The sequence below is a fragment of the Panulirus ornatus genome, chromosome 30 (genome assembly GCF_036320965.1).
Source record: "Panulirus ornatus isolate Po-2019 chromosome 30, ASM3632096v1, whole genome shotgun sequence".
Lineage (NCBI taxonomy): Eukaryota > Metazoa > Arthropoda > Malacostraca > Decapoda > Palinuridae > Panulirus > Panulirus ornatus.
This window is the reverse complement of record NC_092253.1, coordinates 21,166,831-21,227,778: the sequence shown is the minus strand read 5'-3', so window position 1 is coordinate 21,227,778 and position 60,948 is coordinate 21,166,831. Positions and strand designations below refer to the sequence as shown.

Below are 60,948 nucleotides of genomic sequence, written 5' to 3'. Positions count from 1 at the left end.
ACACACACACACCACATTTAACAGTTTTACCAACGTCATTTCTACGACATTACGTGAAAGACTAGATCTCTGCTTCATGTGTGGATTTCCCAAAGGTATTTGATGCTATTCATATTGAAATATTGAACCCATCATGCACAACGGTACGACGAAGTTATAACCCAAGGATCATGCAGTTATGCCAGAGGGTTTAACTAGGATGCCCCTGGGGAACCCCTGGTAATAGTGAAGTAGTCTGAATGCTTGTATCAAACCCAAGATGCTACTGAGACGGTTCGAATGCTCGTTTCGAATCCAAGATGCTACTGACATAGTTCGAATGCTCATTTCGAACCTAAGATGTTAATGAGACGATTCGAACACTCGATTCAAACCCAACCTGCTGCCTTCGAAATCAGAACCAATAAACGTTTCACTACTGATCCTTCAACTGTAAATAAGACTATTTCATAACATAACCTTAGGATCTCCTGACAGCTGCCTTCCTCTTCCTTATACATGTGGATGACATCGTCAACTCATGTCAAATGATTCAATCCAGTTCATTCGTTGGTCTCACGAGAGTTCGGAAGACCTCGCTTCTCTCGTCAAGTCATGATTGGGGGAAACTTCAGTGATGATGGTTCGTCACAGTGTACGGGGTTCCTGAACTTCATGAAGGTTATCTTTCATGATATTAGAACATTAGTTCAGTTACTTTACAATGTTGTATCAAAGGATACGTCTGACGTTCCTTGATATCCTATATTCTGCTTGTGATGCCCAAACACATCCTACGCTATCTGGCAACGCAACCTTCTTACTTCACTGAGTAAGTGGGTCACCTTTTCATGTTACTGGCGAGTGTCGTCAAATGATATACTGTCTCACTATCTCAGGTAGCGGTGGCCTTGCCAGGTAGACCTTGTACTCACTCACATTCCTCATGACACGGAGGTCGCCCTTGCACGTGAAGTCACTCACACTCAAGTTACATCTGGATGAGAGAACATTTCTCATCGACCAAATTGAACGTCAAGATATTTTCTCTATTTAGACAATCAGGACCCCACTAGGACCAGCCAGACGGAAGTCCAGAGACTGTAGTAGACCCCAAGTACTCGACTCAGGGTTTGAAGCCCGTGTGTTCTATACAAGAGGCCCAACCTTCCACTTACACTGTAATCTCCAACTCGTTCATGGCTTAGATTCTGGATGGAGTGTTCTGAGGGAAGCTGTGAGGTCTTTTGCATTGTCCCGCTAGGCAAAGTAAGAGGACACGGAAGGTGTGTACCTGTACGTACATATTTGTATACTGTTTTGATCACCAATCTAATGGCTGTATCAACAATGATACTAACAACAGTAGTAGTATTAGCAGCAATAGCAGTAGTAGCAACAGCAGTAGCAGTAGCAGCAGCAGCAGCAGCAGCAGCAGCAGCAGCAGTAGTAGTAGCAGTAGTAGTAGTAGTAGTAGTAGTAGTAGTAGTAGTAGTAGTAGCAGTCGTAGTAGTAGCAGCAGCAGCAGCAGTAGTAGTAGTAGTAGTAGTAGTAGTAGTAGTAGTAGTAGTAGTAGTAGTAGTAGTAGTAGTAGTAGTAGTGGTAGTAGTAGTAGTACTACTAGTAGTAGTCGTGGTAGTAGCAGTAGTATTAGCAGCAGTTGTAGTTCCACCGTTCTCATCCTCCAGTTTGAGCGCAACATCAACCTTTACCCTAAAGCTTGGAAAATTGTAGACATATTTTTCCCCCTGAAGACTTCCATTACCCAGTATTTCTTACAGACGTGTTGTTTCCGTGAGAGATAGCTTTATTTTCTGTTGTGTATAAACGACGGATTGTTCCCTCTCTTGCCAGTGTTGAGGTCATTCGTAAAAGACGTGTCATTATACATTCTTCTTGAAAGAATGTATTCTGTTGTTTCCCGCATCGAAAACAAACTGGGAGGAAACGGAACGAATCAGGAAACGTCATTTAGCATTTTGAGGACACGTCTTCCTCCCTGTGCATAGAGAGTGGGCGTCCTGGATGAAGAATACGTCCCCCCAGTTTCTGGCTACAGTGGCTCCGGCCGCTGCTCCTCCTTGACTCTCGGCCACAGGAAGCTCCTAGCTTCCTCCGGCCCACCGCGGACGGAAGTGGCCAACGAATCGAGAACGAAAACGCGGCGCATTTGTGAGTAATTACTGTGGCTTGTGGGAAGTGTGGTGATCGCTCATGACCCATGCAATGCTCGAACTGCGTGTGACTTTAACCTGTGTACGACCTGTATCTGTCTACGACCCTCACCTGTTTACGACTCTTAACTATGTACGGCCCTTGCCCGTGGACGACCCTTACCCGTGTACGACCTTTAACTTGTGTATACTCGTCATACTTGTATCCAATCATCACTTGTGTACGACCCCACTCGTCCTCACGATCCATAACGACCCCCTCAAGCTCCAGCCTACCGTACTTAACGGATTACTAGCCAATTTATTTTCGTCTATATTTCGTTCTCCTCACCTAGAGCACAAGAGCTCCTCCCCATCAAGTCATGTGTCTCCCCAGAGCACAAGAGCCCCTCCCCATCAAGTGTCCCCCCAGAGCACAAGAGCTCCTCCCCATCAAGTGTCTCCCCAGAGCACAAGAGCTCCTCCCCATCAAGTGTCTCCCCAGAGCACAAGAGCTCCTCCCATCAAGTCAAGTGTCTCCCCAGAGCACAAGAGCTCCTCCCCATCAAGTGTCTCCCCAGAGCACAAGAGCTCCTCCCATCAAGTCAAGTGTCTCCCCAGAGCACAAGAGCCCCTCCCCATCAAGTGTCTCCCCAGAGCACAAGAGCTCCTCCCATCAAGTCAAGTGTCTCCCTAGAGCACAAGAGCTCCTCCCCATCAAGGTAACTATCACCACAGTACGCATCAAGTCCGACGATTTCGTATGTAGTCGTGGTCATGACCTCCCCTAGATTGCGACGGTGACCTTGGTACATGACATGACGTGACCCTAAGCAGGGGATGGACTATATAAGTCCCTGGGCGGCTGCTGAGTGCATCAGTTGTCTTCACACTTCACCACCACCACCACCAATATGGCAGCTAAGGTGACCCTCACACACTCTTCATGTTCTTTACTGTAAGGATAATGTTGATATAGGAATATCTGCAGCAGTGATCGCCTCGTACCTGACCAGTGTTGTGTCCTCCTCCTACAGGTCCTGCTACTGGCCGCCCTTGTGGCCGCCGCCCTCGCCCGCCCCGACTCTACCCCAGCATACGGCGCCCCCGCCCACCCAACACCTTCCTATGGCGCCCCCGCCCACCAAACACCCACCTACAGCGCCCCCGCCCACCCAACACCTTCCTACGGCGCCCCCGCTCACTCTTCACCATCCTACAGCGCCCCCGCCCACCCAACACCCTCATACAGCGCCCCGGCCCATCCTACACCCTCCTACAACGCCCCCGCCCACCCAACACCCTCCTACAGCGCCCCAGCCGACCCTACACCCTCCTACAGCGCCCCCGGCCGCCCCAAACCGTCTTACAACGCCCCCGCCCCCGGCTACTCTGCTCCTACCTACCCTGACGTAAGTTAATCTTGCTAGGAACCTTAAGTTAGTTCGTGACATCCAGACTGTTTGGCTGGAGTGAAAGTGTATCATGTTCGCTTAGGATGGACTGTCGAACCCAGATGGAAATATTCAACAACAATGTGTTACTTGCCTCTGTGCTGGCCGAACTTAATGTGTTACTTGCCTCTATGCTGAACTTAATGTGTTACTTGCCTCTGTGCTGAACTTAATGTGTTACTTACTTCTGTGCTGAACTTATTGTGTTACTTACCTCAGTGCTGAACTTATTGTGTTACCTCTGTGCTGAACGCGAGTTTGTATTTCACGTTTACTGGTCGTGTCATCCATCATTACGGGTCCTGGTTGTGTCATCCGCCATTGTGGCCCCTGGTCGTGTCATCCGTCATTGTGGCCCCTGCTTGTGTCATCCATCATTGTGGCCCCTGGTCGTGTCATCCGTCATTGTGGCCCCTGGTTGTGTCATCCATCATTGTGGCCCCTGGCTGTGTCATCCGTCATTGTGGCCCCTGGTCGTGTCATCCGTCATTGTGGCCCCTGGTTGTGTCATCCGTCATTGTGGCCCCTGGTTGTGTCATCCATCATTGTGGCCCCTGGTTGTGTCATCCATCATTGTGGCTCCTGGTCGTGTCATCCATCATTGTGGCTCCTGGTCGTGTCATCCATCATTGTGGCTCCTGATCGTGTCATCCATCATTGTGGCTCCTGGTCGTGTCATCCATCATTGTGGCCCCTGGTCGTGTCATCCGTCATTGTGGCCCCTGGTCGTGTCATCCGTCATTGTGGCCCCTGGTCGTGCCATCCATCATTGTGGCTCCTGGTCGTGTCATCCATCGTAACTCCTCGTCTACTAACTGGACTGAAAATGAAGGAAACACTTAGGTGAAGGTGGAGGGACAAGGACAGTGATGGAGAGAGTGATGGAGAACGTGGTGGAGAGGTTGATGGAGAAGGTGATGGAGAGGGTGATGGAGAAGGTAATGCATCTGTAATGTGAACGAATTAACCTTCAGCACACAGGCTTATAGTGAATTCGTCCCACATTTTTCTCCCCTGCAGACGCCTCCCCAGTACAACTCCCAGTACGTCGTCAAGGACTACAGCGGCAACGACTTCGGCCACGACGAAACCCGGGACGGCTACGACACCCAGGGCTCCTACTACGTCCAGCTCCCCGACGGTCGTCTGCAGCGGGTGACTTACTACGTGAACGGCGACTCCGGCTACGTAGCGGAGGTCAGCTACGAGGGCGAGGCTCAATACCCCGCCTACCAGCCCGCCCCAGCACCCTCCTACGGCCACGCCCCAGGACCCTCCTACAAGCCTGCCCCAGCACCCTCCTACAAGCCAGTACCGGCACCCTCCTACAAGACCACTCCAACACCCTCCTACAAGCCTGCCCCGGCACCCTCCTACAAGCCAGCCCCGGCACCCTCCTACAAGCCAGCCCCAACACCCTCCTACAAGCCTGCCCCAGCACCCTCCTACAAGCCTGCCCCAGCACCCTCCTACAAGCCAGCCCCGACACCCTCCTACAAGCCAGCCCCGGCACCCTCCTACAAGCCAGCCCCAGCATCCTCTTACAAGCCAGCCCCGGCACCCTCCTACAAGCCAGCCCCAGCACCCTCCTACAAGCCAGCCCCGGCACCCTCCTACAAGCCAGCCCCGGCACCCTCCTACCAGCCAGCCCCAGCACCTTCCTACAAGCCAGCCCCGGCACCTACCTACAAGCCAGCCCCAACACCCTCCTACAAGCCAGCCCCAGCACCCACCTACAAGCCAGCCCCAGCACCCTCCTACGGGTCTTCCAGCCTCTCCTACCATGACGATCCTACACCAATCTACCGACCTGCTCAGCCCTCCTATGCTTAAGCCAATTCCAGACTCTGGAACTTGTCATGTGTGAGGTAACTTCTGAATCTAACTTCTATGTAAATATCAACTAGATAGCTAATATAGATTTGAGTTAATGAAGTATTCTTTTTTCATCGTCTTCCTTCATGAATGACGGGCCTCACACCTTGAAGCTTACCCCACTAGCGTAGCCTCAGCCAAAAGAGTCAAGTTTACGAAGGAAAGAAATCACATGATGTCATATGATGATAACACGACATATCTTCAAGACTCACATGAGTATCTTTATCTATCATCTATATCTATCTTTCCACTATCTTGGTTATCTGAACCTAGTTCTTGAGTCCGTCATCAACACCAACACAGTTCCTGTACGCCAGTGAGCAGCCCGGCTCATCACACACAATTCACCCACTTTGAGTCAGGATCAGAAGTATGTTGGTCAACACACTCAACCCGTCCAACACACACACACACACACACCCTTTATAAGAATAAACTCACAGTGTCCAACACACTCTACCTCCTAACAATCTAAGGTAAAAAAAAACCCAACTGGTGTTGGGTAACTCAACACACTCTAAGCTTCTCACCTACAATCCTCAATTGAATCAGAGGCGTCAGTTGTGCAACACTTTCCCTACATCCTGGGAACTTTCAAAGGCCAGCTCTCCACCCACGCTGTGAGTACACAGTCCGAAATAACATGTGAGACGTGATATGAAATGTCATTTGTAACGACAATTACGTTCAGCTGGAAGGCGATTCAGTGTGAGGCCTGTCCTCCGTGTGTGTGTGTGTGTGTGTGTGTGTGTGTGTGTGTGTGTGTGTGTGTGGGCCCCTCCTCCGTGTGTGTGATGGGGGGGTGGGTACTTCCCTCGTATGTGTGTGTATGTGTATGGGCCTCCTCTCTGTGTGTGTGAGGGAGGGAGCCCATCCTCCGCCTGTGTGTGTGGGGGGATGACTCTCTCATGCGGTGGAGTGAGAGGTAAGGAAGCATACGTGCTTCTGGTTGGCTTGCATGGGTCTGTAGAAGGATCTCCAGCTGGGAAACTAGAATAGGATGAAGGATGTTGAGGATAGAGAACACATAACCATCTCTAGGATGTTGAGGAAACTATGATAGATCAATTGAGTGAAAGGGTATGACTGGGAGGGGCTGTCTTGTTAAGATGCCACGTGGGTTTCACGGTACAAGGGTTCGACACAGGGCTGCAGGCAGTAAACCATATAAGTGACCAGACTGTAAACTGTCATATGCGTTCACTTACAAAAGTATAAGTGAGGGAGACAATCTGGGGGATAATACGACACCCACTGCGAATGAAGAACACGAACATGATTGTCGCAGAGAACACGAGAAAGACCCGAATAGTATAAATGATATATATATATATATATATATATATATATATATATATATATATATATATATATATATATATATATATATATATATATATATATATATGTATATATATATATATACATATATATATATATATATATATATATATATATATATATATATATATATATATATATATATATATATATATATATATATATATATATATATATATTATATATATATATATATATATATATATATATATATATATATATATATATATATATATATATATATATATATATATATATATATATATATATATAATCCCTGGGGATAGGGGAGAAAGAATACTTCCCACGTAATAGCTGTCCCTAAGTGGCACATATTAGTAATAAAGGGTATTGATTAAGACTTCCCTGACCGGTACAAATTATCATTACTTATATAAGTGTAAGTGTGAGGATTGGTGGTGAGATAAGTGGAATTATCATCACTGAGAGCAGATGTGCTGGTCAGTGTCATGAGAAATATCTCACACTAATCTCTCCTCGTCTGTATCGAATGGAGACTTAACGAAGAGAAGTAAACACGGGAAGAAATTTCATCATATGTTAGCAGTCCTGACGAAGTGTTAATGAAATCCTAACACTGCAGCAAGGTTAACGAGACACTTGCACTACAGTGCTGTTGACGAGGTCCTCACGCTGCAGGGAAGTTAACGAAGCGCTTAAACTGCAGTAAGATTAACGAAGTCCTCACATTACAACAAGGTTGACGTAGAAAGAATAGAGACAACTTTTGTAGAAAATATGAGGCGGCAGGTGAGGGCTGGGTGGTGTGTGCGACGTGAACATCTCAGGGTCTGACCATTTACAACACTACACATAGGTATGATAATAGCCAGTAAACTCTCGTAAGATCATTCGCTGGGACTAACACCTAAATTTACTGCGCAGTTGACGGTCATGTTCCCATATCTTATTCCTCGCGTCATCAAAACATCAAAACCCTTCCACGTATCAGTAAACATCAGCACCACAAGACTCCCTAAGACTCGTCAGTTTGGATCATAACAGATATAACAAGGGACTGTAAGTTCGCCCATCATGTCATGTCTTCTTGTTATCAGTTGGCCTCTTCGTCTCACACAGGAACCTGACTTCGGGTGACACGTCCTTCTTGTGGGGACTACATGGGGGGACTCCACCCAACATAGGATTTAGGACACAAGAGAAAACTGTTATGGGAAAAGCTGGGTGACTTAAGGTTTTCATGGGGGTTCATGTTCACCGATGTTCACATATAAAGAAAACGTAGGTTAAGGAGTGGGTTACATGTGAACTATGGAGGTTTAATGGGGTCTGTGATCTTGTCTGAAATGGGGTATGAAAATGGTTCTATCGTGGATCTTATACAGGATTTGTGATGGGGTCATCCTACGGGTCGTATACCTATTTACTCAGATGTCCTATAATAGGGTTATCCCCCGTGTCGTACTCCAAATTACTCAGATACTCATATAAATCCATAAGGAAATCATGTAGGTTTCTAAACGATTGTGATTCTGTCTGGCGTTTCGTAAATCTACCAGAGAATCAACATATCAGCAGACCAGGGCGTCCATCCACACACCAGTCAGGTAAGGCATAAGACCATCCAACCACGAGCCTCTTGCCTAGTGACCCCCCAAAGAGCGAACTGGCCCGGCGGTCAAGCTGCCTCCATGGAGAGAGAGAGAGAGAGAGAGAGAGAGAGAGAGAGAGAGAGAGAGAGAGAGAGAGAGAGAGAGAGAGAGAGAGAGAGAGAGAGAGAGAGAGAGAGAGAGAGAGAGAGAGAGAGAGAGAGAGAGAGAGAATTTTTTTCATATCTTGTCACAGGCGAAGTTCGCACGTCCCTCACCAGGAGCGGCAGCAGTGCAGATCTTCACTGCTGATCCTGGCAGGAGCACCAGCAGGAGTACCAGGTCTTCACTGCTGACCCTCGAGGCGACAGTGACCAGCACGAGGACGCCTCGGGCTGAGAGCTGGAAGCAGTGTATTACCTCGCGGTTTCCAGAAGGTGGTCTCGAAGACTGAGGTCATTTTTCATGGATTGATTCCTTCCAACTACAAACTTCCGCTCCACATGACAGTCTCGCTAATCACACGTAAACGTATCTCTATCGTTTGAAAATCTAAAATCTATCCAATAAACTGCTAAAAAAAAACCCTTAAAGAAGAGCGTGAAAGAACTAAAGATAACTAAACTAGAAATAGCTTCCAGACTCGGACTTTGATGAGACGACGTAATACTCCAAGTGGACACAAGTGTCTCCGATTTCACTTTCGTTGCCCCAGCAAGGCCGAGGGGCCCCAAAGGATGAGACATTATCCACGGTAATGACTGAACGGTGGCTATGTAGTGTTTACTGAATATACCGTGGTAGGAGAAGGCCGAGGGGAGACCCATCACGCGCCACTGTGGTCTGCCAAGAGCTCCTCTGGAACGACAAGAAGTGGCTTGATTCCTGTGACATCGCGTGTCTTCCTCTGGAAGCTGTGGCGATGCATGTCATCCAAGACTTTCAAGAACTATTTCCCACATACGCTGGCGCGCTGAGGGTAAATCCAACAACGGAATCATTGATACAAATAATTCTTCCACTGCAAAACAGTTTCCGCAGGATGATAAAACACATCCTCATTGCACTGCAATTTAAGACGATGTTCAAAGCAAATGATAAGTGCAAAGATTGCCATGTTAAAACCCCCTTGTCTTCGACCTCGAGAGTCAGTTTATTCAAGATGTAATGATTCTCATTTTGAGTTCATGTTAATCTTCCAAAGTTAACCTGTCAGTTAACAGCAAATCTGGGGCGAAAGAGAAGGCTGTTTGGTCACTTGCAACGGAGGATCGGGTCAGCAAAAGTCCGATTGATCAAGGGTGAAGGTAGGGAGATGCCTGACGAATCTTGCTGCGAGACAGACAGGCAGCAACAACGCGACGGAAATGCGTCAGTAACGCGAGGATCTGCTTCTCCGACGCCTGGTCGAGACGCGCCAGAGAAACATGTGGGACAGAGTCACAGCTCCTGGGTGAAGTTCATCCTCGTGTGGACGAAACACTCACACTCTTGCTCTGTGGTCCCCCAGGTGGTACGCCCTGATCTGGGGGGCCACAGTTCTCTCTCACACACACACACACACACACACACACACACACACACACACACACGCACACACACACACACACACACACACACATCACTGGCCAATTTCTCTGTACTCTCAGCTGGAGACATGAAATGGGTGCCAACCGTTGGTGATTACGGTCATGGCAGTGTCTTAATGTCTCATTCCAGCTGAGGTAAGTCATGTCTGAAGTGGGTCATGTCTGAGGCTAGTCTCTCCTGAAATAAGTCATGTCTGAGGTGGGTCATGTCTGAGGCTTGTCTCTCCTGAAATAAGTCATGTCTGAAGTGGGTCACGCTGAGGCTAGTCTCTCCTGAAATAAGTCATGTCTGAGGTGGGTCATGTCTGAGGTTAGTCTCTCCTGAAAAAAGTCATGTCTGAGGTGGGTCACGTCTTAGGATAATCTTTTTTAAGACAGGTCATGTCTGAGGTGAGTCGCATCTTAGGGTAGTCTTTTCCAAGATAAGTCATGTCTGAAGTGGGTCGTGTTGAAGGTGAGTCGGGCCTGAAGCATCATGTTTGAGGCGAATCTTTTCTGAAGTGAATCTGAGGTGACTCTCATATCTGAGTCTCAATTTTGAGAGGAGATTCTCATATCTAAGATTTATCTCATATCTGAGGTGAGCCTCATGTCTGAAAGGTGAGTGTGGGTGTGTCCGTGGATGAGTGTAAGGTCTTGGGGGTGGAAGTGTAGGTGAGGGGTGTGGCTGTGGGTATGATTTCAGGTGTAGTCTAAATTACAGGCTTAAGGTCTGGGTGTACTTGTGTGTAGCTTAGTAAGTACTATGAGGGTATGGGTGTGTGAGTCTGTGTATAGTGGGGTGTAAATGTGGCTGTGACTGCGTCACTGTCGTATCTGTCACTGCGTCAGTGTCATATCAGTCATTGCGTCAGTGTCGTATCTGTCACTGCGTCACTGTCGTATCTGTCACTGCGTCACTGTCGCACCTGTCACTGCGTCACTGTCATATCAGTCACTGCGTTAGTGTCGCATCTGTCACTGCGTCAGTGTCGTATCTGTCGCTGCGTCAGTGTCGTATCTGTCACTGCGTCATTGTCGCACCTGACACTGCGTCAGGGTCGTATCTGTCACTGCGTCGGTGTCGTATCTGTCACTGCGTCACTGTCGTACCTGTCACTGCGTCAGTGTCGTATCTGTATTGATTCAAAATGTTTATTGATTTTGATTTATTCTCAAATTTGATGTCTTCCGTGACTTACTACTCACAGATCAAGGGCACATATGCAATTAAATTATTTCATTTATCATTGCATAGGTGAATAAATATGAAAAAACCGTTGAATTAATTGGATGGTAACTTGACAAATAAAGAGTTTACTTTCATGTTAATAGTTTTCCTGAAAGTTTCAGAACGAAAACTCCTACTTTACCCTTAATGTCAAATGTGAAACTATTAATATCTTCAACAATGATTTGATGATGTGAACATAATTCTCGTGTACCACCCTCTTCCCTCTCTGTACTATACGTCTCTCGGCTCAGATGTTCCCTCTGTCTCTTCCCTTCTGCCTCTCAATTCGTCAACTAACCTCTTGCAAAACTTTCTTTTTCTTGCGTCATTTCTGAGAGACAAAAGTGTTAGTAATTACTTCAGCGCGCTAAAGTAACCGGCATGACGGTATGTGCCTTCAAGGATGCGTTAGTAAGTATAAGTGTTCTGACCTTTACTAAACGTAGAGCCAGTGTCCACTGTGGTAATGATGATGATGGCACGTTACTATGGGCGGGGTTGGGCTATATATAAGTCCCTGGACGGCTGCTGAGTGCATCAGTTGTCTTCACACTTCACCACCACCACCACCAATATGGCAGCTAAGGTGACCCTCACACACTCTTCATGTTCTTTACTGTAAGGATAATGTTGATATAGGAATATCTGCAGCAGTGATCGCCTCGTACCTGACCAGTGTTGTGTCCTCCTCCTACAGGTCCTGCTACTGGCCGCCCTTGTGGCCGCCGCCCTCGCCCGCCCCGACTCTACCCCAGCATACGGCGCCCCCGCCCACCCAACACCCTCCTACAGCGCCCCCGCCCACCCAACACCCTCCTACAGCGCCCCCGCCCACCCAACACCCTCCTACAGCGCCCCCGCCCGCCCCAGACCGTCCTACAACGCCCCCGCCCCCGGCTACTCTGCTCCTACTTACGCTGAACAGGTGAGTCTACTGAATTGGTGTTCTTGCTGGGATAGAGCAAGTCCCATTTGGGATAGAACAAATACCATGTGGGAGGGAGTAGGGTGCGTCAGAGTCACACTGAAGAAGGAGGATGAACACCTGGACAAGACAGTGACTGTGGTCGACAGGCCAGGCTGACAGGGTCCCTTGCTCACACACCCTCAACCGAACTCTCATTTACTTTCACTGAGTGAGGAAACTGCGCCACACAGGTATTTTCAAGGGACACTATGGGAATGTTAGGCAAGCACACTCCTGTAATTCCTCTGAAATTGCTGAAGGATGTAGTGGATCAGTAATGTCAGGTTCAGTAAATGATGCAAGATGACACAACAAGGACTTGAGCACAAGGCTGACTTAAGACGTGTCGTAATTCTTATGTTACTGAAAATGAGGAGTGGAATCTTATGAGAATAATGTTGACTTTCCACGTCACAGTCTCTGGTAAATCTATAATGGAGGTATTTGGTTAACTCCGGGACTGATGTGGGTTTTTCTGATTTTGATGAATTTAACGTATGAAATGTATTAGAGTTGATATTAAATACCAATTTGGAACATCAAAGAAGTTCACCATCTTAACTCTGAACTTCTTGTCTCTGCACCACAGGGTCCTGCCCAGTACGACTTCAACTACGCCGTCAAGGACGACTACTCCGGTAACGACTTCGGTCACCAGGAGACCCGTGATGGCTACGACACCAAAGGCACCTACTACGTCCGGCTCCCCGACGGTCGTCTGCAGAAGGTGGACTACTACGTGAACGGCGACTCCGGCTACGTAGCTGAGGTCACCTACGAGGGCGAGGCTCAGTACCCCTCCTACCAGCCCTCCCCAGCACCCTCCTACGGCCACGCCCCAGCACCCTCCTACGGGCCTGCCCCAGCACCCTCCTACGGGCCTGCCCCAGCAACCTCCTACAGGCCCCTCCATGCACCCTCCTACCAGCCTACCCCATCCTACCAACCAACCCCTGCTCCCTCCTACGCCTAAAATGATTTGTCAGAGCTAATAGGATGTGTAAATATTATATTCATCATATAATTTCCATCGTTCAATAAATGTGAAATAGCTGCCATGTTTCTCTGAACAAGTAGGATCAACGTGTTCATGATAACCTGATTATGAACACTCGAAGGATATCTGAGTCAAGTGATGGACAGACTGCACAGTTTAGTGCTTATATCATGTGACGTGACCGACATTAGTCGTGTTCCATTTAATGATGTATATCGTTCTTTTCCTCACAAATCTTTGTGGATGAATTAGGTGTAAACATCCCAAACGCACGCTTACATGTGTCTTAAACTTATGTCTTCATGTAGGTTTTGTTCGTAATCCATTAACTGGAACGATGCGGTATACGGGGGGCGACAAGCCGTCGACAGACTGAACCAAGGCAGATAAAACAGCTGAACGGAAACCTTGGGAAGGTTTGTGGTGCCTGATTGTGTTATGATAAAAGCTGTGGTTTCTGTGAAACCTGTGCTTTCAGTCAACATGTCCACCGCCTTACACAACACGCCTGCCAACCATTCCACAAAGAGTGTAAATATATGATTTGATATCTTTGATGTTTCGTATACAGTGTAGGTATTTCATCTATATCATCCTCAATACTTGACCAGCCTGTAACTAGAAAATTTAAGGATTCACATCCCACATAGAAGGGTGGACGTGTATTCCATAAGGCAGGCTTCTTGCATACTCTCCTCTTAACCTATTGCAACTCACAAGAAGTCTTATAGAACCTCCAGCTCCTCTCTCTGCTTCTGCTGTCCCCTCACCACCCTCACTGGGTCTCACCTCCCAACCACCCAGCTTCTTGTAACCTCTTAGTTCTACCCCATATCGAGGTACCTGGCCATCCCACTCTCATCACACGTATTGCCTCATTTGCAGCAAACACAGTGATACTCCTCCATCACACACGCACTCCAACACTTACTCCAAGTAGCCATTGTGACATTACTCTTGCCTCTCACACTCCCACACTTGCTGCCCGCCTCGCACTCACGATACTGTTTACTTTCACACACGCCCACACCGCCTCCTCTTTGCCTACCGTTGTGAGGCCAGCGCTGCAGGAGTTCATTCATAATACTTTTATCATAAATCTTTCCTTTCAGAGTTTCCCTTCCTCTTGGGGCTGCCCAAGAAGAACATTCCCGGTCGACGTCGTAAACAACTCAACTTCGTCAGTCTACGCACACCGAAGTGGGCAATATTTCTTAAGGCAGTCAGCCACAGCCCTTCAGTTTACCAGGTCAACTTTTAGAAAGGCTGGGCCTCTGGGACAGACTGTACGTTCAGCAGACATTGACGATCCACCCGGGTCTGTCTCCGTCATTCCCTTAATTTAGAGCCGATTGACCTGAAACTTGGCAGGCATCTGTCTTAGTTTAAGAATGTCCAGATGATCCTCATTTTGTGTTATTTGTCTTTAAGGGTTTTATTGTGGTCAAAGACCAAGAACAACCCTTCAAAATAAGTATATTTTTGTTTTACTTTTCATGACACTCTCCATCAGTTTCACTCAAAACATTGTACATAGTTACCCCTCCTTAAACTGTGATAAAGTGTACAAGATAAATTTGTGATGTGTGGTTTGTCCATTTGTGGTATTCTTAAGGGTCAAAGGTCACCAAAAGTCATACTGTTTTTTTTTGCCATTATTTTGACCATATATCAGCCAATGTTCACGACGTTTGACATAGAGATGTCTTACCACTTACACTATATAATGCTAATGACGACAGATTACCATCAATGTATTCCTTTTTTGCTTTTAAATACTTGTATTTCAGCCAGTCTTGATGACACACAGGACAAACTTGGTGTTCATCAAGACGCTGGCACTGGGTGAGGTTAGGAGGGAGAGGCCTTATCTTCTGCCTCACTCACCCTGTATCTTGCCTCACCCTGTATCTTGCCTCACCCTGTATCTTGCCTCACCCTGTATCTTGCCTCACCCTGTACCTTGCCTCACCCAGTATCTTGCCTCACTCTATCTCCCCCTCACCTTAAGTCTCGTCAGGAGGTGAGGCACGACCCCCGTGTCATCCTCTCATCGTAGGCCACTGCTACATCCTCACATGGTTACTGCCTCCTGCTACACATGTGTCTACCTTCTCGCTCGTACACGTTGGTCGTTCCTGCTTCAGTTTGTGTCCCTCTTCATTACCATTTCCCTGTGGACGTGTTGAGCATTGTAATACCTTGCTTTCACCCACCTCATGGTATAATGATCACTTCCTTAATGACATGACAGTACTATGGCATGTGATTCTCTCTCTCTCTCTCTCTCTCTCTCTCTCTCTCTCTCTCTCTCTCTCTCTCTCTCTCTCTCTCTCTCTCTCTCTCTCTCTCTCTCTCTCTCTAAAAAAAAAAGGGGCGTCGTTTCTTATGGTCAAAGTGTACCTGGAGAGGCGTGCCCTGGGGCACTGGAGTGTTCTGTCGGCGTGACCTCCGCGACGAACAGTGCCAGTGACCCTGGGAAGAGATGGTCACATCGCGCAACTACGGGCGGGGTTGGGCTATATATAAGTCCCTGGACGGCTGCTGAAGTGCATCAGTTGTCTTCACACTTCACCACCACCACCACCAATATGGCAGCTAAGGTGACCCTCACACACTCTTCATGTTCTTTACTGTAAGGATAATGTTGATCTAGGAATATCTGCAGCAGTGATCGCCTCGTACCTGACCAGTGTTGTGTCCTCCTCCTACAGGTCCTGCTACTGGCCGCCCTTGTGGCCGCCGCCCTCGCCCGCCCCGACTCTACCCCAGCATACGGCGCCCCCGCCCACCCAACACCCTCCTACAGAGCCCCCGCCCACTCAACACCCTCCTACAGCGCCCCCGCTCACCCAACACCCTCCTACAGCGCCCCCGCCCACCCAACACCCTCCTATAGCGCCCCCGCCCGCCCCAGCCCCCGGCTACTCTGCTCCTACTTACGCTGAACAGGTGAGTCTACTGAATTGGTGTTCTTGCTGGGATAGAGCAAGTCCCATTTGGGATTGATCAAGTACCAGGTGGGAGGGAGTAGGGTACCTCAGAGTCACACTAAAGAAGGAGGATGAACACCTGGACAAGACAGTGACTGTGGTCGGCAGGCCAGGCTGACAAGGGTCCCTTGCTCACACACCCTCAGCCGAACTCTCATTTACTTTCACTGAGTGAGGAAACTGCGCCACACACGCACTTTCAAGGGACACTATGGGAATGTTACACAAAGTATAATTCCATCTTTACCTTGTTTACTGCAGACTGATCATCATGTCGCAAATGATCGCAACATAATCATAAGTGAGGCCTGGCCAGGGTCGGGTCTGTATAGGAATCAAAGTTCCACAACAAGGCTTTGAGTACCTCCCTCTGAGACAGACGGTCTGCGCTACATGTATAGATGCAACGTTGGGAATGGCGTCTTTTGAATGAAAAATGCTATGCTTGCTCTTTTTCCCTGTATACAATAATTTCGTATACAATTGATGTATGATAAGGTTATACATCCATTTCAAGTTTTTCCATTTGCTATCTCTCATCTAGATAAATTACAGAGATCATCACGTCAGGATTTGAATGATGTAGAATTTATTGTCGTAAATTACCTGAGCTTTCTGCCTCTGCGCTACAGGGTCCTGCGCAGTACAACTCACAGTACGCAGTCAAGGACGACTATTCCGGCAACGACTTCGGCCACCAGGAGACCCGTGATGGCTACGACACCCAGGGCTCCTACTACGTCCAGCTCCCCGACGGTCGTCTGCAGCGGGTGAACTACTACGTGAACGGCGACTCCGGCTACGTAGCGGAGGTCAGCTACGAGGGCGAGGCTCAGTACCCCTCCTACCAGCCCGCCCCAGGACCTTCTTACGGCCACGCCCCAGCACCCTCCTACGGCCACGCCCCAGCACCCTCCTACGGCCACGCCCCAGCACCCTCCTACGGCCACGCCCCAGCACCCTCCTACGGCCACGCCCCAGCACCCTCCTACGGGCCCGCCCCAGGACCCTCCTACCAGACTACCCCATCCTATGCATAAACTAATTGATCAGAGTTGATAGCATTGTGTAAATATCTTATTTATCGTATGAATTTCATCGCTGAATAAACATGAAGTAGCTGTTATGTTTCTGTGAACCAATTGACCCAATGTGTTCAAGCTAATGCTCAAGATAATGCTCATTGTTATATTTGATAGGAATGAAAATCTTCCAGTCCTTCAATAGAATTTAGTACCTACACTCCCAGTGAGGCAGCATGCTTCAGGTGCCTACATCCAACATGGCCTCTTAAACGTATCCTCAACCCAGGTCCACATGATACATACATAATCTGCCATACCCATAGAACTGAGTGACTGGATACTGAGTGACTTTGTCTCGTATCTGTAGCGTTGTGTAGAGAAAAGGAAACGAGTGACGGAGTTAGATGTAGAACATCGTAGTTGCTTTAGTGATATGGAAGCATACGGTAGTGGTGAGAGTATGAAGATAAGGAAATATATGACGTTAATTTGCATGTGTGAGGCACTTGTCTGTCATGAAACGGAACCTATGAAAATCTCGCTTAACTTCCCCCAGCAATCGAAATCTACAGTAATATCCATATTCTCTCAAAGATACATTAATGTCTTGGTCACCATCAACAAGACATTATGGGAAGTTGCCTCACACCGACGCAACGATGCTGTACCTTGGCTTGAGAACAGTCATCATAGGATTCACACATATCTTTCAAACCTTATGAAACATAAAGGAGATCGATGCAGCCAGAGGAGGTCAGGCGAAGTGTTCATAGGTTCCAATGATGTTTCCAGGAGCATTTCACCTATGCTCACTTATATCAATACCATCTTTTCCCTTGAAAACCCTCAACACCATCGCTATATCAGGCACCGTGAGATTAGATACTTTGTTGTGACTCGTGATCCACTACGCTGGTTGTATTCCTTAGATAATACAACTCTCCCACTGCTAAACATAACTACTCGTTACCCAGGGTCATTATGGCCCGGTGCCTCAAGCACAGATTTACCTGTCATGATTCACTTCATCTATTGTATGAGTTGTCGGGTGAGACTTGTATCTACCATCACACGTCCACCCTCACTCACACCTCACCTTGGATACCACCTCACTCACACCACACTTCCGATACCCCCCTCACACACACACACACACACACACACACACACACACACACACACACACACACCTCACCTTCGATACTACTCACAAAATGCCTCATCTTGTACCTTGTCATCTACCATCCTGAACAATCGTCACTCCCCAAATACCCAACTTCTTCCTACAACCTTATCGTTCTACACCAGTGTCTCTGAGATCGTCTGGATCTGTTAGGACGCAAGAGTTGTATTCCTTAATCACTTTCGAGCTCACAGCTTCCACTTACCGACCACTCTGCCCAACTCCTGACACACAGTCTTTACTATTAATCACAAGCGTCAGCCCAGGTCGCTTTTTGCCTTCATTTCCAGCAGAGTTCTGCCGTTCCAGTGAGGTTTAAACTGACTCAGTATGGCTTAGCTGTTCCGGTGTGGTTCTGCTGTTCCAGCATAGTCCAGTTGTTCCAGCGTGTTCAACTGTTCCAGCATGGCTCAGATGTTCCAGCGTGGCTCAGATGTTCCAGCATGGCTCAGATGTTCCATTCAACTGTTCCAGCATGGCTCAGATGTTCCAGCATGGCTCAGATGTTCCAGCATGGCTCAGATGTTCCAGCATGGCTCAGATGTTCCAGCATGGTTCAGATGTTCCAGCATGGCTCAGATGTTCCAGCATGGCTCAGATGCTCCAGCATGGCTCAGATGTTCCAGCATGGCTCAGATGTTCCAGCATGGCTCAGATGTTCCAGCATGGCTCAGATGTTCCAGCATGGCTCAGATGTTCCAGCATGGCTCAGATGTTCCAGCATGGCTCAGATGTTCCAGCATGGTTCAGATGTTCCAGCATGGCTCAGATGTTCCAGCATGGCTCAGATGTTCCAGCATGGCTCAGATGTTCCAGCGTGGCTCAGATGTTCCAGCATGGCTCAGATGTTCCAGCATGGCTCAGATGTTCCAGCGTGGCTCAGATGTTCCAGCATGGTTCAGATGTTCCAGCATGGCTCAGATGTTCCAGCATGGCTCAGATGTTCCAGCATGGTTCAGATGTTCCAGCATGGCTCAGATGTTCCAGCGTGTTCAACTGTTCCAGCATGGCTCAGATGTTCCAGCATGGTTCAAATGTTCCAGCATGGCTCAGATGTTCCAGCATGGCTCAGATGTTCCAGCATGGTTCAGATGTTCCAGCATGGCTCAGATGTTCCAGCATGGCTCAGATGTTCCAGCATGGCTCAGTTGTTCCAGCGTGTTCAACTGTTCCAGCGTGGCTCAGATGTTCCAGCATGGTTCAGATGTTCCAGCGTGGCTCAGATGTTCCAGCGTGGCTCAGCGATAACGTTTGCCCATCCCGCTCTCCTCACACGTACAGCATTGCCGCAACATCTGAGGCAAACATTGACTACCCTTAGTGACACTCCTGCCTCACGCACTCCCACACTTACTCCAAGCAGCCAGGGTGACATTACCTCTCCCTACACACACTGGTAGTATTTCATCACAGCATCATATCAGTGTGGTAAATTATGGTGTTTCAAGACCGAATGATCTGAAGAACAGAAGACCCTCAGACAGGCAAACTGATGAGAGATGCTCTCAATAACATACTGGTGATTTCAGTGGCCATTTTATATAGATCTTTGACGGACGGATGAAGTGAATATCGGAGGCTGTGAAGTTATCTGAGATGGTGAAGTTAGAGGGTTATAAGAAAAATTAAAGAGCAGTGAAAATGAGTAAATAGAGTCAGAAGTTAAAACTTATCGATGAAGAAATTAAGAAACTGGAGAATCAAATTTAAGGCAATAAAAAGCTTATGGACTAAGGAATGAAGTTAGAAACATGGTTAGAAATGGACGTCAAACTCAAAATGGACTGAAAAAATCGAGATGGCTAAGAAGCAGAGGAAAGGACGCGTCTCTAGTGGAAAGAGTCAGAGAAAATAGGTCAGAGGGGAGCTTCTCAGAGCGTCCTTGAGGTAAACGAGCAAAAGGAACTGCCAGTAATGCAGATCTCGGAGGCTGCTGAAAACAGAGGACGAAGAACATGAGTTCCAGCAGAGGGTAATGATAAGGTGCATCTGGGAGCTCTGATGTCGGAACACAGTTAACTACTATGATAAGAACAGAGACGGTGATATACTCTGTCAGAGAAAGAACAATCAGAGAAGTATATTGTTTGTTTGATGGACAAGCTCATGATACTGTAGAGTGTTCAGAAACAGTGTATGTTGACGAAAATGAAGATTTTCGAGAATTCGGAGACTTGGGGGTTGATGCATCAATACTGTGGGTCTTTGGTCAGTGAAAAATGAGTTGTAGGTAAAGTAAGAACATGAGTAACGAGATGAGTAGAGTCATAAATGGATGATGATTCTTGAACAGATAACCATATACCAACGAGAGGGAAAAAGGACGGCGACTAAAAGACTGCTACAGGCTATAAATATGTGTATATAATAATGCATGAGATTAAAATGAATGATCGATAGCTATTATGTAGACTTAAAGGGACGAGCAGTAAGGATTACTTGAAATATGGAGTTTTGTGGCCAGAAGCCTCTTAAGCAGGCTATGAAACTTGCAGACAAGGAGGAATTCAGTGGGATGAACATCAGAAAGGATAGACCGAAGAGAGATTGAGAAAGAAGGGAGGATACAGTTAGCAGACAAACAACTGGAGACATCAGAAGAGGCAAGAAGGCAGAGCAGCCTCTCCACTACACGACAGAGGTGAGCAATGTTAAGTGATGCAAGGATCAGAGTGAGGATTTTGTACACAAATGTGGATGATCTGGTAGTCGATGGACAAGATCGAGTTAGTTCAAGGACCGAATTAGGGAAAACTGACCTAATGCTATTATAGTCTTTCTTGTTTCTAATGTACAAAGAACTGACCAATTTCTATGACCCAGTCAAACGCAATCGTACTCCTTATCATTATATATATATAATCATCAATCATATTATCAAGACCCGCTATTCCTTGGTTACTCTCGCTATCAGTTTCACTTTTTCATTCTCTTTGCTTGACTTTTCATCACTTTATTTGACACATTGTCCAGACGTTTTCCTTCTATATCATTATACCATTTTCCTTTATACCGTTTCCTTTCTTTTACATCTTCATTAGGTCGTTACTCCCGAACCTCTCCTCGACGTTGCTTGTTCATAACGATGATGAAGATGATGAAGATGATGATGATGATGATGATGATGATGACGATCTAGCAGCTACCATACGTTAGACGCTACAATAGCAGCTTAAGATGCTACCTACCAGTAGGGTGCAGAGTCTCCGTCAGGACTGATGTGGTGTGTATCCCACTCAGGCAAAGAGGGTGTGGTGTGGGTGGAGGTATGAGGGTGTGGTGTGGGTGGAAGTGTGGGTGGAGGTGTGAGGTTGTACAAACCCTCAGTACTGAAGACTTTCATTTCCTCGTATCGAGTTGAGAAAGTCGTGAGATCCATACAAGAGAACATACAACGGTGTGATGTTGGATTTTGGTAGACATGAGTTGCAAGCGCTTCCCTGACCTTGGAATAAAAGTCTTACAAGAGAAAAATACTTTTACGTCAGTATTTCTAAAATTCCCATTTTCTCTTATGTTCTTGAGGTCTCACGTACGTGTAGTTGCAGGCAGGAGATCCTCTCTGCTTGGCATATGTACGTATGGACGTATCAACACAACCCTCAGGCTCCACAGATGGCTCCCGCACCTCCAAGGTTGTGGTACATTCACTCACAGGGAAATGATCGACTCCTTTGGAATGACAAGTTCCTCCATGAAAACTGTTCCTCTCCTTCACTGAAAACGAAGTGACCTTGCCAACGGTGACTTTACAATCACTGTGTAATTATACATATATATATATATATATATATATATATATATATATATATATATATATATATATATATATATATATATATATATATATTATGCCTGTAATTAACTTCTCTCTCGAAAACTCATTACAAAATATAATCATATGCATAATGACAGCACAGAACAATATATATATATATATATATATATATATTCTTTTTCGGTAGTGATTATAGACTATAATTACTTCCATAATGACGGCACAGAACGAGAGATTCCTGACCTAAAAATGCCAGTGATCATGTGACGACTTTCGTGAGGGAGGTGAGCGCCTCCTGCCAGCCAGACCTCTGCTACAGATTGTCACAATGACCATGGAGAGGGTCGGTCGGTGACGTCACGTAGCCCTAAGCAGGGGATGGACTATATAAGTCCCTGGGTGGCTGCTGAGTGCATCAGTTGTCTTCACACTTCACCACCACCACCACCAATATGGCAGCTAAGGTGACCCTCACACACTCTTCATGTTCTTTACTGTAAGGATAATGTTGATATAGGAATATCTGCAGCAGTGATCGCCTCGTACCTGACCAGTGTTGTGTCCTCCTCCTACAGGTCCTGCTACTGGCCGCTCTTGTGGCCGCCGCCCTCGCCCGCCCCGACTCTACCCCAGCATACGGCGCCCCCGCCCACCCAACACCCTCCTACAGCGCCCCCGCCCACCCAACACCCTCCTACAGCGCCCCCGCCCACCCCAGACCGTCGTACAACGCCCCCGCCCCCGGCTACTCTGCTCCTACCTACCCCGACGTAAGTTCTTGCTGACTTGTTGAGAGCTAAGGTGGTGATAATGACTTACAAAATTCCTGTGTAACTTTAGACTCTGCTCTTCTGACGCCTTGCTGGAGGGAATGTAAGCGAATACGCAGTGACTGCAGGCTATATAATGCATGACTTCGTTCCTTACCCAGTACTCTTCATTTGTAGTAACCACTTATGAAACAACCTGGACTGTAGTAACCACTTATGAAACAACCTGAACTGTATTAACCACTTATGAAACAACCTGGACTGTATTAACCACTTATGAAACAACCTGGACTGTAGTAACCACTTATGAAACAACCTGGACTGTAGTAACCACTTATGAAACAACCTGGACTGTATTAACCACTTATGAAACAACCTGGACTGTAGTAGCCACTTATGAAACAACCTGAACTGTATTAACCACTTATGAAACAACCTGGACTGTAGTAGCCACTTATGAAACAACCTGGACTGTAGTAGCCACTTATGAAACAACCTGGACTGTAGTAGCCACTTATGAAACAACCCGACAACCTGAAACGTGGTTAATTTGTCACCTAGTTAAACAAGGTTAGATTTAATGTTGGAGGAGACAAGAGGTGAGGTGTTTGGCTGGTGAGAGCATATGTCCCTCTGGTTCCATCTGTTCCTGTGATGCAGTAACATTATACCATCACTCCGTCCACACAGGGTCCTGCCCAGTACGACTTCAACTACGCCGTCAAGGACGACTACTCCGGCAACGACTTCGGTCACCAGGAGACCCGTGATGGCTACGACACCCGGGGCTCCTACTACGTGCTGCTCCCCGATGGTCGTCTGCAGCGGGTCAACTATTACGTGAACGGCGACTCCGGCTACGTAGCGGAGGTCAGCTACGAGGGCGAGGCTCAGTACTCCGCCTACCAGCCCGCCCCAGCACCCTCCTACGGACCTGCCCCAGCTCCTTCCTACGGACCTGCCCCAGCTCCTTCTTACGGACCTACCCCAACGCCCTCCTACGGGCCCGCCCCAACGCCCTCCTACCAGCCTACCCCATCCTACCAACCAACCCCTGCTCCTTCCTATGCATAGATTAACATGTTAAATCCATTAGCATTGGAAAGACTATTTGTATTTATTGTCTGAGCGTCCTAATAAAAGCATAACCTCCGCAAGTCTAGACGTTTTATGGATATATTTGACCTACGTTGTACATTGTGTACACTCGAATGCTCTTCATTGCCTTTGAATACTACTGGGAAACACAAGAATACACAAGTGTAGTAACACAGTGTTGAATACTACTCAACATGACTGATCTTGTGTTGCCTCGCTTATTCATCATCAAATACTTCGCTATTTTGTTTATTCTTGTCTTGGATATCCGAACGATCCTCCCACCCCACACACACTTCCCTCACACACATATATAACCACTGCTTACCTGAATACCTGCCACTACTCACCTACCTCACTAAACCACCATACCTCACACTGGCGCGAACCCAGATATCCCTGAACTTGTATGAGTGAAGAAAAGCTATGATAACCTTGTGGATTACGACCACTTGTTATAAACATATTCCCATGGGATGACTTTGATGTGGGGCCTCAGCTGCCTCATTGACGTCTCAGTTAACATAGAAAAAAAAGATTATTTTGAAAATAGTTGGTTATGGTGTAAGTGAACCCATCAACAAAGGATCAAACACATGAATAACATAATTAATGATGAAGAAACAATTATATTCAGAGTCTGATGACGTGCCATGTTCTATGTGTTCCACAAACCTGTAAAATCCACATCTGCATTTCTTAATCTAAATCTCAAGACTCAAACCTCATATCAGATACAAATTCCAGCGAATTATACTTGCAGACTGAATATGATTAATTAACCACTACACGTACACAGTTATACAACGTAGGTCAATAAAAGAGCGTATCACTATTGCCGTCAAGCAAATATGACACACATGACAACTTCAAACAACACTGAGTCGAACTTTTAAAATCTTGAATTCTAAGACGAACAATTCAGCTTCCAAATTGATTTCGTTATCTTATAGAACCTATCATGACAACAGTGAAAGAAATCCTGCATTAAAAGATGAAGACTAGCTATAATATAGACAGTTATCTTTGATAAGAGATGTAGACTATTGCCCTGTGTTTCGAAATCTTTCTTTTACCTGTTTCGAAATGTGGCCATTGAACTCGTAATGGCCTCCAACAAACATGACTCGAACCAGGATCTTTTGCGAGGAAGTTAGGAACGCTAACTTAGGCAGGCCTACCGTAAAGCAGTCAGTGAAGGGAAAGTGATGAAAAAATATATGAGTCGTGTGAGATGAGTTGTTGTCCAGTGTTATGAGTGAAAAGGATGCTGTGTGTGTGTGTGTGTGTGTGTGTGTGGCTATTATGGTATGGGAAATTGATTTATATAGAACTGTGATACAGGATTTGAAGTGATACGTTTTCTGGTCCTGGGTGTAACGATAACTTATAAACAAAATCTAGAGATGGGGATGAGGAACGCATAGTTATCACAGCGCAACTTGTGTGGAGAGGAACTATGTAATGACATCAGATTAGAATGAGTAAACCCCCCTGACTCATCGTAAGCAGCTTCATTCATCCTTATCTCGTAAGTATAGTGAATTATTGCTAAACTGAGCTTCTACTGCCAACAAATTGTCTATCTTCAAGGACAGGTCTATCGTCATGTCTCTCACGTCTTCACCATATAATGGCAATCATTGTCTTCGAGAGACAGAGAGAAAAAGATATGATTACTGATATGGTGATCACTTATAATAGTTAGTCCTTTAAAACTACTTTTCTTTGGATTTTAATTTTTTCGTTTTCTATGATATTCTGTTTCTGGGGAAACTTCTCATAATTGTGATTTCTCTGTTCGTCTTTTCCTCGTCTTTGAAGTTTTTCGAATGCTAGTGTGTCATATTTTGAAACAGCTAACGTAGAAAGTCTATTAGGAAGTATGATAAAGTCTAGCCGAGCTGGGTACCCTATTTGGTGTAGATACAGAGTGATTTTCTATCGTAATGTTTATGTACTCTCTTTAATCCTAAATTGCTATTATTCTAACAACATAGACAGGAGCTTTTGAAGCATCATATATATATATATATATATATATATATATATATATATATATATATATATATATATATATATATATATATATATATATGAATATTTATATATATATATTGCATTTGCTACTAGTAATAATGTCTTTGTTGGTGGAGTTCTCTTAACTGCTATTCTTGTGAGTTTTGGTATGAGTTATGATCTTTCTTGTGCAGCTGATGTCGTTATTGCTTCTGTGTCTTGTATTAATGTTGTTGTTGGTTTTGTATAGTACTTTTGCTGCCAGTACTGCTGTTTTGATTGGTGTAGTTTTTGCTGTGTGTGTGTGTGTGTGTGTGTGTGTGTGTGTGTGTGTGTCTAACAGGTCACGTTAGTGATTTTCTTCCACTTAACGGTCCAGCAGCAGTTGACTGACCTGTTCCAGTGTACAGTTAAGGTCGTTATGAATCGCTACTCACATGATCGCAGGAATTACCCGGGGATTACCATGTACCACCAGAACTCGGCATCTCCTCCCTGATCAAGCTGTTTCCAGTCCTACCTACTCCTCCCTCAAGGCGTCGCTAGTCACCTGTTTCACCTAGTTCGGTCCTACGCGCAAAACTGTTTTTCCCAATAGGCTAATTCCTCTTTTGTCTTACTAATTCCTCTTCTATCTACAAAGTGAGCATCTGACCACTTATAACCCCACGTACCCCATGAGGATCTATCTATCTGACCACTTATAACCCCACGTACCCCATGAGGATCTATCTATCTGACCACTTATAACCCCACGTACCATGAGGATCTATCTATCTGACCACTTATAACCCCACGTACCATGAGGATCTATCTATCTGACCACTTATAACCCCACGTACCCCATGAGGATCTATCGTGTATCCATTTAAATGCTTAAGCGTTTGCTTGCTGGCTGCACAGAGCTGATGTATATTATGCTTGATGGCTTGTGGGCTGATCCGTGTTGGCTGTGAGGCGACATGACCGACCACACTGGGGTGGAGTCTGCTCTACAGCTCGCACTAAGTAGAGCCAGTTAGGCTGGTGTTGTCGCTACCGAGGTTGAAATCGTTTAAGTTATGCCTCTCGTAGGTCGATGTCTCCTCCTCTGCGCGTCGCGTCCCTGCAACCTGATAAACATGGGTCTCGGACGCCTGGACATCGAAGCTCAGGTGGCGTAATCCTGCAACCAGTTCTGGCGTGTGGTTGGCTCCCCCCCGAAGCTCACACGTCGCGTCGCTCAGGAGGAGTGGGCGGTAGAGCACCAGCCTGGTGGGTGGGCAGCCAGGGAGGACCTGCCAGGCGGAGGACGGAGGAGGAAGTGAGGGTGAGGGTGAGGGTGTGTGCGTGGCACGGTGTGGTGGGGTGAGGTTGTGGTGCTGGTGGTGCAACAAGGGATGCTAGAGTTCTGGCGGGCCTTCTACTGTCAGGAGTTCTTTTTAAGCATTTTTTTTTTACATGATTAAACCCTACACACACTCTCTCTCTCTCTCTCTCTCTCTCTCTCTCTCTCTCTCTCTCTCCCTCCCTCTCCTCGTCTGACGAGGAACCCGTCACAGGTCCAGCCTATTCTGGGGCACCTTATCATCCCCTGTTATTAGGCAAGTGACGACGGAGGGATGAAAGTAATACCAATAAAAATAAAAACTCCTCCGTCTGCCAGGAGTTTTTCCCTGGCTTATCATGTGCTACACGTGTGCTCATATTTACGCCCAAGTAATAGCGCTGTTGACCTTCCGGCTAACGAATAAATTGCATGGGATGATCTACTTCGTAAACATGGCTACTGAATGACCATCATTACATAATAAGTGGCAGTTGTTTAGAGGGTCATTCATTTCAGCTCTTGCCTCTTTTGCTGCTTGCTGGAGTCGGAGGGACGCGGCTAAGCAATTCGTACTACAAAACTTTAATCTCTCCGTCAACGTAGCTCATTAAGTGAATTAAACATATTTACTAAAGGAATCATTAAAGGATTAACTACGTCTGAGATCCGCAGAGGGACGGTAGGGAGTTACACGAACGCCAGGACTTCCTTATATGAGGCCAAGAGGAGGAGGAGGAGGAGGAGGAGGAGGAGGAGGAGTGTATGTCTGGGGAGATAAAAGCCAGACTCCATGGCAGCGGGACATGTTCTGAGACAGGAAAACAAATGACGACCACGACGTGCGACACTGTTCGTGTGTCAGTGGCACGATCGTTGCTGGGGGATCGAGGAGGCTAGGGAGATGGACGGGCCGGATAGGCCAGGATGAAGGTAAGAATATATATATAAGGAGGGAACCGGGGTAGTCGGATTCTCCGTTCATCTGGGCGAGATTGACTTACGTTCACTTCGACCAGATACTGAGTGTACGGGTAAGGTTTCCGTCGTAGTGTCTAACCACAGTCCCGCACGGCATTTTCTGCTCACCTTTTTTTTTTTTTTGCTGGCAGTTGAGCCGGAGGGAGAGGTGAATGGGGAGGTGACATCTGATTTGCTCTCCTATTTCTACTAGTATACTTATCTTTTTAAACAACCACATTACGGAGCATCAGGTCTCCTGTTACCTGACCTTCCCATGTTTATGGGGGTTAGTCATCGTGCGTCTGGTGACTTCGGCGACAGACGGACGAACAGACTGGAACGCCTTTTCATAGCACAGGAGATCAGGGGAGGGAGTAGGGGAGGGAGTAGTCCCATGGGGATCAGGAGATGCGGTTAAGACTGGATATGAGACCGCAAAAATTACTGCAGTGGACAGAAGACGATCATCTAATGGTGGTCACTGGGGACCATGTGAGGTACATGTTGCCAGGTGTTCTGTGTGTGTGTGCGTGTGTGTGTGTGTGTGTGTGTGTGTGTGTGTGTGTGTGTGTGTGTGTGTGTGTGAGGATTCAATAACAGTAGCTCACGTGTAAGTGAGTAAAAAATAGCCCACTCTCCTGGGCTGGGAGAGGAACATACACTATAAATACAGTGACATGTGTGTCGTCTTAGTCTTATCTTTACCAACAGAAGAAGGAGTTCAAGATTGGGCCGATGGTGATTACATGTTGACGTTGACGGCATTAATGACCCTGGCAGTTGATAGGCCTAAAACCCAACCAACCAGAGTAACATGATAATCAGTGAACCACCCTCACTAACCCGTACCAACACCCAGGCGGTGTAGTGTCTCTTGGGTCAACACTACCGAGGTGCAGATAAATTTTAGGTTGGGGGTGATTAGACTCACAGAACAGAAACACGTGTTCAAAGGACACTTAACTAATACTGTTGCAGAGACTGTGTGAGGACAGTAGGTACACCAAAGTAGTTCAGACAGTGAGGCAGCGGGGCACGGTGGAGTGAGGGACCGTACCTCAGAGGTGTATAGGACGTGCACTACGAGATGTGAGTCTCGGAACCTAAACCGTTTGATCAAGTACTGACCCTTCACCGGCTGCTGCTGCTGGCTCTGTCCTCCTCCGGCAGGTGTGAAACAGGGTAGTGAGAATATAAAGGAAAACGAAAATATAAAGAATGAAGTTTCTTCTTTCATTCTCTCTTTCTTACCTCTTTCAGGATTTGGACTTTCTTTTCACCATAGCTCAAACATAATTCATCTGGACTTTGTGCATGAAAGTGCAATACACCATCGATCTTAAAGACGACTTTAAAGAGACTTTGTAGAACAACACACCCACATGACCCATCACCGTAACACATATTTCTCAGGCTTCACATACATACTGGTATCACATGAAACCTATGGCAATTCATCGCATAGCATCCTCGATATCATCAACACAGCGAAGCTCTGCATCATTAGCCATGAGCATCACTAGGTTCAAGACGTCCCTCACTGCTGGAACATTCAGCCTGGGTTCTTCCTGTTTGTGTCTTGTGGCTGATGATAAATACTGAGGCCCGTTTAATCTCATGACTTACGTACCATCTTAGGACATTGTGGGAGACCATCCAACTCCTACAACTCTATCCAGTGATGATGAAGTATGGCCTCTGTCGTTACCTAGTGGGAGAATGTTGCTTTATAATCATCCAGTCGTCGTCAAAAAATTTCCTCGTAAATTGTAAATTGTTCACTTTACTTCCTCGTCATCCCCGACCCTAGCTATGTACACCGTAAAAGGATGGAGTCATTACTTTGCAATTGCTGTCATTAGAAGGTTATTGGAAGACGGGTTGTAGTTTATAGCACTGTCGAACACTTCGTTGTTAACAAGAGAACAACAGAGTGATAATTTCTAAGGATTTCTACCACGGTGATTATGTTCTTAGATCAATATCATCCCTTGTTAACTTGATAATCATAGGATCAAGTTCTGCTTTATAGAGTTCAAGAGAAACACTCGTTGCGTTCATGATTTATGGTCATATTTAGGTATGTGTAATCCAACGCGAGGCATTACGTTACTGTATATCTATTAATGCATCGTAGATGAAAGAATATTGTTGATAGATGTTGGATTACATAGATGGTTCCTAAGCTCAAATATCTGTTATCGCGCAGAACTAATATCGTAAAAGAACAAAATGAACAAGATATTGTACAGTGAATATCTTACGATGACTGATGTGATGTAAAAGATAAATACCTCAGGGTGTGTGTGTGTGTGTGTGTGTGTGTGTGTGTGTAGGTAACTGCTTAATTGTAATTACCTAATTGTAGGGTACGGGGAGGGAGTTCTGCATTCGTATGCGCCAAACCAACATACAACTTCTACATTTCTGTACGCTGTGTTAGGGCGCGTCTGGGAGTAATTGTGTGTGTACGTGTGTGTAAGTGATTGTGTATGCCTGTGTGGTTTAACGTGTGTGCGTGTGTTTGTGTGTGTGTGTGCGTGTGTGTTGTATTCCCATGACAAGCATGTGTTTGTGTTCTTAAGCTTCTTGCCACCCTCCCGAAATTGACTTATTCAATAGATAAAAGACAGTACAGTACATATTACCTTCATGTCTAAGGTTCGTCTAATCACATTAAATAGTAGACTAATTCGCTTCAGATCTGCTCTCAAACATCTTGAATAACGTAAGCCACAAATGCTTTTAACAGTCCAGAAAATCTAATAATTAGAGAGTTGATTAAAACAATAATTCCCACCTTAAGTAGACAATGATTATACTGATCAACGATCACACTCTACGACTCTGCTAATCCCCTGGACACTAATTACCTACTCTAATCTATTTTCACCTCTCTCTCTCTCGCTCTCTCTGATGGTTATGCAAATTACACGTCGTTAAGAGAGTCTTTCCTGCAGTAGCCAAAGGATTCCTCCCTGGATTTCTCCCTGGATTTCTCCCTGGATTTCTCCCTGGATTTGCTCTTGGTTCTCGCCCTCGTTTTTCTCTTAGGAATTGTCTCAGAGTCCCTCGTCGGCCTTGTCGACGAATTCGTCGTGTTCATTTCTTTTTCGTCTTTCGAATCGTGATTCGAATCGCTTATTGATTCGTATTTAGAGTCGTAGGCGTATTCATTTTGTTTCCAGAGTCTAAGGGGCAATGACCATATATATATATATATATATATATATATATATATATATATATATATATATATATATATATATATATATATATATATATATATATATATATATGTATAAATATATATCAAATGGCGTCCTAGCTTTGTCTCTTCGATGTATATCAACTGACTGTTATATTTCTCTCTTGTGTCTCCCCTGATGTGATTATTACACGAAAATGCACTTGGGAACTTTTCGTGTTTCATTTTCCCCGTGGACTCATAGGAATATATATATATATATATATATATATATATATATATATATATATATATATATATATATATATATATATATATATATATATATATATATATATATATATATATATATTTCCATGTAAATGGAAATGGTGAAGAGCTTGTAGATTTATGTGCTGAAAAAGGACTGGTGATTGGGAATACCTGGTTTAAAAAGCGAGATATACATAAGTATACGTATGTAAGTAGGAGAGATGACCAGAGAGCGTTATTGGATTACGTGTTAATTGACAGGCGCGCGAAAGAGAGACTTTTGGATGTTAATGTGCTGAGAGGTGCAACTGGAGGGATGTCTGATCATTATCTTGTGGAGGCTAAGGTGAAGATTTGTATGGGTTTTCAGAAAAGAAGAGTGAATGTTGGGGTGAAGACGGTGGTGAGAGTAAGTGAGCTTGGGAAGGAGACTTGTGTGAGGAAGTACCAGGAGAGACTGAGTACAGAATGGAAAAAGGTGAGAACAATAGAAGTAAGGGGAGTGGGGGAGGAATGGGATGTATTTAGGGAATCAGTGATGGATTGCGCAAAAGATGCTTGTGGCATGAGAAGAGTGGGAGGTGGGTTGATTAGAAAGAGTAGTGAGTGGTGGGATGAAGAAGTAAGATTATTAGTGAAAGAGAAGAGAGAGGCATTTGGACGATTTTTGCAGGGAAAAAATGCAATTGAGTGGGAGATGTATAAAAGAAAGAGACAGGAGGTCAAGAGAAAGGTGCAAGAGGTGAAAATGAGGGCAAATGAGAGTTGGGGTGAGAGAGTATCATTAAATTTTAGGGAGAATAAAAAGATGTTCTGGAAGGAGGTAAATAAAGTGCGTAAGACAATGGAGCAAATGGGAACTTCAGTGAAGGGCGCAAATGGGGAGGTGATAACAAGTAGTGGTGATGTGAAAAGGAGATGGAGTGAGTATTTTGAAGGTTTGTTGAATGTGTTTGATGATAGAGTGGCAGATATAGGGTGTTTTGGTCGAGGTGGTGTGCAAAGTGAGAGGGTTAGGGAAAATGATTTGGTAAACAGAGAAGAGGTAGTAAAAGCTTTGCGGAAAATGAAAGCCGGCAAGGCAGCAGGTTTGGACGGTATTGCAGTGGAATTTATTAAAAAAGGGGGTGACTGTATTATTGACTGGTTGGTAAGGTTATTTAATGTATGTATGACTCATGGTGAGGTGCCGGAGGATTGGCGGAATGCGTGCATAGTGCCATTGTACAAAGGCAAAGGGGATAAGAGTGAGTGCTCAAATTTCAGAGGTATAAGTTTGTTGAGTATTCCTGCTAAATTATATGGGAGGGTATTGATTGAGAGGGTGAAGGCATGTACAGAGCATCAGACTGGGGAAGAGCAGTGTGGTTTCAGAAGTGGTAGAGGATGTGTGGATCAGGTGTTTGCTTTGTAGAATGTATGTGAGAAATACTTAGTAAAGCAAATGGATTTGTATGTAGCATTTATGGATCTGGAGAAGGCATATGATAGAGTTGATAGAGATGCTCTGTGGAAGGTATTAAGAATATATGGTGTGGGAGGCAAGTTGTTAGAAGCAGTGAAAAGTTTTTTCGAGGATGTAAGGCATGTGTACGTGTAGGAAGAGAGGAAAGTGATTGGTTCTCAGTGAATGTAGGTTTGCGGCAGGGGTGTGTGATGTCTCCATGGTTGTTTAATTTGTTTATGGATGGGGTTGTTAGGGAGGTGAATGCAAGAGTTTTGGAAAGAGGGGCAAGTATGAAGTCTGTTGTGGATGAGAGAGCTTGGGAAGTGAGTCAGTTGTTAGCTGATGATACAGCGCTGGTGGCTGATTCATGTGAGAAACTGCAGAAGCTGGTGACTGAGTTTGGTAAAGTGTGTGAAAGAAGAAAGTTAAGAGTAAATGTGAATAAGAGCAAGGTTATTAGGTACAGTAGGGTTGAGGGTCAAGTCAATTGGGAGGTGAGTTTGAATGGAGAAAAACTGGAGGAAGTGAAGTGTTTTAGATATCTGGGAGTGGATCTGGCAGCGGATGGAACCATGGAAGCGGAAGTGGATCATAGGGTGGGGGAAGGGGCGAAAATCCTGGGAGCCTTAAAGAATGTGTGGAAGTCGAGAACATTATCTCGGAAAGCAAAAATGGGTATGTTTGAAGGAATAGTGGTTCCAACAATGTTGTATGGTTGCGAGGCATGGGGTATGGATAGAGTTGTGCGCAGGAGGATGGATGTGCTGGAAATGAGATGTTTGAGGACGATGTGTGGTGTGAGGTGGTTTGATCGAGTAAGAAACGTAAGGGTAAGAGAGATGTGTGGAAATAAAAAGAGCGTGGTTGAGAGAGCAGAAGAGGGTGTTTTGAAATGGCTTGGGCAAATGGAGAGAATGAGTGAGGAAAGATTGACCAAGAGGATATATGTGTCGGAGGTGGAGGGAACGAGGAGAAGTGGGAGACCAAATTGGAGGTGGAAAGATGGAGTGAAAAAGATTTTGTGTGATCGGGGCCTGAACATGCAGGAGGGTGAAAGGCGGGCAAGGGATAGAGTGAATTGGATCGATGTGGTATACCGGGGTTGACGTGCTGTCAGTGGATTGAATCAGGGCATGTGAAGCGTCTGGGGTAAACCATGGAAAGCTGTGTAGGTATGTATATTTGCGTGTGTGGACGTATGTATATACATGTGTATGTGGGTGGGTTGGGCCATTTCTTTCGTCTGTTTCCTTGAGCTACCTCGCAAACGCGGGAGACAGCGACAAAGCCAAAAAAAAAGAATATATATATATATATATATATATATATATATATATATATATATATATATATATATATATATATATATATATATATATATATATATATATATATATATATCTGGACTTCAGAGACACCTGCACAATCATAATTCTCTCGGTAGGAGAAATAATGTTCATCACATTGTCTTGATAAGTAGTCTTGTGAGAAAGTCATGTGTGTTCTTGCCACTAGTGTTATACTCTCCACAGCTGTTCCGTGCGATGACCCTGGAAGCACAGAGTGAGCACGTTTGGTGTGGGATGCCTGTGGTTGTATGTGAGGGGAATAAACCCTTGAAGGCAAGCCAGGAAAAGCTGATTGTACCATGACATATTCGAGTCCATCACTAAAGCTGTGTGTGTGTGTGTGTGTGTGTGTGTGTGTGTGTGTGTGTGTGTGTGTGTGTGTGTGTGTTTTGAGAACTGAGGTGTATCGAAATATCCGATCGTCTCAGAGTGAACCGCTACGAACTGCGCTCAGTTAGGTCAATAGAATTCTCAGAGCATCAGTGAGGACTGGAGTGTTGTATGCCTATCTCCCCTCCAACCTTCACCCCACACCCCATCCTCTCCCCAAATTCACATCACATCCCTTTCCTCCCCATTCTTCATCCTCGTCCCTAATCTCCCGAGCCTACAAACCACAACCTAACCTCTCTGCAACCTTCTCCATCACCCCGCTCTCAAACTCCCTCATGTGGGTGATGATGAGGGAGCTGCTACGTTAGGTTGAAGACGATTAGGGACGGAGAGGTCGAGGAGCGTGAGGTAGATGATGGTGACGGAGGAAGACGAAGGTGATATGGACGGTCGTCATGTGCTGTCCTCCAGCAGATGACCTCGTCATGGACCATCAGGTCTCGTGTCGCATGTCCTCCTCAACCGTAACCTCACTAGGCTCTCCTCCCCCAGCTTTCCCAACACCTCTCTACTCACCTTATCCTTCTTCTCCCCCTCTCATCTCCCTACACCCTTCTCTGCCTAACCTCACCGCGCATCCTTCCACTCTTCAACCATCCCAGCTCCCCAGCCTTCACCCCACACCTCACCCTCCCTAGCCTTCACCCCACACCTTCCTCTCCCCGACCTTTACCCCACACCTCCTCTCTCCCAAGCCTTCACCCCCACAGCCCTCCTGCCCCTCTCCCTAGCCTTGCTTGTTGACCGGCAAGCAAACAACAGCTCCACACGTCTCAAGATCACACTAAATTAAGATTAATCGCTCGCCCCGACACAGTCCGCCTGACGCGTCTGATTGGCGGAAGAGATTAACGTCGTAATCCGACGTTTTTGATTGGCTGAAATTACCCAAGCATTCCACCACAGCTGACTGGCAGAAATGATCTCCGAAGATGACATTTGCTATTGATCTCACGGGGAAAAAAAGGGCTGAACGTTGGAGTTGAACAGCCATTGTGGCTGTGCTGAGTATAAGACATATTCCTCGAGAGCTGGAGAATGATTTCACCCCACAGAGCGGCTGTGTCGTCTGTGTAGAGTTAGTATATAAAGTTAGCCCACTTTATATAAAGTTCGTGTACTTTATGAAGTGGCAGTGGACACGAGAGGGTTAAGGAATGTTCTTGAGCTGATGTAATGTCATATTAATGGCGATATGTGAAACTGGAATCGATGCTTTGTCAACAGCGTTCATCTGTTGGTTCTCAGACACTGTAACCTCGGCACACAGTGGCTCAACGCCTTAAGCTCTTCTCGCCAAACTTCCTCTTTCGTTCTTCCCAACTCCTCATCTGATCCAGCAGCACTCCAGGCAATATATGTGTGAGATTCCATTTAATTTCTATCTAATTTGGCTGTGTTCTGCAGTTTGCTCAGCTATATTATTACATGATATGTTTACATGTAGGAGCATTACACAACCACAGTTGTTTGTAAACAATCTTGATCATGTCTGTGATCATTACATACAAGTCACACACAAGAAACAATTGATCCACAGTAAACTTTCTGTGTAGTATCCAGGAAGGTTCCGTGCTGGAGTGAAAACTTCTCAAAAGTTCTTTACCATCAACTTCATCGCATGTTTTCTTGACGTACAAATCATACATATACTTTCCTTTCTTTCATTTTTTTCTTTCTAGCGCCTTCCTTATTGTTAGAATTAATTCACGTATCTTCTTCGAGATTTTCCTTGTTTTTCATCCGTCAGTGGTTCAACTGTCCTTTTAGATCGATGTCACAATCCTCCCAAAACACCTCACGAACTCTGCTGTCACAGCAACCCTTGAGGTACTCTTTACTCTGTCTTTACACTTTAAAAATTTTCACCATTTCGCTTACGGTTTCTTCTTCATTCTTAGCATTTCCAAGTTTTCTGATGCATTATTGTCCTTCTTCCCTTTCTTCTTCTTCTTCTTCTTCTTCTTCTTCTTCTTCTTCTTCTTCTTCTTTCTCTGTTCTTCTTCTTCTTCTTCTTCTTCTTCTTCTTCTTCTTCTTCTTCTTCTTCTTCTTCTTCTTCTTCTTCTTCTTTCTCTGTTCTTCTTCTTCTTCTTCTTCTTCTTCTTTCTCTGTTCTTCTTCTTCTTCTTCTTCTTCTTCTTCTTCTTCTTCTTCTTCTTCTTCTTCTTCTTCTTCTTCTTCTTCTTCTTCTTTCTCTGTTCTTCTTCTTCTTCTTCTTCTTCTTCTTCTTCTTCTTCTTCTTCTTCTTCTTCTTCTTCTTCTTCTTCTTCTTCTTTCTCTCTTCTTCTTCTTCTTCTTCTTCTTCTTCTTCTTCTTCTTCTTCTTCTTCTTCTTTCTCTGTTCTTCTTCTTCTTCTTCTTCTTCTTCTTCTTCTTCTTCTTCTTCTTCTTCTTCTTCTTCTTCTTCTTCTTCTTCTTCTTCTTTCTCTCTTCTTCTTCTTCTTCTTCTTCTTTTTCTTCTTCTTCTTCTTCTTCTTCCTCTTCTTCTTCTTCTTCTTCTTCTTCTTCCTCTTCTTCTTCTTCTTCTTCCTCATCATTATCATCATCATCATCATCATCTTCTTCTTCTTCTTCTTCTTCTTCTTCTTCTTCTTCTTCTTCTTCTTCTCCTTCTTCTTCTTCTTCTTCATTCCCATTCCATACTTTCAACATCTTCTGAGCCTGCTGGACGAATATTCAAATCTCTTATTAGCCTCAGTCAGTTCCTTACTGTACTCTCTCCGTCTCTTATACATGCATCATAATCACGTATATTCTCCTGGACGTCTCTAATGCACCCTCAGTTTTCAGAAGGGTTTCTCCTTTGTATTCATTACCTCAATGTAAGCCAGCTAAACTATCTAAAAGACACATGAAGATCTTCATGTGTCTTTCATTTATTTGTATGTATCATCTTTTCCAGTTTTATATTTCAGTACTTTATATTTTTTACACCATACACTTTATTCATAGCTATTATTTGCACATTTAGCTTCTTCTTCCAAACTCCTCGTATCTCAAAACTAAAGCTCCTTAAATCTTCATTCCATTAAGTAGTTCCCTCCTTCAATCTTCATAAACTACCCTTAAAGTTGCCATAAACTGTCGATCAATCTGATCAACGTAGTCTTCGCAGGTGTCCACACAACTCCACATTAATCATCAGAATCCTCCACCTTCTTAATCCACATCTCAGATACTAAATCTTGCACATACTTTATCAAACTTTTCTACCTTTTATTCTCATTACTTTTCAATTCGCCCTGGAGTCATAAGCCAACCATAGTCAAACTAAGACTTATAGATTGTTATCATATATCTGAAACTCGCCCCCAACCCCTCTCTAACCCCTTCATGTTCCAGTAACCTCATCCATGCAGAAGTAAGTGTGGATGACGTTATTATTCATGAAAGCGTTGTCTGACCTCAGAAAGCCTGTATGTCTCCTGGGCATTGTCACTTCTACCCGGATTACATCGAGTACGCAAAGCAATTTGTCAGGTCTTACTCACCACCGGCATTATTCATCCCATAGACGAGGGTAATTCATCCGTCATCTGCTGTTCTTCTTTGTTGATATCATCTGAGCAAAATTTGGCCACATTTATGCAACTGATGATGGAAATGGCGAATCTGCTGGTCAAAATTTGGTGAGGCAGATTAGGCTAGGAGTCCAAAGGCAAATCACGCTTTTAATGATTGTACTGGTTATGGTTAGGTTACCACAGGCTTCCCTATTAGTCTAACCAACACATCTTCCCTCCAGTTCAAATTGCTAACTACTCTCAAGGCTTCAACAAAGATGAGTTGTGCAACGGGAATTCCACGTTGCAAAATCTCATCTGAGGCACCTCTTCGGTCTCTGTGGCAACAGCTACATATACTGGGCGAATTCTGGTCAGAAGACATCGAGAAATGATGCGGTAGGAGCTGCCTTGACACTCGCCTTCTCCTGCTTTGGCTGGACGTTGTAGTCAGTCTCGCTCCATCTTTATGAGATCCAGTCTTGAGTCAGAGACCTCATCTCCTGACACGGCCAGGTCCCTCTGCCTCCTCCTTCGCCATGCCATCTGTCCGCTTGCTACAGATTTTACTTTATCGCTCTTTTCTACGGTCGACGCTGTCATGAAGGTCATGATACTATGCCTCAATTGACTGCCAGCTATGCTTCACTCTGAACCCAACCGCTATGCCTCGTTCTTCTGAACCCACTCGCTATACCTAACTCTTCTGAACCTACACGCTATGACTCACTCGTCCGAACCCACCCGCTTGATTCGTTGCTCAAATACTTGTCAAACCCCCCTGACACACACACGAACGCTATCCTGCCTCCAAGCTTCTATTTCTAGCATCGCTCGTCGAAGTATTTCTCAATATATTTTTCTCTTGAGCACTTAACTTGCAAAATTTCCAAGGAATTTCTATTTTCGATTTTCTAGAACGGGTGTTTGGATAAGAAGTTAGAGTTGGTCTTCAGCACAAAGGTTCCAGTCATGTTGTTTGGTGAAAGACGTCTCCTCTGCCAGGACATCAGCAAGTAAGTCTGTCTTGCAGTATAAACGAATGTGAGTTGATAAAGGATTAAGATTAAGCTTTGGATTAATTAAGCTGATGAAAAGTACACAAGACTTAGGACAAACGTTGAAAAATGTGAATTCAGTTGTGACGTCTCAAACCTGGATATATTCAGCCAATTTTTAGGGAAAAAATAAAAGATTTTTTCTTTATTTCGATAGGAATACATACAGCCGATGTAGCTGAGTCATTTGATGTTGCACTTACAGTAAAATTCAATACATGAAAAGAATGTAGAAGTTCGACCATTCATTAGTCTCAATCAACTGAAACTACAGAATTCAGGCAGATACAGAGAAAAAACTATGTTAATGATATATCATTAAGTATCATTCATAATGAAGAAAGACATGATCAACCGAACAATTATTTTCCATAGTTTCTCGAGCGTCAAAGAAAATAACGATCATTGCATGGAAGCCTCATATGCGAGGCAGAGACAGTCATCGTTGGAACCCGATGAAGGAGAAAGAAATCATACGACACTTCCTGATCTAGCTAGGCTCTGAGATCACCCGAAACTAGAACCTAAGTAATGATGGATGTAGACAAAACATATGCTGAAGAGAAAATACGATTATTGTAGTAATGAAGTGATACTGATACACTCTATTGGTCAACAGGTCAACACATACACCAAAAACGTCGATACAGACATGTAATAGAATGGCTCGACCCCTTGAGTCACTGGACTCATCTTATATGGACTTTTTTACATACCCCAAGAAGACGAGCGTTGTGGAATGATGAGACCCGACATATACAGCGTGACGACTCTTCACTTCGCCAGCTAAAAATGAACACATAACCCACCCGAGGAAGGCCTTACGTGGTATCACCAGGAGCAAGGCAAGTTACTCCGGGTTGAGGCCATCTGCAACTGGCCCGGTCTTCCCTAAGGCGCCTCCCACCTCCATATGGTCGGAAACACGAGCCTTTGGGGACTTCTGGAGGACATGAGATCCTTCCGGGTGAGGTAGAGGGTGTGTTTGGTGGGTATAGAACAAGCAGGGAGGACCAGGGAAAGAGAGTGGGTTCGAATCGTGGGTCAGGTGTGCGTGGGTGTTGGTAATTACAGAAGCTAGGATTGACAACGGTGCTTCCAGTCGCCCTCAGTGCCGGTGGACCTTGTGCTTCCTGGAAAGGTGATTCTGTTCCAGCGTTTGTGTGTGGTGTCGTCCACAGACGCCTCATGCATCGAGGGATCCCATGATTCATGGAAGAGCGATTTCAAGACACAAAGAAGAAAATGTATTCATTTTGAACTGAAACTACTGGTCGATGTAGTTTGTATAGCACCAGAGGTAAACATGAAGATTTGTTGAGTGGTGAATTAATCCAGACAGACAGCGGGAGGCAAACTGATAGACGTATTAGACAGCACTTGTCATTAGGGTCGACGATTACCTTGTTCTTCTTCCAGTCCTTCAACTCCATGTACCAAAACCCATATATTCCTTTGATCTCCTTTCACAACTGATCATTTTCATTCAGCCTCACTAATCAAAACTCGTGATTAATCACAGCTGTTTCTTGAATTCTACCGCTCCTTTCTTACCTTTCTGACACAGATTTGATATATATCGAGAATTTGAGTAGCTTGCTTTGCCTCCACACATACATATACCCACTCCCAAACACACTCCCTCTCACTCTCTGCCACTTGGAGACTCAACACCCAAATTCACCCCAACATCCATCATTCGTGATCACCATCCACACCCACATTCCTGACAACAGCAACATCTACTACACCCACGGCCACACGCATCCCAAGACCAACAGAACTCGCACCCTTCCCACACCGAAATTGTCTCCCTGACACACTCACGCTCCGCCACAAGTACTTCAACTGCCATATCCCACACCCACATCTACCCACACAACCATGCTCTAGCATCGAGGCCTGTACCTCAGACCTCATGCACGCCCCCACCACGCCCACACTTAGTAATAACATCACATCCACACTCGTACACAGAGTGACATCCACGCCCATATCACTACCAACAACCATACCCATTCATATGCCCATACCTGGACACACATTCTCATACCTACACACAGAACTGTATCCACACTCGCACCCATATACATGCCCAGATTCACACCGATTTCCATCCACACACATTCACGCAAAACTCGTATCTACACACACACACACACACACACACACACACACACACACACACACACACACACACACACACACACACACACACACACACATAAACCACTTTCACCTGCAATCATCACCTTCCTCAGCACCTACCACCCTCACCATCACCCAGTGTACCTCCGTCATCACCCAACACCCACGTTCACACCCACACCTCCGTCCGCATCCAGTCTTGCCTTCACCTAGACACACACACACACACACACACACACACACACACACACACACACACACACACACACACACACACACACACATATGACGACAATGAGGACACGCAATCACATCTCTCATACCTGCACAGTCAGGTGGGCGGACGAGGAACGTATTTGGCGTCGGCCAACCCTGGGGGCAATGAGGTCATACGACATGGTCTTAATGGTCTCCAAAATAGCTGTGACCACTGCGGCAATTAGAGGTCCAGTTAACGATTGTTACTTCGAATGGAGACGAGGGAGGTGAAGATGGTCAACAGAAGTTTCATTTGCTAGGAAAGAAAATGGTAGAGGTGGAGAGAGACTGTTTATGTGATGATAGGATTCGTAAATGATGCTGAATTGATCAGGAAATGGGAGGGAGAGAGAGATGGGGGGCTAGAGCAGGGCATGGCAGCTGGTCCAGCCGGTTCTACTGTTGTGAAGTACCGGGTGAGCAGGGGCCAGCGTAGGGACGACCTGTTCCCCTACTACACGATGAATGAACGACCACCTCCTCCCTCACACGTCCCCCTGGTGTCATATATACCTGTGTGTGTGTGTGTGTGTGTGTGTGTGTGTGTGTGTGTGTGTGTGTGCCAAAGACATGTCACGTACGCGTGGGGCCCCATCTTTTCATGTATGTAGACCATAAAGTAGTCTTGTACACCAGCGTAAACTCTCGGCTTTTCTCCGTGTCCTTGTTTAGTCAGATCCCATCGTTCACCATCCTTACGTTTAGAATAAATCTTCTTTAGATCCAGCCTCTTGCCCAGGGGCCTCGCCATGGCCACTGGTTAAGTCTGGCAGAGAGTCTCATTAATATCTGCTCACTGTCAAGGTCGTCCAGCCGATTTAGAAACCTGAAGGTGGTAATCAGGTTCCTCACATCCCTCGCGCATCCTTCCTTCGTGGAGGACTAATTTGCAGCTCTTAGCCTCTCCCTGTGGCTCTGAACTGAGCCACCAGCTTGGCTGTTCCTCTTAATCTGATCTTTGTGCTTCTTTAGGTACGGTGACCAGACGAGAGGGACCTAAACCAGTTCTGATCTATGTTGTGAATTGCTTACCAGACACATATCCTCTCCCATTTACCCTGATGTGATTCGAGTATTTGCCAGCAGACAATTTGGCTCTTTGACAAGTCTTTTGATGTGCAGCTTTGACGGCAGATGAGACACAAAATGGACCACTAGGCCTCCTTCACACATGACGTAGCTTTCTGTAGGGTAATTACCGCGAGATAATAATCTCTACACAGAAACTAAATGAAGCAGCAGCCACCCGCTTGCCTCGCTTCCAAGTCCTGGGGAAGACGGGGACATGTAGATCACCAAAACTGGGGCCAGATGATACCTGTAGAAAAGAGAGAGAGAAGCAACAAAGTCACTTACGGAAGAGGATGATTGATAAGAGGTGATGCTAGGAGGATTCAGCAAACGTCAGGCTTTTGATTCCATCCCTCATACACCACATATTCTCCTCAAATTTTCAATTTCCACTAAAAACAAGTCTACATAAGTATTCATAAGTATACAAGGGTGAATAGTTGAATGGTAAGTGGATATTATCTGGCTATGTCCTGATTGACAGCGGTGAAAAAGAAAGACTTTTGAATGTAAATGTGTTTAGAGAGGCATCTACTGAGATGTCTAATCACTTGTTGATGGAGGTGAGGGTGAAATTTTGTAAAGACTTTAGGAAAAGAGGAAATATCATGGTTGGAAATAGGGTGGTGACAGTAAATAAGCCTGGAAAAAAAAAAGGATGGTATGAGGAGGTATTAGGAGAGTTTGAGTTAAGAATGACGGAAGGTGAGAGTAAATGGAACTAAAGGAGTGGGTGAGGAAAGGGGGTTATGTAGGTGAGCAGTTTCTACAAGTGCAATGAATGTGTGTGGCATGCGGGAAGTGGGATGTGGGCGTGTGAGAAAGGGTAGTGGGTGGTGGAATGAAGAAGCTAAGTTGTATGGACGTTCACTCCAAGGAAGGGGTGACTGGGCGAAGTACAAGAGGACGCGATACGAGGTCAAAAACAAGGAGCAGGGACAAATTTAGGCAAGTTAGAGTTGGGGTGAAAGAATAGCATGATTTAAAGATGAGTGGGTAACTATTCGAATAGAAATGATTGAACAACATTTTGATATAAGGATTACGGTGAGCCATGGTCGGGTTACACAGGTCCTTCCCTGTGCTGTCATCATCTGTGATGAGAAAAACATCGTATGTTTGCGATCACCAGGTCCTGATGTCAAGATCCTGGTATGCTAGAAGGGTTAAAAAAGTCTCCGTCATCAGAGAGCTGAGAGTGCTCGATAAAGTTCAGGCTGAAAGGTCACTGAAGAGGTCACGTGGCTAAGGCCAAGCCTCAGCGTAAATGGTATAGGGTCAGAGGTCATATGTATTTCTGGGATCACATCCTTGGCTGGTTTGAGAGGATTAGAAGCATCAAAGGACATGGGAGGAGGTGATCGATGTGGAATGTATAAAGTTCATAAGGTCTTTAGAGAAGTTTTGTGTTTCAAGCCATGCGGGGTTAGATCCCATGGCTGTGGTTCACCGTGGAATTCAACCCTTTCATACGAGAGCTTCTGAAAAGACAAATTACTTCGTCTTATTCCAGTGTTTAACTCGTCGATTGAGATAACGAAAACCAAATAATAGTTGAAGGGGGATCTGGAATATTTATCCACTTATTTTTGTGAGAGAACTTCGATCCGTCAACATAATGACTCGTCAATTTGGTTCTTCTTTTTCTTGGTTCAGTCGAAGTGTTAGTGTGACGAGGCCTCATGATGAGAAGAAGTAGAAGAAAATATATCTGGAACAAATTGCAAAGGTCTTTTGATGATCTGGGAGGACGAAGGAATGTTTCGACGTCAAGAACGGGAGTCAAGTGATTTCAAAAAGCTGTCAGGGTCGTTAGCCACGACCACAGATATGTCTTCAGTGTCATTACGCGCACTTGTTGCTGATAGGAGGCCACAAGAAGGCTGGCCTCCTGGATCACATTGCTGAGGATGAATAATGGTGTGGACTCTCCATCACTAGGAGGGGGAAAAAATTGACCGGCTCGCCGTGGAAGAATAGATTTCCATTTCTGGGTTGACTCCAGATTGGGCAAAGGGATTTGCCTTCCTGCTGTTGATGCTGGAATTTGCTAATGTTCAGAATGTGAACTTTAGGGATCCTGGATTGGTGCTGATGCAGATAATCTCTAGTAAACATCACCAGAATGTAATCATAGGTTGAGGGATATTGTGGCAATCTTGCCAGCAGAGTCCCTCAGGTATGATCGCTACGTCCTATATTTATCATGTCCTATGACTGACGTAGGGAAGACCTTGGAAATGTATGATACCTGAGAGTTACGGTCTGCAGGTCGTGATGTCAAACTTAAGATGTATTGTGCTACAGACTGGCAGAGCAGCAGCAGCAGCAGCAGCAGCGGCGACACAGACCCGCGACGGGAGGACGTAGTCCCTGCCGACGCGACACGACGCGTCGTTGCCGTGTTGTACCCCAGACGACGACGTATCGGCAGGAGAAGCAGGTGTGGCCGGGGCGTGTGACGAGTGTGAAGCGTTGCGATCCTTCTCCTGTAGGACCTTGGGCGTCCCTATCTAGCTCGGTCACCGACACAACAACCCGATCTCTCAACACGCAAGCGCAGTGACCATGGTTAACACCAAGGGACGAGAAGGAATTACATGATCAAGCCATAGAATATATCTTTGAATTTTGATGTCATCATATGGACCCAAGTTTGGTACTCGGTACATAGATATGATTATACATATATATGTACATATATACATGTATACATACATGCATGCATACATGAATACAATCGTATATAGTTTTTGACAGTAGCCATCTTGAATGGAAGGTAAGAGAATACGTATAAGAAAAAAGAAAACAAATTGAATCAATTCCACAGGTGTTCGCAGATCTGACTCTTCAAGAGTTACAGGAAGTTTCAGGATGTTACACGATGTTACACGATGTTATACGATGTTTTATGATGCTATAGGCATAGGGAAAGATGAGAGCTGGAAGATGATTCTGGATCTTCGCTATATACAAGTATGTATTTTTGTTCACTAATTCATTTATTCCTCTACATCCTTAACGATAAACACAAGCAGAAACAAATGAAGGTCAAGAATGTCCACACATATATGTATGTATCTTTTATTCTTCCATGTGTTCGGTAAGAATACATCAGTCACCCAGTGTGGTGGGTGGGAACAGATGTGGTAACGGATGTATGCGAAGTCTACAGAGGGCACAAGACATGTACGTGGGAGGACATACGACGGACACATAACACCAGGAGGACATACGAAGGACACATAACACCAGGAGGACATACGAAGGACACATAACACCAGGAGGACATACGAAGGACACATAACACCAGGAGGACATACGAAGGACACATAACACCAGGAGGACATACGAGGGACACATAACACCAGGAGGACATACGAAGGACACATAACACCAGGAGGACATACGAGGGACACATAACACCAGGAGGACATACGAAGGACACATAACACCAGGAGGACATACGAAGGACACATAACACTAGACTTGATGACGAGGTTATATTCAGTCTAGATCTAAAAGATAATTGGTAGAAACACGATAGTAAAGCAGAGAGTTCAGTGCAAACACACACACACGTCATCAGATAACGTATTCGTAAGGAACATATGGCACGAGATACAGTGCGGGAAGTACATGGTCAAGTGTACGGTTGTTGGAGGGTCGTAACTAAGGCTGTTGACCCAGTCACGACGACCATATAAACATTACACAGCAATTACGTCACATGTGCTCGAGTGTACCGCCTCGAGGCCACAAATCACTGCTTTCTCATGAAGGTTTTATGGAGGGACGATCAAAGGTACGTGTGTGTGTGTGTGTGTGTGTGTGTGTGGCTGTAGAGATCAGACCGAGACATGTCCTCGCTAATCTATGATGGCTTTATAAAGGAGACACCTCGAGGTCCGTGTCAGTAAGTATCACCTGTTATAATTGACTGGGATCCGAGACTTCGAAGCAGCTCAGGACCCGGTACTGCAGAAGATCGTAGACTTCGAAGCAGCTCAGGACCCGGTACTGCGGAAGATCGTAGACTTCGAAGCAGCTCAGGACCCGGTACTGCGGAAGATCGTAGACTTCGAAGCAGCTAAGAGTTCAGTATTCCGGAATATCACAGGTTTCGAAGCATCCTAGAATTCATTACTCAGGGACTCGAACTTGAACGTCTTGCTAATTTACCAAATCCTTCTTTCATTTTTCTCTTGAACCATTCGAAGGAAACTTTATATACCATATTCCCTCGCATTTTCATTATCTTCATTTACACCTATTGTTCTTTCCTCTTATCGGCTCGTTTACTTTTCCTTTTTGTCTCACCTGTTCTTGTTATCAGGTGTGTCAGGGTGTGTGTGTGTGTGTGTGTGTGTGTGTGGGAGGGGGTGTTAACTGATGTTCCTGTCGACGTTGTTATCGAAGTAGTCTGTCCGCCTCCTCCTGTGTGTGTGGTCTGCTGTCAGCGACAACATCTTCAGCAATCTTTTTTTTTTTTTTACTATCAGCCAAAGTCATGAACCACAGACCTGTGAGAACACTTGTAGAAGATCTGATTAGCTTCTTAGAACGACTGCGTCAACCGTGTCCAAACTGTGGCAAGTATTTAGTTATTTTTTTTTGTCTCTTTTCACTCGCTCGTCGACTGTTGGGGATGACATGGCTGACCCACACCTTCAACGGTTGTTAGTGTGTGACACTTTCATCTCGTTCAGCAAATTGACGACCTTTTGTTTGTTTGTTTTTCTTCCCCGGTGAGACCAGACAATTACCTTCTCTCTTTTTTTCTTTCCTTCAGTTGCTTCTTTTTCTTTTCTCCTTCTCTTCATATCATCATACTTTTGCTTCATCCTTTCCTCTGCGCTTCCTTTTTTTGCCTTGTCTCTCGTTACTTACACTCAACTTTCTCTTTTTCTTTCCCTTTAGACATACTCATATTTTCCTGCACGAAGTCTGCATCATAGACTTCAACTCTTACAGTTAATATCCAACGTCTGTATGGCTAACTCGAGCTACATGGCGAGGTCTCTTGTATGATTTTCGTTTAACAGTCGCTCATCAGGTATAAGCTTTGTTTATAAGTCGAGGGACAGACAAATGTATGTGTTCACTACGGGTCGAATTCGAACCCTGGGTGGGGCGCTTGGCTACCTCGGTCACACGGAGGTTAAGACAGACGCCAGAAATCTAGTGTTTCACCTGTATCCCATCCTCATCTCGGTTGGTGTAGCATGGTCTTCATCCATCGCGATTCCGATGGTGCGATAAAAGTATGTCGATAGAGAAGATAATCTTCTGATTTAAAGTAACTGGTTGGACATTATTCTACGCCCTCAGTGCTTCGAGGCTCCCCTCTGAATCGCATGCATTTACGAAGACTGAACGAATCTACTTCGTGATATGAATGTCAATATCATGTTAACCGTACAGCTGAGCTAAGACGTTTTCTTCAAACCACAAACAACATTGTGCTGAGGTACGGACCCCACTTGTCCCAGCAGGACAAGTGGGGTTCATACCTGGCCATCGTCCGCGAGTCTCTCTGGTTGATGACAGACCTCAAACACCACCTACCCTTGCCAGCCTCTGCTGTCGACGCATTGAGTCCAGACAAAACACATGTGCATCGGAACATCACAGCTTACGTGATGAATCCCAATGTTCTTACAACAAATGAATAAATCTGGCTGTCTACATCGCAATTTTGCCCGTTTCCTAGACAAGGAAACATCTCGAACTACTTCACTTACACACCCAGAGGAGCGAGGTATGGCCAGCGTCAAGAGTGGCATAGTTGATGACAGTTCTACGAACGGAGTTTCAATTTTTTTTCCCCCGAAGAAGTGGATGACGAGGAAGGGCATCTGTGGGCTCAGCGTGATGACATCCCTGCTCGACGTCCCACGAAGGCGAGGGTACACGTCACAGTGGCCGCCCACTGGGCCCATACCATCACAGGAGCCGAGCGACTCACGCCCTGAAAATAGCTTCGGTGCGGCAGTAATACAAAGTGGTACAGTGCAGCTCTGGCGTCACCCCGGCAGATAGTGTGCACCCGGGAGAGATAGTGGGTGTTGTGAGCTGCAGGAGAGAGACAAGGGGTTGTGAGGGACATGGGGAGGCGGCACAATGGTGTTGTGGATGACGGGGAGGTACAGTGGTGTTGTGAGACAAGGTGTTGAGAGCTGCAGGAAAGGTACGAGGTGTTGTGAGCTAGAGGGGGGATAGACAAGGTGTTGTGAGCTAGAGGGGGATAGACAAGGTGTTGTGAGCTAGAGGGGGATAGACAAGGTGTTGTGAGCTAGAGGGGGATAGACAAGGTGTTGTGAGCTAGAGGGGGATAGACAAGGTGTTGTGAGCTAGAGGGGAATAGACAAGGTGTTGTGAGCTAGAGGGGGGATAAACAAGGTGTTGTGAGCTAGAGGGGGGATAGACAAATTGTTGTGAGCTAGAGGGGGGGATAGACAAGGTGTTGTGAGCTAGAGGGGGGGATAGACAAGGTGTTGTGAGCTAGAGGGGGGATAGACAAGGTGTTGTGAGCTAGAGGGGGGATAAACAAGGTGTTGTGAGCTAGAGGGGGGGATAGACAAGGTGTTGTGAGCTAGAGGGGGGGATAGACAAGGTGTTGTGAGCTAGAGGGGGGGATAGACAAGGTGTTGTGAGCTAGAGGGGGATAGACAAGGTGTTGTGAGCTAGAGGGGGGGATAGACAAATTGTTGTGAGCTAGAGGGGGGGATAGACAAGGTGTTGTGAGCTAGAGGGGGGGATAGACAAGGTGTTGTGAGCTAGAGGGGGGATAAACAAGGTGTTGTGAGCTAGAGGGGGATAGACAAGGTGTTGTGAGCTACAGGCGAGATACAACGATGTTCTGAGTTACAATAATAGAATGACCACCTCAGTATCTCTCCCTTCCTATTACGTCCCCCTCCCTCCACCCCTCACCCCAATAACAACCAGACCGGCACCAGCTGGATGGTTCTACACCATCGCGTCCCAGTCATCACCTTCCACTGGTGTAGTCCTGGATGGTGCTCGACCTGTGTCATGTTGTTTTCGTTCTATATTTACATTCGTTTCTCTCGTGGTCTTGGTGGACAAGGTGAGGAAATCGTCAGTGTTATAACCGGGTTTCAGAGGCACAGACCATCATACAAACCCCCGGTATCGCTCAGGTGGTACAAGGCCCAGGTATCGCTCAGGTGGTACAAGCCCCAGGTATCGCTCAGGTGGTACCATATTGACTTGAGTTACCCTCCATCTTCCCATATTCTCTGACGTCGTAGGTATCGGGATACCAGCGTTACCAGGGAGGTACCGGGGACCGGGAGGGGTTGTGACGACAGCGGCACAGATGGCCAGCTGTGCTACAGTGACTGTCCAAGTCTCCTCCCTATCCCAAAGTTACCGTAATTTTCTTCCTGTCTGAGATACACAATGGGCTACTGGCATTCAGGCCACACACACACACACACACACACACACACATACACACACGTACATAATAACACCTCACAACATGTTATTCACACAAGTATCTGTTCCCATTTCTACAAATCTTACCGAAGCGGGAGTTACGTGATATCTGGCCTTTTGGAACAACTTCATCCAAAACGTTTATCTAACAATTTCTTTCCAATCTTATTCGTGATCATCAAATTTCTGCTCTTTTCTGAAAAATTGTTTTATTCAATGCCACCAAATCGCAGTTTATTTTACAGTTATATTCTACGCTGTAGCAACCTTAAATCATTTTTTGCTCTATATGTTCATTTTCATTGCGTTTTCACACATCTCTCTTTACATCATGATTTTTAGCAGATACATCTTCATTTCTCTTCCTTTTCTTCTGTTTTAATCCAGTTTATTATATGTTATTCACACATTTCTTAATACAGTCTTCTGACGGACGAAGCGATCTGCCTGCTCCGCTCTCCTTGTGTCTGACTGTCAGCACTGTAACTCAGTAGTACATCATTACAGTACATGATGGGTACAGGTACCGAGCTTAACATACTGTGGTCAAGGTACGTCCGTAAGGTCAAACTTTCAAAGGTTGAGGTCTATGGGCCATTTAAGATGGGCGTGGGTAAGGATCTACGATGAGAGAAGTTTATTTACATTCCTCTCGTTTATCTCCACCATTTTCTATCATAATCTTTTTTTTAAGGTAGCCGAGATAGACCTGACCATAGGCTATCTTATATACTCTATATGTACGTACATATACCCCAGCCAAAGTCAGGTACCTATCCATGCATCAGCCCAGAACAAATGATGAATGTATATATTTTCACTATACACATCATAAGATTCATTGCTAATAAACTATACACATCATTGCTAATGAACTATACACATCATAAGATTCATTGCTAATGAACAATTCATTCCCGTACAGCAGTTTAGATATCTAAACTTTTTTAAGCTCGTCTCCATTCACGAATGTAAACAACAGATGACGTCATGAAACAGCTGATTCTCGTGTGTTGCCCACAAGAGTGAACAATATCTACACCATCAGTCTCTCTGCTGAAAGCAAAACAACTCAGGAAGGGATCTTATACATCAACATTATTGTCTCTTTACGTCTCCTCTTATGAGTCAAGCATTTATTCACAAGGAGGAGGCGATATTCATCTTACCAGTGAATCATAAACAACCAAGGGAAGAGAATTCACTCAGAGAAGGAGGGATCAATAACACTTGTCTCTGTGGCTCATTCCTCTCATTGTCCTGCTTTAGACACAACTTTATCTGTGACTCTGTCTAACGTTAGCACGTCCAGGGCGGAGGGCGGTGGCGTGCGAGGCGTCGCCCCAGAGCAGTGGTGAGGTGCCCCTGGGGCACCACCTTTGTAAATGGGAGTTCGGGAACGACTGTATGTTCTCCTGGTGGTAGACGTGGTATATGGGGAGGTCATCCACACTGCAAATAACCCAGGAACTATTATCAACTTCTAGCTTCTCTCTCTCTCTCTCTCTCTCTCTCTCTCTCTCTCTCTCTCTCTCTCTCTCTCTCTCTCTCTCTCTCTCTCAACAGCCCACCGTCTTGCCCACTCCACCTCCTCCAGCAGTACCTGGCCCTCAGGGTGCGGGACAGAGCATCCCCCCCTCCTACTCAGCCAATCCCGCCCATTTCGCAGACTAATGCAGATGATCCCGACGTGATTCCGGACTGAGCTAATGGCCTTCTTCATCGCCTTCTTCAGGAGAGAGAGAGAGAGAGAGAGAGAGAGAGAGAGAGAGAGAGAGAGAGAGAGAGAGAGAGAGAGAGTGAGAGCCTTATGGCAGCTGGCCAGAATCTACAAAAGCGCCTCTTCTTTGGCCAAGTTCACACGGCGGGTGTGAGTGTGTGGACGAGCGGAGGTGGGGGAAAAGGAAGGAGAGAAAGTAAGAGAATGGGGAAAAAAAAAGAGGGATGGAAAAGGAAGTTATGGGGAAAAGGAGAGTACCTACGAGTACCTACCTGGAGGTCTAACATACATCGTTCACCTGCAGGAGTATCTAGGGTTTAGAGTCGTGTGATTTACGTGTGGTTGAGTTTTGAAGCAGAAATAAAAAGACGGCAACCTGGACCAGGGAAGGGAACTTGATAGCTACTACAGTAATTGCTCACTGTGCCGACGTCACTAACTCTTTTCCTAGGACGAGATTTTGCCAAAAGGAAGGGCAAGCGCGTAGCGCTCACTGCTCACCGCAGGAAAATCTAGAGTCGAGAAAGAATAGTGGTATAAGTTTCGTGTTGACATGTGATACGTGTGTGATAGAGAGATTGTATGTTCGTGGACTGAATGCCTGCAGCCCACGTGTGGACGAGGCAGAATGATAAGACAGCTGCCTGGGTCAAAGGAGTAAAACTTGACAGCTACTGAAGTGCTGGCCCACTGCACCAGTCATTCACAATCCCTCATGTTACCCAGGAGGGTAGTAATATACCAGAGAGAGAGAGAGAGAGAGAGAGAGAGAGAGAGAGAGAGAGAGAGAGAGAGAGAGAGAGAGAGAGAGAGAGAGAGAGAGAGAGAGAGAGATCAAGCTAAAAGAAAGACAAAATAATAATTGTTAGGAAATAACGTTTCTCGTATTTCAACCTCTGAGGAAAATGGAATGGGGAAGCGGAAAAGAAAATTCAAACTGCGTAGGAACTGGCGAACTTCAGAGGGTCAGGGAGAAGGTTAGACACCATAAGAATAAAATATCAGAGGGAAATCAGGGATAGAGGATGGGAAGGGGCAGTGGTGGAACGAAAGGAAGAAGAAGAAGAAGAAGGTAAGAACGTCTCCCAGCCTCCGTCCGCTCTGGGAACGTTCTCAGAGAAGCCTAGAGTAAGATGCAAGACTCCCATCTCCTGGCTCCTTCCCCCGAGGCCCGGACGCTGCAGGTTATTGGCTGGTTTGTCGTGCTCCAGGTGCCTCCATTGGCCTCACATCTCGCCAATCTCGAGCTGAATAGACCACAGAATCCCCCTCGTTATTTACATATGAATTATCCCCAATAAAGGGCCCAGAGGTTTTCTTGCAGAGGCAGTCGTGGGTTTTAATCTTATCGGAGGAGGTTTTGTCCAGTTATAAATGGTTTCCAGTTCGCCCGCAGCTCTGAGTGAAGCGATCTTCATTTGTTCGGAAGACGTGCGATGTGTCGTCTATATTTTGACGATCGCATCGAAGGCTTGAGAGCTGGTGGACTTCATGTATGCAATACACTCTCAGGAGTTTAATCAAACTATATCACGGTCTAAATTCGTTATCATATGACTGATACATTGGTGAAAGGATTCATATTGCTCTGGTCTGAAGTGTAATGCGTTTGGTCACCGTCTCTGTGTATTGATTTTGATTTGGGCGAACAGGAAAATGGTATGGTCGCACGAGCACGCTGGTCTGTCTTGTTTCCGCTCGTAACTGCATTATACGGGCGGATGTGTTCATATCTGATGGTAATGGGTGGTAGCGGGTCTTACCTAGTTGCATTCAGACGAATGTGGCACAGTTGCTCTCACGATGGCATAACAGAGACGTGTCCAGAATGATGTAATATAGACTCATGTTCAGGCGTACAATACGAATTCATGGGAAATTGTGGGAAGGGAGGTTCATTATTGATCGTTCAAGTGAAGCGATTATAGTCTAGCAAGAATGATGTATTTCTGAAACATATCGCTAAGATCTAAGAAAACTGAAATGTTATGTACGCCTGCAAACTATTAGTGAAATTCATTGATCACTTTGCGAACGTCTGGTTCTTGGAATAGTTTGCCTCGTCAACTGATTTCGTAGAACAGCATTTCTCAAAGATTTATGCCTTAGAATAGTATGTCTGTAAGACTAAAGTCTTAGAATACGTCTATAAGTCTTAAGCCTTAGAATGATACGTCTATAAGTCTTAAGCCTTGGAAGGGTATGCCTCAAAGACTGATGCCTGAAATGAGTGCGCCTCTAAGACTGAAGCCTTAGAATGGCACCTTCAGTAAGTCTGGCGCCTGAGATGAGCCACGTCTCTGAAAGTGGAGATTCATTCAATGGGCACCCACCACCGAATTTCTCAAGTCATTAATCTAACGCAGAAAGAACGAAGTATGAACTGCTCTGTGGATTACAAGATGTCTAAAGGCATTAATGTCATTGTGACGAGAATGGTTTATTATCTTGGCTAGTTTTGAGGCAGCACACGAAGAGACTGCCTCTTCTTGTGGCATCTGGCTGGTGCAGTCACATCCCTCTCCCCTCCCCCGGACACCTAGATGAGCCCAGAGAGAGAGAGAGAGAGAGAGAGAGAGAGAGAGAGAGAGAGAGAGAGAGAGAGAGAGAGAGAGAGAGAGAGAGAGAGAGAGAGAGAGAGAGAGAGAGAGAGAGAGAGAGAGAGAGAGAATACATATATAAGAAGTTGTATAAAGGTCGCATCAGTGGATGTGCCAGATAGCATTAAGATATATCAAAGTTGTTGACAAACATAATGCAGTAGAGTGTGGTTTCATGGCTCGTTTCTCCCGTTAGGTTGGAGCGGAGGGCCTCACCTTTACTGTCGTCTGCTGCCGGTGCGCTCTCTCTCTCTCTCTCTCTCTCTCTCTCTCTCTCTCTCTCTCTCTCTCTCTCTCTCTCTCTCTCTCTCTCTCTCTCTCTCTCTTACTAGTGTCTCTGGTCGTATGGCGAATACCTCAAACCTTCCCCATGTCGACCGCATCCCACCACCACTTCTATGCACACGACCTTCTCCATCACCTCAAAGTTTACTCCATCGCATCTTACACCAGCCCTCTTTCCCACACCCCACCTGAGCGCAAGTCTTTCCTGTACTTCTCCCCCCTGAACCTCGATCTCCCCGTCCCTCCCAGCCAACCCCAAGGCGTCACCCCTTTCCTAAAACCCCATTCCCTACGCCCATCAAACCCTCCCTACCCTCTCCCGCGTCCCTGTGCCACAGTGTTCATCACAGCAGACCCCACACAGACGGCCATGACCCGAGGAGATCGCAACCAGGCCTAAGCGAAGACGTGGGACGTTGAAGACTTTTAAGCACTTCAGCGCCTTCGGGAGGAGAGCGGCGCCCTTGGATCTCCGGATTTATAGACAACATTTTATAAGTATGGTGTGAGGGAGGGCATTTGTTTACGTGGGATTAATGGCTGTGGCTTGATCGTATCAGTTAATTGGGAATGCGTTTTATGAGAGCGAAAACATCGAGAGAAAAAAAAGAGAGCATCGTGTTTATATAGAGATCGTGTGTCTAATGTGCTGTTATCTAGCGGGATTTGATAATGGTGTTGAGCAACAGATAGGAAATTCATTGTTAAAATTTTCATTATCGTAGTAATTATTACTATTGTTATTATCATTATTATTAATTATCATTATTATTAGCATCATCATTATCATTATTATAATCAATATTATTATTATCATTATTATTATTATTATTATTATTATCATTATCATTATTATTATTATCATTATTATTATTATTATCATTATTATTATTATTATTATTATTATTATTATTATTATTATTATTATTATTATTATTATTATTATTATCATTATTGTTATTATTATTATTATTATCATTATTATTATTATCATTATTATTATCATTATCATTATCATTATTATTATCATTATTATTATTATTATCATTATTATTATTATCATTATTATTATTATCATTATTATTATCATTATCATTATTATTATTATTATTATTATAATTATCATTATTATTGTTATTATCATTGTTATCATTTTTATCATTATCATCATTATGATTACTATTATTATTATTATTATTATTATTATTATTATTATTATTATTATTATTATTATTATTATTATTATTATTATTATTATCATTATCATTATTATTATTATCATTATCATTATTATCATTATTATTATTATCATTATTATCATTATTATCATTATTATAATTATCATTATTATCATTGTATTATATATCATACTATCATCATCACTATCATTCAAAACAATGTTCAGTAATCATTATACTCATCACCACAGTTATTACCTTGCATTATCATTATTATCATTATTATTATTATCATTATTATCATTATTATCATTATCATAATTATCATTATTATTATTGTATTATATATCATACTATCATCATCACTATCATTCAAAACAATGTTCAGTAATCATTATACTCATCACCACAGTTACTACCTTGCATTATCATTATTATCATTATTATTATTATCATTATTATCATTATTATCATTATCATAATTATCATTATTATTATTGTATTATATATCATACTATCATCATCACTATCATTCAAAACAATGTTCAGTAATCATTATAATCATCACCACAGTTACTACCTTGCATTATCATTTATGTCATCACTTATCATCATTTTCATCTTATCTGTGACCAATAAGCTACTTCAACATTGCCTTATCATAAAAGTACCCAAGGGCGCACGTAAGCCCCACACTTCAATCTACAATTTGCAGAGTTAATGTGATTGTAAATGACTTTGTGATGAATATCTGCGAATAATCTTATTAATTAACGGTAAGAGAACATAACCCACGTGTGGTTATCATACATACGCGTAGTGATACATCCTTACACAGAGAGTGTAGACTACAAGGCAGTGTAATGTGGTGTAAGCTAAAAGGTACACGCGCGGAGTAAACTACAAGATACAGCCACACAAGAGGGTGTAGTGGATAGTGTAAACTACAAGATGATACAACCACACAAGAGGGTGTAGTGGATAGTGTAAACTACAAGATACAGCCACACAAGAGGGTGTAGTGGATAGTGTAAACTACAAGATGATACAACCACACAAGAGGGTGTAGTGGATGGTGTAAACTACAAGATGATACAACCACACAAGAGGGTGTAGTGGATAGTGTAAACTACAAGTTGATACAGCCACACAAGAGGGTGAAGTGGATAGTGTAAACTGCAAGATACAGACATATAAGACAGTATTGACGGTAGGGTAAACTCCTCCACGATAGACGCCATTGGTGATGGGGAACAAAATGTCTTGTGGTTCGCTAATTAGTGTGTTGATCAGGTACAGTGCTACTCTGTACCCTGAACCACGGGCAGTACAAGTGCTAGATCATAGTTAAGGTGTTGAGGTTGTGGCAACGGTAGGGTGATGAGGTTATTAACGGTAGGGTGATGAGGTTGTGGTAACGGTAGGGTGATAAGGTTATTAACGGCAGGGTGATGAGGCTATTAACAGTAGGGTGATAAGGTTATTAACGATAGGGTGATAAGGTTATTAACGGTAGGGTGATAAGGTTATTAACGGTAGGGTGATAAGGTTATTAACGGTTGGGTGATAAGGTTATTAACGGTAGGGTGATAAGGTTATTAACGGTAGGGTGATAAGGTTATTAACGGTTGGGTGATAAGGTTATTAATGGTAGGGTGATAAGGTTATTAACGGTAGGGTGATAAGGTTATTAACGGTTGGGTGATAAGGTTATTAACGGTAGGGTGATAAGGTTATTAACGGTAGGGTGATAAGGTTATTAACGGTAGGGTGATAAGGTTATTAACGGTAGGGTGATAAGGCTATTAACGGTAGGGTGATGAGGTTGTGGTAACGGCAGGGGTGTATGTGGGTGTAGGGAAGTGTGTACGGTGCAGGGGAAGGTGTGTCATAGTGAATATATTGTTGAGGAAAATGTTGGTGAGTGCTGGTGATGGAGAATGTGTGTTCTGGGTGTTGCTGATGGCGAAAATGTGTTGGGGATTGTTGGTAATATGCAAACGCCTTTTGGTGGGCTGTGGTGATCGTGGAAGTGTTGGTGTTGGAGTAATGCCCGATAAGTGTTGGTGACGCCGAAGGTAGGCTATGAGTGTTGGTGATGGAGAAGGTTTGTTGGTGATCTGCAAAGGTTATAGTTGATTTCTGGTAATGATAATTGGTTGTTGGTGGTCTGTAGTGTTCTTAAGGGATGTTGGTGATGGAGAAGACGTATTGGAGAAGTGTTGGTGATCCTAGAGGTGTGCAAAGGAATGTTGGCGAAACATTGTTGGTGAGTTCTAATGATGATATCATGTTGGTGAGACGAATGAATAAAAAAAGAGAAAATGCTTTAATCACCAACAAACCACTGGTCCCTTGCAAGGCTGCGTGTGACTGGAGAAGAGATCAAAAAGTACGAAGGTCAATAGAAAAGTTAAGAGGAATACCAGCAGGTGTTTGTGACCACAGAGGCCTTCAATAGTCTCAGCTGCAGGCCAAAATGGTCATCAATTCTGTTTCTAAAAGTATTTGTGATATTGCTTTCGACTGCTCTTGTTATTCCTTAGGATAACAAGTCTGTTGATGTAAATTTACCTCATTCGAAGACAAGAAAGAAGTTTGCACAACAAGTTAGCATCCATGACTAAGGATAACTAAGGTTCGTTCAGCTTAGAATAACTTCTTAGATCAAACCAGTCCAAGCTTTTCATCATTCTGAGTAGCTGTGATCTATCCTATGTTCATGTTTCTCTTTTGTTTTCCATGTAGATATCTTGAAGTCATGTGGTCGGCTTACATAGTTGCCTTCCTGCTGTAAGCCAACCCAAACTGGATGCATTGCTGTAGGTAGGAAGACGCAAGGGATATTTTCTAAAAATCTAAGATAAAAGTCATCCATCCCTCCAGTTTTATCACTAATGTTAACTGAACCATAAACGAACTGAAGCAGTGTGTTGTCGGACACGAACGACGGAGTCGAAAACCGTTTTGCGAATCATAAACTTAAGTTATGATCCTCGAGATGATTTAGTATCTTGTCTCCAATGACGGTTTCCACAAGACTGCTGAGTGTGGACGTCAGGATAATAATACGATAATTTCTCGCTGGGGAAATTATCGCATATTTCTTTTTTCTTTCTTTCAATATTTAAGTTACATTTGTAGATGATGGGCAAATCTTGTGGAATTTCCCCAGGTAGCAAATGGTCTGGGGTGTCATACACTCCAAAATTGTCTGGGGTGTACCCCTTCAACACTGTCTGGGGTGTCATACACTCCAAAATTGTCTGGGGTGTACCCCTTCAACACTGTCTGGGGTGTCATACACTCCAAAATTGTCTGGGGTGTACCCCTTCAACACTGTCTGGGGTGTCATACACTCCAAAATTGTCTGGGGTGTACCCCTTCAACACTGTCTGGGGTGTCATACACTCCAAAATTGTCTGGGGTGTACCCCTTCAACACTGTCTGGGGTGTCATACACTCCAAAATTGTCTGGGGTGTACCCCTTCAACACTGTCTGGGGTGTCATACACTCCAAAATTGTCTGGGGTGTACCCCTTCAACACTGTCTGGGGTGTCATACACTCCAAAATTGTCTGGGGTGTACCCCTTCAACACTGTCTGGGGTGTCATACTCTCCAAGATTGTCTGGGGTGTACCCCTTCAACACTGTCTGGGGTGTCATACTCTCCAAGATTGTCTGGGGTGTACCCCTTCAACACTGTCTGGGGTGTCATACTCTCCAAGATTGTCTGGGGTGTACCCCTTCAACACTGTCTGGGGTGTCATACACTCCAAAATTGTCTGGGGTGTACCCCTTCAACACTGTCTGGGGTGTCATACTCTCCAAGATTGTCTGGGGTGTACCCCTTCAACACTGTCTGGGGTGTCATACACTCCAAAATTGTCTGGGGTGTACCCCTTCAACACTGTCTGGGGTGTCATACACTCCAAAATTGTCTGGGGTGTACCCCTTCAACACTGTCTGGGGTGTCATACACTCCAAAATTGTCTGGGGTGTACCCCTTCAACACTGTCTGGGGTGTCATACACTCCAAAATTGTCTGGGGTGTACCCCTTCAACACTGTCTGGGGTGTCATACACTCCAAAATTGTCTGGGGTGTACCCCTTCAACACTGTCTGGGGTGTCATACACTCCAAAATTGTCTGGGGTGTACCCCTTCAACACTGTCTGGGGTGTCATACACTCCAAAATTGTCTGGGGTGTACCCCTTCAACACTGTCTGGGGTGTCATACTCTCCAAGATTGTCTGGGGTGTACCCCTTCAACACTGTCTGGGGTGTCATACACTCCAAAATTGTCTGGGGTGTACCCCTTCAACACTGTCTGGGGTGTCATACACTCCAAAATTGTCTGGGGTGTACCCCTTCAACACTGTCTGGGGTGTCATACACTCCAAAATTGTCTGGGGTGTACCCCTTCAACACTGTCTGGGGTGTCATACACTCCAAAATTGTCTGGGGTGTACCCCTTCAACACTGTCTGGGGTGTCATACACTCCAAAATTGTCTGGGGTGTACCCCTTCAACACTGTCTGGGGTGTCATACTCTCCAAGATTGTCTGGGGTGTACCCCTTCAACACTGTCTGGGGTGTCATACACTCCAAAATTGTCTGGGGTGTACCCCTTCAACACTGTCTGGGGTGTCATACTCTCCAAGATTGTCTGGGGTGTACCCCTTCAACACTGTCTGGGGTGTCATACACTCCAAAATTGTCTGGGGTGTACCC

At 44.9% G+C, this 60,948-nt stretch overlaps 3 protein-coding genes across 5 annotated transcripts; all 3 read left to right on the top strand.

The window, feature by feature from the left end:
* The first annotated feature begins 3,012 nt into the window (after nucleotides 1–3,012).
* LOC139758455 (uncharacterized) lies at nucleotides 3,013–5,521 on the top strand. Its single transcript, XM_071679899.1, has 3 exons — nucleotides 3,013–3,058; nucleotides 3,170–3,544; nucleotides 4,607–5,521. Exons 1-3 carry the CDS (start codon nucleotides 3,047–3,049, stop codon nucleotides 5,417–5,419), a joined length of 1,200 nt encoding a protein of 399 aa, XP_071536000.1. The 5' UTR covers nucleotides 3,013–3,046; the 3' UTR covers nucleotides 5,420–5,521.
* Nucleotides 5,522–11,654: 6,133 nt separating this feature from the next.
* LOC139758456 (uncharacterized) lies at nucleotides 11,655–17,277 on the top strand. 3 transcript variants are annotated; one of them, XR_011714834.1, is made up of 4 exons: nucleotides 11,655–11,764; nucleotides 11,876–12,103; nucleotides 12,735–13,558; nucleotides 14,255–15,499. XR_011714834.1 is itself a non-coding variant. In XM_071679900.1 (3 exons), the coding sequence occupies exons 1-3, from the start codon at nucleotides 11,753–11,755 to the stop codon at nucleotides 17,173–17,175; spliced, it is 648 nt and encodes a 215-aa protein (XP_071536001.1). In that variant the 5' UTR covers nucleotides 11,655–11,752; the 3' UTR covers nucleotides 17,176–17,277. The 3 variants fall into 3 exon arrangements, 2 of the variants coding, with proteins under 2 accessions (XP_071536001.1, XP_071536002.1); XM_071679900.1 differs by lacking the exons at nucleotides 12,735–13,558; nucleotides 14,255–15,499 and adding an exon at nucleotides 16,768–17,277; XM_071679901.1 differs by having other exon boundaries at nucleotides 12,735–15,499.
* Nucleotides 17,278–22,509: 5,232 nt separating this feature from the next.
* On the top strand, nucleotides 22,510–24,048 carry LOC139758457 (uncharacterized). The gene is made up of 3 exons (XM_071679902.1): nucleotides 22,510–22,585; nucleotides 22,697–22,891; nucleotides 23,582–24,048. Exons 1-3 carry the CDS (start codon nucleotides 22,574–22,576, stop codon nucleotides 23,963–23,965), a joined length of 591 nt encoding a protein of 196 aa, XP_071536003.1. The 5' UTR covers nucleotides 22,510–22,573; the 3' UTR covers nucleotides 23,966–24,048.
* Nucleotides 24,049–60,948: the final 36,900 nt, after the last annotated feature.

What these genes read in the sequence shown, in the direction of transcription:
- LOC139758457 (XM_071679902.1), top strand. An exon ending in CTGCTCCTACCTACCCCGAC is followed by an intron (nt 22,892 to 23,581) that starts GTAAGTTCTTGC and finishes CCGTCCACACAG; the next exon opens with GGTCCTGCCCAGTACGACTT.
- LOC139758456 (XM_071679900.1), top strand. An exon ending in CTCCTACTTACGCTGAACAG is followed by an intron (nt 12,104 to 16,767) that starts GTGAGTCTACTG and finishes TCTGCGCTACAG; the next exon opens with GGTCCTGCGCAGTACAACTC.
- LOC139758455 (XM_071679899.1), top strand. An exon ending in CTGCTCCTACCTACCCTGAC is followed by an intron (nt 3,545 to 4,606) that starts GTAAGTTAATCT and finishes TCTCCCCTGCAG; the next exon opens with ACGCCTCCCCAGTACAACTC.